Source organism: Mustelus asterias, chromosome 27 (assembly GCF_964213995.1).
Source record: "Mustelus asterias chromosome 27, sMusAst1.hap1.1, whole genome shotgun sequence".
Taxonomy (NCBI): domain Eukaryota; kingdom Metazoa; phylum Chordata; class Chondrichthyes; order Carcharhiniformes; family Triakidae; genus Mustelus; species Mustelus asterias.
In genome coordinates this window covers 23,011,721-23,083,809 of record NC_135827.1, presented here as the reverse complement: position 1 = coordinate 23,083,809, position 72,089 = coordinate 23,011,721, and positions in this window count along the sequence as shown.

Below are 72,089 nucleotides of genomic sequence, written 5' to 3'. Positions count from 1 at the left end.
TCTTCCGGATTCACTCTGCCAGACCTCATAAATCTTATACTTACACCTGACAATACTTGAATCGATATCACATAAAATGTCATATATCACAGCAGATACTCATAGCCAGCTCCATGCTAAGTGGTAGATTGCAGAAAAAGGAGAGTGTTTGCAGGAAGGGCAGACTTTAGCCTATACTGATCTGTCATTGATTACGCTAAGAGGACTCTACCTTGCAGTGGACACACATCTCTGGCAAAGGTCCATAGACGAGGATATGGAGTCAAGCTGTTAGTGAAGAATGACCACCATAATATGGTACTAGATTCAGACCATGGGAGTGACGAGTAAAATACAAGCTTTCCTGTGTAGATCTTTCAACCATATTGATCGTGGTAATCCATCATTTTCTTTTCGCTATAAGCAAAATACTGCGGATGCTGGAATGAGAAACAAGGACAGAGGCAGTTGGAAAAACTCAGCAGATCTGGCAGCATCTGTGAGGAGAGAACGCAGGGTTAACATTTCAAGTCCTTTGGCTCTTTGTCAAAACCGAAAAGAGGAAGAGAATGTTAGGGAGGTGAGGGGTTGCAACAAAATGGAGCAACTTTAAGGACAAAGGACAGATGGCCGAGTGTGTGTGTGTGTGTGTGTGAGCGTGTGTGTGTGCGTGTGTGTGCGCACGTGTGTGCATGCCTGCGTGCGTGCGTGAGTGTGTGCGTGTGTGTGTGTGCGCGTGCGTGTGTGTGTGTGTGCGTGCATGCATGTGTGTGTGTGTGCGTGCATGTGCATGCGTGTGCGTGCGTGCGTGTGCGTGCGTGCGTGTGTGTGTGTGCGTGCGTGCGTGCGTGTGGTGGGGGGAAGAGGTGGATTGAGGCAATGCATGTAGGGGATTTTCTTTTATAAGGGGTTTAAGATAGAGGAGAAAGGTCAGAACCAAAAGCTGCCAAGCCCAATGTTGAGTCCCTGGGGCTGCAAGATACCCAACTGGAAGATGAGATGATGCTCCACCACCTATTTCACTTATTTTTCATAGGATGTGAGCATCACTGGCGAGGCCAACATTCATTTCCCGTCCCTAATTACCCTTGAGAAGCTTTGGGTGAATCACCTTCTTGAATCAGTCCAGGTGGTACAGGAACATCCACAGTGCTGTTAGGAAGGAAGTTCCAGGACTTTCACCCAGTGACAGTGAAGGAACGAGTGATACAGTTCCAGGTCAGGATGGTATGTCACTCATGGCAACTTGCAGGTGGGATATGCTGCACTTCTTCTAGGCGGTGGAGTTTGCGGGTTTGGAAGGTGCTGTTGAAGGAGCCTTCGTTAGATATTTGGATTATCCACCTGTACCCATTATGAATTCTTAACTGAGCTCTAAGACTCGCAAATTCATTAGCTGAACAGGAGATTCTGTTTTACCAACTAAACTGGAGTGCTTAATTTGCTTGATTGATGGTTTTATGTGGTTATAAGTTATTTTTCGATGATCTCTTTTGTCAATGGCTGAATGCTTATTTCGAGAAATTTAAGAGGTCCAAAATAGTTAAAGACCGGATAAAAGCAGTGGTTAAAGCTTCTGTACTGATAGTATAATTGCCCTGTCTAATTGACACTATATATAGGGTTACAGAAACAGAAATATTTTCAAAGAAGATTTCGGAGTGTCTTTTTTCCCTCAGCATTTCAACTTCTCATTGTTATTATACAGTATATTGGTTCTGTAAATAGTGCATAATAGATTAGGGCATGGAATTTCTCTGGAGAGCTGGGAAGGGGCATGGAGGTGACATAGAAAGTATGAAGGTGGTATGGAGGGCATTGAGGCTGTGGGGGCATGGACAGAGCATTGAGATGGAATGGAAGGCATAGCGGTAAATGCAGTGCATGGATGTGGCAAGGTGAGTGGATGGTGCTGGGAAGGTGTGAGGGCTAGAGGGACTAACAACTTATAATACAACTAGGGCCAAGTCCCAGAGAATCAAAGAAGGCCTTCGAACCAGCCTGCCTTGGCACTCATCCCTCTCTTGGCAGCCGACAATCTACTTCCAAGGTTAGTGGCCCCAATTATTCCCACCCCTGCCTCTCGGGAGTGAAAGTTTGGTACAAGGCCCATTAAACTGAGGCAGCTCTATCGATCTCAACTCAAGCTATCCGCCTTGATAGTAAAAATCCAGTCAGAGAATCATAGAATCCCTACAGTACAGAAGGAGGCCATTCAGCCCATCGAGTCTGTACCGACCACAATCCAACCCAGGCCCTATTCTCATAACCCTCATTTACCCTGCTAATCCCCCTGATATTAGGGTCAGTTTATCATGGCCAATCCACCTAACCCGCACATCTTTGGAGTGTGGGAGGAAACGGGAGGAAACCCACGCAGACACGGGGAGAACGTACAATCTCCACACAGACAGTGATCCAAGCCGGGAATTGAATCCGAATTTCTGGCACTGTGAGACAGCAGTGCTAACCACTGTGCCGCCGTGCCGCCTCTAATTCCTTTGATCAATGGTGAGATCTGGATGTAAACCTTTCATTTGGGTTTCCTCTGCTTTTGCTTCTCATAGCCCTCCAGTAAGTAACGTATTCCCAGCTGGAAAAGCAATAGGAAACTTACCAGTACAGGTAAGCATTAGCTGGATAAACTTCAGCAGGATCTTCATGCATGCTTGCTATTCCCTAAACTGCGGCTTTGTCATAGGTTCTGTGGACTTGGCTATTACTGACGGGGAAGATTTCTGCATTTCGCACCAGGAAAACAGAGAGCTGCTGTGTTGAATTCACAAAAGTCTGGATTGCAAACTCTTAACTAAGAAACACTGCCGGCCAAAATGCCAGCGGGATCTGTGTGCAAGAATGAACAACAAACTTAACCTAGAAAGTGAAATTAATTACTTTTTTTGCATTAAAGAAAATGGTTTTGAATTTAATCATGGAAATTAATGAATTTGATCTTTTGATCAAATGAATTTGATTTTTTCTAAAAACATGATGCAGGAAAGGTCACATTTAGTGAGTATGACCACTAAATTATTTTATCTATTACACCTGTGTCTCCTCACTGACCCTCAGGATATAATTCATTCCCTTTTATACTTGCCTCTTTTCCTTCCTTTGGAAAGCTAAGCTCAATCCCTTAACAAGTACTTGCAAAGAACTGCAGTGCTCCAACAAAGGCATATTGCTAACTTTTAATCTGTTCTCCTTGCACTTTATGTCACTGAGCATCATATCGCCTCTCATCTCCTGTTCTACAACAATTAATATTCCAATTAGGCTCTCAAGTATTCCATCTGGAAACATTTCCCCACTAATTTGCATTGTTCATGCTCCCAAGCACTTTGCCATTTTGACAGCCCACTAACAATTAAAGTTCCAGATTTATTTTGAGTAGATGCAGAGCTGCCTGGCTACTCACAGAAAGGACTGCTGTGGATAATCTATGCATAGAAACATAGAAACTAGAAGCAGGAGTTGGCCATTCGGCTCTTCGAGCTTGCTCCGCCATTCATTTTGATCAATTTAATATCCTGATCCCTCCCCATATCCCTTGATCCCTTTAGCCCCAAGAGCTATATCTAATTTCTCCCTGAAATCACACAATGTTTTGGCCTCAGCTACTTTCTGCGGGAGTGAATTCCACACATTCACCACCCTCTGGGTGAAGAATTTCTCCTCACCTCATTCCTAAAAGGTTTACCCCCTTATCCTCAAACTATGATCCCTCGTTCTGGACTCCCCCACCATTGGGAACAGTACAAAAGAATAATAAAGTACATATTCCCCTTGAAGGAAGAATGCCAACAATCATTGTATGAACCTTACGCAATTCTTACTTCTCCAACAGGCAGAGATTAATAGTTACTTACAGGGAGTGTAAAAAGCCAAGTGGTATTCTTATGCATGGAGGCTGAAGTGCACTAATGACTGACATGTACATATTTAGCCACGTATAGCTCTTTTTGAGATAAAAATCCTGAGATGCCCCGTCTTATGAATTCCCATTCAAAAATTTTCATTCCTAAAACATAGTACAGGAAGGATGAATGATTTCATATATTCCTACTCCTTCTGAACTTAACTCTTCAAGTCTAAAGCATGAAAAAATAATAAGTTTTAAGTTTTAGTTTAAGTTTAAAGTTTATTTATTATTGTCACAAGTAAGTTTACATTAACACTGCAATGAAGTTAGTGTGAAAATCCCAGAGTCGCCACACTCTGGCGCCTGTTCGGGTACAGAGGGAGAATTTAGCATGGCCAACGCACTTAACCAGTAATCTTACACTATCAGGGCACAGAGCTTCCTTAAAATGCAATAGACAGTCGCATTCCATGTCCCTTTCCCACACATCCAATAAAACCCCTGGGTGCGACACCCGAAGTTTGAGGCTCCTGCCATTGAAATCACTTGGAAAATCCTTTCTTTTCTCTAAACCTCTTCCACTTCCCCCACCGTTTGCATCAAACATCATTCATTTCTGTAATGATCATTTTCACTCAGATCCCATAGTAACCATTTATAAATGTTCTGCCTGGCTGTCATGGAGCATGGATTACCATGAACATTGGTTAGTCCAGTTCCACATGTTTCTTTTTATTCCTTCATGGGACATGGGTGTCACTGGCTATCCAGCATTTATTGACCATCCCTAGTTGCCCGAGGGCAGTTGAGAGTCAACCACATTGCTGTGGTTCTGGAGTTGCATGTAGGCCAGATCAGGTAAGGGCAGCAGATTTCCTTCCCTGAAGGACATTAGTGAATCAGATAGGTTTTTACGACAATCGACAATGGTTTAATGGTCATCAATAAATTTTTAATTCCGGATATTTTTTATTGAATTCAAATTCCACCATCTGCCGTGGCAGGATTCAAAGTCAGGTCCCCAGAACATTAGTTGAGTTTCTGGATTAATAGTCTAGCGATAATACCACTAGGTCATTGCCTCTCCATACCGCTAGGCCATGTAGGATGAAAACTCCAACTCCCATGAAATTCTGCTATCTCTCTCTCATGCACTCATTCATCATAAGTAAGGCCTGCCTTGTGAGCACTCTTAACTTACTTACCCTTCATTGGAATGATGGGAAGTAAGGGTCTGTTTGGTTTGAGTCTGATTTAAGATGCCATGCTTGGAATGGGAGATTGGAATTGAGTTCATAAGATATAGGAGCAGAATTAGGCCATTCACCCATCGAGTCTGCTCCGCCATTCGGTCATGGCTGATATGCTCCTCATCCCCATTTTCCTGAGTCAATTTATGTGCTAGATTTCATACAAACTTACTTAAATGATAAATAGAAAAAGACTTGCTGGTCCACCTAGCCTGTTCCATCATTTCCAATGATAAATGCATCAGGAAACAGGCACTCTCTACACACAGAGAGGCACATAATCTCCTGAGAAAGGCCTGCCCAATTAGGGGAAAATAAATCTGGAAAGTTCTTATCCCATTTAGGTTATTGAAATTAGTCCGTGGAATGTCATTGATTTATATTACACAGTGCCTCACTCTGAGACGAAGTGACCTCCACACAAGTCTAGTGTTGCTCTCTTTTGAAGGAATACAGTAAATTAGCATTTGTCATCAATAGAGTGTTCCACATGTTCACAGCTCTCAAGGAAAACATGAAACTCTGAACCTCCAGCCTGGTTCTGCCCAAGGTCCCCTCTGACAGAAACAAAATCAAGTCCCATATTTCATAAACCTTAAACAAATCACCTAGAGTCTGAAATATACAGACCCACATTTTTGAGGGAATCAAGTGTTATGGGGATAAACGAGAAAGTGACATTGAGGATGGTCATGTCAGATCAGTTATGATCTCATTGGATGGTGGAGAAGACTCAATTGGCTGAATGGCCTACTTCTGCATCTTATGGTCCATCTGGGTAACTAAGATATTTCAAACTGGGAATTAATTGTGCGGCCCAAGGCAACACCCTTACTGACTTTTAAATTACTTACCTTATACCAAGTTGACCTTTCTCTATACCCTAGCTATGAATGTAATACTATATTCTGCATCCTCTCCTTTCCTTCTCTATGTACGGTATTCTTTGTCTGTATAGTGCGCAAGAAACAATATTTTTCACTACATATTAATACATGTGACAATTACAAAGGCACAGTGGTTAACACTGCCACTTCACAGTGCCAGGGACACAGGTTCGATTCCGGCCTCGGGTGACTGTCTGTGTGGAGTTTGCACATTCTCCCCGTGTCTGCGTGGGTTTCCCCCGGGTGCTCCCTCTCCTCCTTGACTCCAAAGATGTGCAGGTTAGGTAGATTGGCCATGGTAAATTGCCCCTTAGTGTCAAGGGGATTAGCAGGGTAAATCCATGGGGTTATGGGGATAGGGCCTGGGTGGGATTGTTGTTGATGTAGGCTTGTTTGGCCAAATGGCCTCCTTCTGCACTGTAGGAATTCCATGATTCTATTCTATGATTCAAATCAAATCAACTCGAAGTCTCAATGTCCTCCATCACATTTCGTAATCTGATACCTTGACCAAGCAAGTGTTCCAAGATTTCTTCATTCAAACTGAGTCCTTGATAGGATCTAAGAGATAAATCTGTCGCTGTGAGGTATGATTCTTCACACTCAGGTCCGAGTTGCAAATCTTCAATCATTATCTCATGCCAACCGGCATCTAATCTCCCTGAAATTGGATGCATTCCAGTGGGGAGAGAGCGCGCACTCCAAACAAGAAAGTTTAATCATAAATTTCACTATAAGCCTTCTAGAAGAGTGTGTGCCAAGACATCCAGTTGACCAAATACATAAAACATAGTCCTACAAAAAGGAAAGCAGCACATCATACTAATGCAGTCCATAATGAATGAACATCTGTCAGCATATTTTGACTCACAGGGAAGTAGAAGCTCTTAGCATTCTTATTGTCACCTTAAGTAATTGTTTATATTAATCCCTTCATGTTTTTGGCAGCAGTTTTCAAATCGGTGAGATCTGCAAAGGTGATACAATATAAACTGCACGGAGGATGTTGACATTAAAGTGTTGTACAAGTGTGGTAATTGTGATTTCTTCGTCAATTCGAACAAAAGTAGTGCAGAACTAACATCATTGCACTGCAGCCAAAGATTGAAGTGAAATTGCTCTGTTTTTGTACTGGTGGAGGTGGTTCGTACTTGGCACAGTTTTTGCAACAGGAATAGCCCACTAAGAGAGGATTAAAAATAGTTCACTTGTCTCACTGTGAACATGGAGGAAATTTGCATTGTTAATCCGATTCACGGCTGCTTTTTTTGTGGATGCCTCACCCAGTGGCCTGATTTCAGCACAATATAAAATTTAGATGTGTGCATCAGGACCAGGCTGCCTGAACTTTTAGCACTTCCCCAGCCACTCGCATCCATTACGGTTTAAAACTGAGATCAAGATGTTTCTGCCACGAATGAATCCAACAAGGAATTCAAAAGATTTTTATTGGAATATAACACTTGCTACCAGAATCGCAAGATCCCTGCAGTGCAGAAGGAGGCCATTTGGCCCATCGAGCCTGCACCAACAACAATCCCTTCCAGGACTATCCCTGCCATCCCACGCATTTACCCTAGCTAGTCCCCCTGACACTAACAGCATTGAGCATAGACAATCAACCTAACCCGCACATCTTTGGAGTGTGGGAGGAAACCGGAGCACCCGGAGGAAACCCACGCAGACATGGGAAGAACATGCAAACTCCACACAGACAGTGACCCGAGGCCGGAATTGAACCTGGGTCCCTGGCGCTGTGAGGCAGCAGTGCTAACCACTGTGCCACTGTACCACATGGAGTAGTTAACAGTATGGCATAGATGTTTCTAAGGGGAAGCTAGATAAACAGATAGGGGAGAAATGAATGAAGAGATATGCAGATAGGCCGCGCTAATGTAGTGGCCGGAGGCTTCTGTGAAGCATAAATACCAGTATGAACAAATTAGGTCAAATGGTCCCCCGCTGATCTTGAAGAAATCTATCCACAAAGATTGAGCAATCTCTATGACATGGATTTTCATCTTTCACGATGTTCGTTTGAATCAAGCACAAAGAAATGGAGATTTCCAGCCATTCTGCAACAATGTTGTTACCAATCAGATAGCCAATCACATTGAAGAATTTTCACAGACAGCGAAACAACAAGTAAAGGCTACTGAATTCCTTCACTTCAATCTTTTTTTAATTACAGACAGTGAAATAAATGATTAATAAATCTGGAGCATAGAAGGCTGAGGAGTGACCTTATAGACATCTATAAAATAATGAGGGGCATAGATCAGCTAGATAGTCAATATCATTTCCCAAAGGTAGGGGAGTTTAAAACTAGAGGGCAAAGGTTTAAGGTGAGAGGGGAGAGATACAAAAGTGTCCAGAGGGACAGTTATTTCACACAGAGGGTGGTGAGTGTCTGGAACAAGCTGCCAGAGGTAGTAGTAGAGGCGAGTGCAATTTTGTCTTTTAAAAAGGATTTAGACAGTTACATGGGTACGATGGGTATAGAGGGATATGGGCCAAACGCGAGCAATTGGGATTAGCCTAGGGGTTTTTAAAAAAAGGGCAGCATGAACAAGTTGGGCCGAAGGGCATGTTTCCATGCTGTAAACCTCTATGACTCTGTGACTCTCTATATATATGGGATTCATGTAGAAGTTTGTGTTCAACAAATATTTTAAAAATATGAGGCATCTTATGATAATGAGAACATCTGACATTGAATAAATATAAATCTTTCAGGGCCAATGAGGAAATAATTGTGAACAATTATGCTACTAAAATGTGTAATGTTGGAGAATTTAGTCAGCTTGATGATTTCTAATTGATTGCACTTTGTGGTGTGGAGAAGGGGCAGCATTCCGCAAAAGCAGAACCTCTGAATCACTGACGGGAACTATCAGATTTCGATTAAGTGCACATGTGTGGACTCCATTTTCCAGCCGTGTTCTCCCCAAAGCCAGAAAATCCCACCTGAGGTCAGCAAACCTATACATGATCCATGCTCCGCCCGCTATGATTCCCGTGGTGGGCGGGACGGGAAAATTCCAAGTCTAGAAGTTATTATCATTTCAGAGGATTAATGATGGTAAATGCTGACAGTTTCACGGTAATTACTGCTGCAAGATCCAGACCTATGTGATTGTGGTGAACCATCGTTGGTTCCCACTGGATAGTACTGAGCCAGGGTCTGGCCAGTACTACAAGGATGTACATATGTTACTGTTGGGTTGTGCTACTTGTTGCTGTTGGGGTTAGGGTGGGGTTGTTACACCTTTGTACTGTAGTGTTGTGGTACATCCCAGTCGGGCTCCGCCTCCTGGGAGAGGTATAAAGGTCCCTGCTCTGGCTGGGACCCCTCAGTCTGGGATCGTGTATATAATTATTGGCTGCTTCATTACAGTAAATAAAAGCCTTTATTTCCCGAGCATCTAGCCTCGTGTTTGATAACGCGCATCAGTGATTCTATGTAACTCCAGCGCTAGACAGAGGCCCTGATTTTACCGGGGCGGGTGAGGCTCGCAGATCGGCATTTTCCGTTGACCTCGGGTGCGATCTTACAAGACTCGGGCGGGCGTGCCAGTAAAATCCCAGACAGCGTCTAAGGAATAGAAATCATGTTAGTAACTTGCTTGCAACCCGCAGTGTCACTTGTGCATGACTTCACATTTTTTGCATTCGCTAACTGCAGAACAACCATTGTTCAGAGGGCGTAAGTTGCTCTCTTTATTGCTCCAGAGAGATTCCTTTCTCCAAACACATGTGTCCAACAAAATGAAAAAGCGCCACAAAGTTTACTGGTTTCATGACATTTTCAGCCAAGCACAAATCAACATTTTCCAAATCTTCCTAGCCTTTCATATATAAAACTGATAATACTGAGCATGAATTTAATTTTATTTCAGCTGCAGTTTGTATCTGAACATTGAAATTTAAGCACATTCTTATTGAAATTTCTTCAAAATGTAACCACTTTTTCTTTGTTTGTCATATTGTCTACACGGACCGTGAAAATAAAATTCTAAAAAAATAATCATTGTAGCATTCAACAGCTTTTAGCAGATGAGGATTACACTCCGTATGCTTCAGGGCTGAATGATAGTTACTCATAGCTGCTGACAGGTGCCTACAGCAGCTGCATTCTATTGCATTATTACAATATTAATAACTCGGGTACTCAGTGTGAAGTGGCAGAATGATGTACACAAAAGTCTTGCAGTGCTGAATTATAGTTCTGTGGAAAATAAAATCTATTTTAATCTTTTATTTCTCACTCCTTGTGTGTCTGCGAGCTGACATTGTGAGGGAGTGCACCCATTGACACCACCGAACATACTCAGTGATAGAGGTTCTTTTCAACTCATGGTCAGCCCTGTCCTTTAACAGCACAGTACAGTACGGTGTCATTGATGCAGTAGTTATGTCATATTGTATTTAAAGATATCCACTCCATCTGACGAAGGAGCAGCGCTCCGAAAGCTAATGGCATTTGCTACCAAATAAACCTGTTGGACTTTAACCTGGTGTTGTTAAAACTCTTACTGTGTTTACCCCAGTCCAACGCCGGCATCTCCACATCATATTGTATTTAATGCAGGGCTCAATGGCCACTACAGCAATAATAACGGCTTATATTTATACATTTTATATAATGAAAGAACCCAAGGCACTTCACATTATAAAACAAAGTATAATACCAAGTCACATGAGAAGGTATTAGGTCAGATGTCTACCAGCTCACAGAAGAGGTAGGTTTTTAAAGGAGGAAAGTGAGGTAGAAAGAGGACCATGAGACCATAAGACCATAAGACATAGGAGCAGAATTAGGCCACTCGGCCCATCGAATCTGCTCCGCCATTCAATAATGGCTGATTGTTTTCTCATCCCCATTCTCCTGTCTTTTCCCCATAACCCCTGATCCCCTTATTAATCAAGAACCTATCTATTTATGTTTTAAAGACACTCAATGACCTGGCCTCCACAGCCTTCTGCGGCAAAGAGTTCCACGGATTCACCACTCCCTGGCTGAAGAAATTCCTGAAGAAATTTAGGAGAGATGTAGGGAGGGAATTACAGAGCTTGGGGCCTAGGCAACTGAGGGCATGCCATCCAATGATGGAGAAGTTATGATTGGGAATGCAAGGGAGGCCAGAATTAGAGGAGATATCAGAGGTTTTTGGGATTGAAGGAAATTACAGAGATCAAGAGGCGTACGGCCATGGAGGGATTCAAGGAGACATATTTTCTGCTTTAGTTGTTTACAATTCCTTCAGGCCCATGGAGATTACTTGCCCCATTGCCAACTCACTGTGGCTTGTACCATCATTTATATTGTCACTTGGTCTCTCCTCACCCTGTCAAGACCTTTGCTTTTGTTCTCTCCTCCCCTTACCTCTTTCCCCATCTCTGTACTTATTTAAAATCTCTTTCATCTCTACTGTTTTCCAGTTTTGATAAGCGGTCATTAAACTGAAACGTTAACACTGTTTTTTGATTTTGACTTGATTTGATTTCATTTATTATTATCACGTGTATTAGTATACAGTGAAAAGTGTTGTTTCTGACGTGGTATATGAACAAAGCATACCATTCATAGAGAAGGAAAGGAGAGGGTGCAGAATGTAGTGTTACAGTCATAGCGAGGGTGTAGAGAAAGATCAACTTAATACATGGTAGGTTCATTCAAAAGTCTGATGGCAAGAGGGAAGAAACTGTTCTGGAGCTGGTTGGCATGTGGCCTCAGACTTTTGATTTGATTTGATTTGATTTATTATTGCCACATGTATTAGTATACAGTGAGAAGTATTGTTTCTTGCACGCTATGTGAATAAAGCATACTGTTCATAGAGAAAGAAAGGAGAGGGTGCAGAATGTAGTGTTACAGTCATAGCTAGGGTGTAGGAAAGATCAACTTAATGTGAGGTAGGTCCATTTAAAAGTCTGACAGCAGCAGGGAAAAAACTGTTTTTGAGTTGGTTGGTATGTAACCTCAGACTTTTTACCTTTTCACCGACGGAAGAAGGTGGAAGAGAATATGTCCGAGTATGTGGGGTCCTTGATTATGCTGGCTGCTTTTCCGAGGCAACAGGAATGTAGATGGAGTCAATGGATGGGAGGCTGGTTTGCGTGATGGACTGAGCTACGCTCACAAGCCTTTGTAGTTTCTTGTGGTCTTGGGCAGAGCAGGAGCCATACCAAGCTGTGCATTCCACAGATGCTGCCAAATAATTCTCAGTATTTTTTTGCATTTGTTTCAGTTCTCCAGAGGAATCGAGTGTATTAAAGTTGAACTTCAAGTGGAAAACAGATTTTTCTGGTGCGTGGACAGGAAGATGCCTGATGAGTCAGCTGTGATTGCAAACTTTCCCTTGAAGGGCATCCAAAGGGAATCTATGCTAAGGTTAAGATTTGAACGAATGTAACTTGTGTGTTTGGGGAATAATGGGTAAAATCATTAAAATCCTAAAATCCCATCCGAGTCCCATGGAGATTTGCGTTCTACAAACCTCACACCACCCCCCTCCGATTCCGGGGTCAGTGAGGTGGTAAAATTCCAGCCGATGTGCCTATATAACGTATTTAGTGCTTAGTCACGATCAGGCTGAGTTTGGTGTTACTTTATTTTTTTCCAAATTAGTTTCATTCAGCTTTTAGTTTGGTCAAAACATCTCACTTCAAATCCCACAGACCGCCTACTGGATCGAGCTCGAAAAGCATCTCCAACATTTAAATGATCAGGATTAAATCCAACCCCCACCCCCACCGCCTCGCACCCCCACCCCCCGCCCCCCGCACCCCCCACCCCACCCCAATTTATTTTCTCCAACAAAAGAAATTTAGCTTTGTTACTGCCTCTTCGAGATTTGCAGGAATAATTTCTGTCGCGCTTTCCTGAACTTTCTTCAACATGGTAATGTTTTTTTTTTCGGAGGCAAGAAGCTTAGGATTGTACACACCTCATCTCCCCAGTTCTCTCCGTGAGATGAAAATAACTTCCATCTCATTAATTGATAGTCGAGTGACCTCGAGATGCATCCCATTTATCCCATTTGATCAATATGCTTTACTCAGTATTTTATTTGAGACAAATCATGTTGATCTTATCTCCCTAATGCAACTGTGTGTTTCAGCTTCTGTTGGCACACAGCCCAATTTTAAGCCTAAGCTGCTTTCATTAAAATTTATCCCTGCTTTGACTGAAATCAAATTGTAAAACCAATTTTTTCAAGAAACGTATCGAAGCTTAAGTTTAAGTTTATTTATTAGTGTCACAAGTAGGCTTACATTAATACTGCAATGAAGTTACTGTGAAAATCCCCTCGCCACCACACTCCGACACCTGTTCGGGTACACTGAGGGAGTATTTAGCATGGCCAATGCACCTAACCAGCATGGCTTTCAGACTGTAGGAGGAAACTGGAGCACCCAAAGGAAATCTGGTTGAATTTTTAGGCTGACGTTGGGACTGGAGACAGAGGGCGGCACAGTGGCACAGTGGTTAGCACTGCTGCCTCACAGCGCCAGGGACCCGGGTTCAATTCCTGGCTTGGGTCACTGTTTGTGCAAAGTCTGCGCGTTCTCACTGTGTCTGCGTGGGTTTCCTCCGGGTGCTCTGGTTTCCTCTCACAGTCCGAAGGACGTGCTGGTTAGGTGGATTGGCTAAGCTAAATTCTCCCTCAGTGTACCCGAACAGACGCCAGAGTGTGGCGACTAGGGGATTTTCACAGTAACTTCATTGCAAAGTTAATGTAAGCCTACTTGTGACTAATAAATAAACTTAAACTTAAGATGGGGCCTGAAAATTACAAGGCAGGTTTTTTAACCACATTCCTAACATCAACCATTTTGGCCTCACAAGGAGGACAGCCAATTAGGCTCATTAAGTAACAGCCTTCTTGAACAGGGATTAAGGAGATTGATTAGGATTTTCCACTTTGCCTTCAGTTTCCTGATGCAGTGGGAGGGAGTGGGAGCAAAGGGTGGGTGGGTGGTGCACAGATCAATTGCCTGAGTGGAGGGGAGGGGGGTGGCAGGCTGGGACATCAGTGCTCCTGGCATACCAACAGGCCTTCCCTTTCTACCAGAAGCAGGTATAGCCAAAGGTTGCCCCGTAAAGGAATTTACTTCCAAGACTGGTGGCTTGGCTGATTTTGGCGAAGGGCACCTTCTTGTGGAGGTACCCTCCAATCTCTTACCTTTGTGCTGCACCCCAGCGCTTCTCTGAAATTGCAGCTCCTCTCTCTGACTGTTCCTCCAGCTTTGGGACCCTACCCTTAATTAGACAAGGAAACTGTGCCCATGCTGATTAAGTTTCCGCCCACAAGAGAATCTTGAGCTTAATCAGTTTTCCACCAGAAAGGTCTTCAGGACCTGAAAACAAGTCCCACCTCCTATTTTCCCCCTCTGATTCCACAGAGCAGTGAAGCAACTGTTTACCACCATGGCAGCGATGGAGATGGGCTGGATATCAACAATGTTAAAAATAATTACAGTCCTGACAATACATTAGATAGTGTCCAGGTAGTCACAGCAAGAACATCCCTTTAAATAATATTGATGTAGAAATGCTGGCGTTGGACTGGGGTGGGCACAGTAAGAAATCTCACATCAGGTTAAAGTCCAACAGGTTTATTTGGTATCACAAAGCTTTCGGAGCGTTGCCCCTTCATCAGGTGAATCATTTGCCTGGTATTCTGACCAACATATTTTCTAATCACCACCTGCTTACCTGGTCACTTCATTTCTTTGCTGGTTGTGGGATTTATAGTTGTGAGCAAACTGACTACTGCATTTACTTCAATGACAACAGCTGAGAGTTGAGAGTTGGTAACTGGTTAGATAGCTCTTCAGATACAGAAAGCATGAGATAAATGCAAGTTTGGTTTTTCTTTAGGCAGTAAGGTGGTGGCACAGTGGTATTGTCATTGGATTAGATACAGAAAGCATGATATAAATGAAAGTTTGGTCTTTCTTTAGCTGGTAAGGTGGTGGCACAGTGGCATTGTCATTGGACTAGTAATCCAGCAACCCCAAGTAAGACCTGGGGACCTGGGTTCAAATCCCACCACGGTAGATTTGAATTCATTTGAGTTCAATAAAAAATCTGGAATTAAAAGTCTAAAGGATGACCATGAAACCATTGTCGTAGAAACTCATCTGGTTCACTAATGTCACTTTAGGGAAGGAAATCTGCTGTCCTCACCTGGTCTGGCATACATGTGATTCCACACCCATAACAGTGCAGTTGACTCTCAAATGCCCACTGAAATGAAACCCGTTTAGGGACAGGCAATAAATGCTGGCCCCAGCCAGTGATGCCCACATCCCATAAATGAATAAAAGAAAGTCAAATGTTTCTTCTCCTCCAGCTAATTTTGCATTTAAATCCTTCACTGCAAAGCCAGAAACCTCAGTGACATTTCAAAACCTCATCACAAAAGCAGTTATTCACAACATAGGGAATGTTCATCTCAAGTCATTATATGGTTATTTGCTTCAGGACATCGATTCCATAGCATTTGCTGATACATTACTTATTTCTTAGTCTTTCTTCAAAGCCCAGCTCCCTGAGGCATCCTGTCAATCTTCTCTGAACGCTGATCTACAATCAGATTTGAGTTAGGCAACCAAATCGACACATCAGACGTAGAAGATATTTTTCACTTCTTGAGCTCACAGTTCTTCACTGTATGTGCATAAACTGAACGGAATTTTACCATCTCCTCTCGTTCGTTTTGCGACAGGAAAATATTGTAAAATCGGGCACGATGCGACTATCGTGGGAATAGTGCCTGTTTTCGTGCCCATTCCCATCGAACCAAAATAAAAATCAACACCATCAGGACCCCACCCAAAACAGGCGAAATGTCAATTTGCATTTTAATGCATTCATCCCAATACCATAAGTGAGCTTCACTCCCAATCGTCCCAGCTCACCTGTCTTAACCACCTCGCTCGCTGCAACCGGATGGGACAGGAAAACAGCTCATGTATTAAAGTTGCATCCAGGCGCTTGAGCAGTGAGGGTGAGCGAGGAGGTAAGTCTCTGTTTTCAAACTACTCCATGCTGCTCACAGGGGGCTGTTTCGTGGTGGTCATGTTGCGGTGGGGTCGGGGGGGGGGGGGACTGCGAGTGTGTGTGGAGGGTATAGGGGGGCTGTTATTGCTCACGGGGTCCAACTCCACACTCTCAGCACGGACCTGACTCAGAGCGCTGACCTCGGATCTTAGCGCTGACTCTGGATCCTAGTGCAAGTAGCAGCAAGCACTTTTGCAGGTGGGGGGGAAATGGGGGGCTGTGTTGCCATTCTGAGATATGTTGGGGGATATGGGAGTGTGTGTTGCTGGGGGTTTATTGGGGGTATGAGGAGTGTGTGTTGCTGGGGGTCTGTGGGGAGTATGGGGAGTGTGTGGTGCTGGGGGTGTTGGGGGGGTATGGGGAGTGTGTGGTGCTGGGGGGCTGTGGAGGGGCTATGGGGAGTGTATGTTGCTGGGGGTTTATTGGGGGTATGAGGAGTGTGTGTTGCTGGGGGTCTGTGGGGAGTATGGGGAGTGTGTGGTGCTGGGGGTGTTGGGGGGGTATGAGGAGTGTGTGTTGCTGGGGGTCTGTGGGGAGTATGGGGAGTGTGTGGTGCTGGGGGTGTTGGGGGGGTATGGGGAGTGTGTGGTGCTGGGGGGCTGTGGGGGGGCTATGGGGAGTGTGTGTTGCTGGGGGGCTGTATGGTGGGTACGGGGAGTGTGTGTTGCTCAGGGTCTGTGTGAGGGGTATGGGGAGTGTGTGTTGCTGGGGGTCTGTGGGGGGTATGGGGAATGTATGTTGCTTGGGGTCTGTGTGGGGGCTATGGGGAGTGTGTGTTGCTGGGGTCTGTGTGGGGGGGTATGGGGAGTGTGTGTTGCTGGGGTCTGTGTGGGGGCTATGGGGAGTGTGTGTTGCTGGGAGTGTGTGTAGGGGGCTATGGGGAGTGTGTAGTGCTGGGGGTTTGTGGGGGGTATGGGGAATGTGTGTTGCTGGGGGTGTGTGTAGGGGGCTATGGGGAGTGTGTAGTGCTGGGGGTGATGGGGGGGTATGGGGAGTGTGTAGTGCTGGGAGTGTGTGTAGGGGGCTATGGGGAGTGTGTAGTGCTGGGGGTGATGGGGGAGTATGGGGAGTGTGCGGTGCTAGGGAGCTGTGGGGGGGCTATGGGGAGTGTGTGTTGCTGGGGGTCTGTGGGGGGTATGGGGAATGTGTGTTGCTTGGGGTCTGTGGGGGGATATGGGGAATGTGTGTTGCTGGAGGTCTGTGGGGGGTATGGGGAATGTGTGTTGCTTGGGGTCTGTGTGGGGGGTATGGGGAGTTGTGTTGCTGGGGGTGTGTGGGGGGTGTATGGGGAGTGTGTGTTGCTGGAGGTCTGTGTGGAGGGTATGTGGAGTGTGTGTTGTTGGGGGTCTGTGTGGAGGGTATGTGGAGTGTGTGTTGCTGGGGGGCTGTATGGGGGGTACGGGGAGTGTGTGTTGGCTCAGGGTCTGTGTGAGGGGTATGGGGAGTGTGTGTTGCTGGGGGTCTGTGGGGGGGGGGGTATGAGGAATGTGTGTTGCTGGGGGTCTGTGTGAGGGGTATGGGGAGTTGTGTTGCTGGGGGTTTGTGGGGGATATGGGGAGTGTGTGTTGCTGGGGGTGTGTGTAGGGGGCTATGGGGAGTGTGTGGTGCTGGGGGTGATGAGGGGGGGTATGGGGAATGTGCGGTGCTGGGGGTCTGTTTGGGGGTACGGGGAGTGTGTTGTTGGGGGGTCTGGGGGGGTATGGGGAGTTGTGTTGCTGGGGGTGTGTGTGGGGGGTATGGGGAGTTGTGTTGCTGGAGGTCTGTGTGGGGGGGTATGTGGAGTGTGTGTTGTTGGGGATCTGTGGGGGGATATGGGGAGTGTGTGTTGCTGGGGGTGTGTGTGGGGGGTATGTGGATTGTGTGTTGCTGGGGGTGAGTGGGGGGGCTATGGGGAGTGTGTGTTGCTGGATGTGTGTGGGGGGTATGGAGAGTGTGTGTTGCTGGGGGTCTGTGTGGGGGGGTATAGGGAATGTTTGTTGCTGGGGGGCTGTGTGGGGAATGGGGAGTGTGTGTTGCTGGGGGCTGTATGGGGGATACGGGGAGTGTGTGTTGCTGGGGGTCTGTGGGGGGGTATGGGGAGTGTGTGTTGCTGGACTGGGGGAAAGCAGAGTTCCTTAACCTCTCCATCTGTCTCTCCCCTTTCCCAAATCCCAACCCCCCCCTTCAGATTGACAAGATGCCTTTTGCGATGCAACCCATTAATCTCACTGTTCTTTTGGTTGCTGCTGGAACTGAAGAGGATGAGCTGGAGGATGAATTGCAGGTCGAGGAGGCCCAGGCCTTATCGCTCGCAGGAGTAGAGGGAGACAGCCGCCGGAGGCAGGACGTGGCCGCCATTCGCCCCAAGGGGAGAGGGGGTGGGGCAGGAGAAGGAGGGAGCAGAGACCCGGGGAATTCTGCATGTGAGTATCCTTTGAGCAACTGTCGGACATCGTGTGCCGCCAACGGCTCCGGCTCTGAAAGGAGACAGTGCGACACCTGTGCCACTTGTTACAGGACCTGGCACCTCGGGGCAGGTCCTGCAACAACCCGATCGGTTAGGACTCCCGGTGGCTGTGAATGTGATGGCCACCTGGTCCTTCTAGACTGCCAGTGGAGACCTTTGTGGCATTTCCCAACCATCCATTCACAAGTGTGTCAAGGAGGTCACGGGTGCCCTGGCTGGTCAGTATCTTAAGCTTGACCTGGACCAGGCCCAGCAGGAAGTCCAGGCTGCAGGATTCGTGGCCATCGCGGGGATGCCAAATGTGCAGGGGGCTACAGACTGCACCCATGTCGCCATCAAGGCCCCGGTGAAGAATCCAGGAAGATTCATGAACAGAAAAGGCTTCCATTCAATAAATGTGCAATTGCTGTGTGACCATCAGCTGAATATCACGCACGTTTTCAGGCAGCATGATCGGTGCAGGCTTGGAGGGCCGAAGGGCCTGTTCCTGTGCTGTAGTTTTCTTTGTTCTTTGTTCTTTGTCTGCACCACAACCCCGGCAGTGTGCATGACAGCTTCGTATTGAGGGTTCTGATATCCTGGAGGTCATTGAGGTGGAGACCAGGGTGCAGGGATGACTCATGGGGGACACGGGGTACCTGCTTCAGACTTGGCTGATGACACCTGTGCGGTGGCCCGATACAATGAGGCCCACATTGCCACCCAGTCAATAAGCGGTGCTTAGGGCTTCTCAAAATGCGGTTCAGATCTCTGAACTGCTGTGGTGGGGCTCTCCAATATAGCCCTCTGATATTGTCCCACATTGTGGCGGTGTGCTGTGCCCTACACAACCTGGCGCAGCAGAGAGGAGACCTTCTGGAGGAGGAGGATGATGTGGAGGCCGACCAGCCGGGCGTCACTGGGGAGGAGGCCACCCAGCAGGAGGAGGAGGACAAAGAGGAGGAGGAGGAGGAGGACAATGACAAACAACAGGTGCTGGAGGGTTAAGAACATAAGAACATAAGAAATAGGAGCAGGAGTAGGCCATCTCGCCCCTCGAGCCTGCTCCGCCATTCAATAAGATCATGGCTGATCTGAAGTGGATCAGTTCCACTTACCCGCCTGATCCCTATAACCCCTAATTCCCTTACCGATCAGGAATCCATCTATCTGTGATTTAAACATATTCAACGAGGTAGCCTCCACCACTTCAGTGGACAGAGAATTCCAGAGATTCACCACCCCCTGAGAGAAGAAGTTCCTCCTCAACTATGTCCTAAACTGACCCCCCTTTATTTTGAGGCTGTGCCCTCTAGTTCTAGTTTTTCCTTTCTAAGTGGAAAGAATCTCTCCACCCCAACCCTATCCAGCCCCTTCATTATCTTATAGGTCTCTATAAGATCTCTCCTCAGCCTTCTAAATTCCAACGAGTACAAACCCAATCTGCTCAGTCTCTCCTCATAATCAACACCCCTCATCTCTGGTATCAACCTGGTGAACCTTCTCTGCACTCCCTCCAAGGCCAATATATCCTTCCGCAAATAAGGGCACCAATACTGCACACAGTATTCCAGCTGCGGCCTCACCAATGCCCTGCACAGATGCAGCAAGACATCTCTGCTTTTATATTCTATCCCCCTTGCAATATAGGCCAACATCCCATTTGCCTTCTTGATCACCTGTTGCACCCGCAGACTAGGTTTTTGCGTCTCATGCACAAGGACCCCCAGGTCCCTTTGCACAGTAGCATGTTGTAATTTTTTTCTATTTAGATAATAATCCAATTTGCTATTATTTCCTCCAAAGTGAATAACCTCGCATTTGTCAACGTTATACTCCATCTGCCAGATCCTCGCCCACTCACTCAGCCTGTCCAAATCTCTCTGCAGACCTTCTACGCCCTCCACATGATTCACTTTTCCACTTATCTTTGTGTCGTCTGCAAACTTTGTTACCCTACACTCAGTCCCCTCCTCCAGATCGTCTATATAAATGGTAAATAGTTGAGGCCCCAGTACCGATCCCTGCGGCACGCCACTAGTTACCATCTGCCAACCAGAAAAGCACCCATTTATTCCGACTCTCTGCTTCCTGTCGGATAGCCAATCCCCAATCCACGCTAACACTCTACCCCCAACTCCGTGTGAACCAATCTTCTTCAGCAAGGCGGCAGCAAGGACCAGGCATGTGAGGGTGGCGAGGGAGGCCCTGATCGCCATGTACTTTAGTAACTAGGGGGCCTGTATTGCAGCACATGGGTTCCATTTTCAACCACCCCCCCCCACCCCCCCACCCTCCACCCTACCTTGGAGTCTTACAATCTCCTGCAACATTGCCACACCTGAGTAGTGGGCCTGTGTACGCTGTGTTAGCGAGTTTCTCTGGCAGGCACGAGGGTGATGACAACTCGTTAAGAACCACTGTGATGAAGCCCTGGTGCAAACTAGTCTGACTCCTATCTGAGCTCCGCATGCCTACTGGCACCTGGGCCCATGTCTGGGTGGTGGGTCAGGGAGCAATAAACACCCATGCAAGGCCCTGGGACGGGTGGGGTTGTGGGGGAGGGAATCACTCATGGGTGTGGGGATGCCATGACAGGTGCTGTAAGTGGCTGCCAATGCATGCCACCTGCTGTAGCCAGTGAATTATTTGAGCACCTTGATTTTCTCAGTAGCAGTGTGTTGAGGGGCCTGACATCAATGTGCAGGGTCCGTTCGGCAACTGTTGAGGTAAGTGCATTCCTGTTAGAGGCTAATTATAGATAAATTAGTTACCGGTGTGGGGTGAAGTAACATTTATTGTTGCCAATAATAGTGCTTTCAAAATGAGTGAGAATTTAAAAACGTGTGAATGTGAGACTTTAAAATGCCTAAATATTCTATTTACCTCACGTTGTCCTTCACCTGTGCCATTTTAGTGCCGCTACAGCCTTAATGACTATCGGCCGGTGGCTCTGACATCCATCATTATGAAGTGCTTCAAAAGGTTAGTCATGACACAAATCAATTCCAGCCTCCCAGACGAACTGGATCCATTACAGTTTGCAACATGTCCACAGCAGACGCCATCTCCCTGGCCCTGCACTCCACCCTGGAATACCTAGCAACAAGGACACCTATGTCAGACTCCTATTTACTGACTACAGCTCAGCCTTCAACACTATTATTCCCACAAAACTCATCTCCAAACTCCATGGCCTGGGCCTTGGCACCTCCCTCTGTGACTGGATCCTGAACTTCCTAACTCAAAAGACCACAGTCAGTAAGGTTGGGCAACAACACTTCCTCCACAACCATCCTCAACACCGGTGCCCCACAAGGCTGTGTTCTCAGCCCCCTACTATACTCCTTATATACCTATGACTGTGTGGCCAAATTCCCCTCCAATTCGATTTTCAAGTTTGCTGACGACACCACCGTAGTGGGTCGGATCTCAAACAATGATGAGACAGAGTACAGGAATGAGATAGAGAATCTGGTGAACTGGTGCAGCAACAATAATCTCTCCCTCAATGTCAACAAAATGAAGGAGATTGTCATCGACTTCAGAAAGCGTAAAGAAGAACAGGCCCCTGTCTACATCAACGGGGGCAACGTAGAAAGGATCGAGAGCTTCAAGTTTTTAGGTGTCCAGATCACCAACAACCTGTCCTGGTCCCCCCATGCCAACACTATAGTTACGAAAGTCCACCAATGCCCCTACTTTCTCAGAAGACTAAGGAAATTTGGCATGTCAGCTACGACTGTCACCAACCTTTGCAGATGAACTATGGAGAGCATTCTTTCTGGTTGTATCACAGCTTGGTGTGGCTCCTGCTCTGCCCAAAGCCGCAAGGAACCACAAAATGTTGTGAATGTAGCCCAATCCATCACGCAAACCAGCCTCGCATCCATTGACTCTGTCTACACTTCCCGCTGCCTCGGCAAAGCAGCCAGCATAATTAAGGATCTCACGCACCCCAGACATTCTCTCTTCCACCTTCTTCAACTGGGAAAAGGATACAAAAGTCTGAGGTCACGTACCAATCGACTCAAGAACAGCTTCTTCCCTGCTGCTGTCAGACTTTTGAATGGACCTACCTCGCATTAAGTTGATCCTTCTCTGCACCCTAGCTATGACTGTAACACTACATTCTGCACTGTCCCGTCTCCTTCTCTATAAATGGTATGCTTTGTCTGTATAGTGCACAAGGAACAATACTTTTCACTGTACGTTAATACATGTGACAATAAATCAAATCAAATTAAATCAAAACATCTCAACCTTATGTGGCCTACCACTATTTCTTGGAGTCTCCCCAGGATGTACGTCGGAGATGGCAGTGGCCAGCTGTTTACCGTGCTCCGTAGCCTGTCATGCCCTTGGCGAACGTTCTCTGGAGGGCTTGGACCTTGAGGACCCTGGCCGACTTCCAGGTGTCAGGGACATATCCATGACACCCTCTTCATCCCGCTGCCCTGAGATGCCCCAGTGTCAGGAAGGGGGGAGTCAGAAGATGTAGCCACAACCGCAGTCTCCTGGGTGGAAGGCCCCGGCACGGGCTTGAGCCTCCCTTCTCCCTCGGGGTTCCATGGGTCACTCCACAGGACAGCAATGAGTCTGCAGTGAGCTCCAGAAGCTTCAGTGGCCCTGCCAACCCTGGAGGACCACCTGCGTTCTTGCCATGGTGGTTGAACCCTACGTGATGGCGCTCTAAGTCAGGGGCCACCTGTCAATGGCAGCAGCAAGTGTCCTCTGAGACTGGGCCATGCTCTGCAACCCCTCAGCCATGACCCTCTGAGACTGGGCCATGTTCTCAAGGGCTGCGACCATAGCCTGTTGTGTCTCGAGTGCTGTCCCGCTAGGACTCCTACAAGCCCTCGAGCCTCTCAGCCATGGGCCGCAGAACCTCGATAGGCCTGTTCAGTCCCTCACCTGTGACCCGCTGTGACTCGGCCATGGCCCTCTGGGACTCCGCCGTGGCCTTCTGTGACTTGGCCATCACTTGGAATCTGCCACTCATGGTGAGGATCTCCTGCCACAGGCTTTCCATCATGGATGCCACACTTGCAGTGTTGGCCTGGGAAGCACGTAAGACAGGCAATAACTGATCCACCTGAAAGCTTTGGGACTCTTCCCAACAGCCTCACAGTTGGTCCAGTGTGGCCGTCAGCCCGTCCTGCATTCCCTGGCTCTGTTGCTGCGTCTCCAGCAGCTGAGGGAGAAGAGTTCGCAAAGGCCTGAGGACAGCTGAGTCCTTGTCTCCGGCAGGCCCCTGCATGCCTGAGGCCTCAGATGTTCCCTCCTCCACCCGATGTACATCAGCAGATGTGCCATGCGCACCAGAGAGTGACCCAGATGCCTCAACACTAACTTGTCCCACCGCTGTGAGAATCTCTGGGATGGTAAGTTGCGAGGTGGAAGCTGACACAAAACTGGTGCCGGCCTCGGAGGTCCCTTCATCCGCTTCCTCCAAGGAGTCTTCCAAGCTGTCGGGAGCAGGATGGGTGGGGGCAGCAGTAGGGGCCGCGATGCCAGATGGCCCAGGTGCATCGGGATCCCTTACTGCAACACAGGACACAAGATTAAGTGCAAGGGAGGGAGAGAAATCTGGGCTTCATGCAACCTACTTGAGATATCTCCAACAAGTGGAGGATTGGCAGGTGCTCACTTCTATGCTCCAACCCGACCATGCTGTTGCGAATGGTCCACATGCCCTCCTCTCCCGCAAGCTTCAGTTCCCGTTCCTCAAAGAGGTTGAGGACCTGGATCTCAGGCACACCACCCTCTGTCTTCGCCCTCTCCCAGTGATTATGGGTATTCGTGTCCCATGAGCAGCCATGTAAAATCTGATGGCACGAGTCCAGGGTATCAGGGGCTGGCCCTCAGAGAGCAAGGGTTGTGATACTCGTGGAGGGGGAGAAGGGAGGTGCTTGGGGGTCAGGGGCTGGAAGCATGCAGGGTGCAGGGGGTGGGGGGATCTGGGGGTCATTTAGAGGGAAGATGCTAGATGAGGTTAAACATTCACGGATTAGGTCATTCAGTTTTTTGTGGCACTGCTTCCCGGTTCTCCTGGTCTCTGGTCTGGCACTAACCCATGCTGCCACTGCCTCCCAGGCTGTGTTTCTATCCCTTCCTCTGGGGCAGAGTCCTGATGGGAGGAAGAGGGGGTCCCGCCTTGCCTACACCGCCTCCAACAACCTGACCAGATCAGACAAACAGAGAGCTGTCTTCCTGGAGGCCATTTCTTCCTGCACCGCCTGCCTGTCTATCCATCCTTGGGGTTTTATGGAATGGAGCTGTCCCTTGTTAGGGCAGATCTGCTGCAAGCAGTTTGGGGTAAGGGCGTCAGTAATGTTGGGGGGGGGGAGTCCCCGATGTCTGTGGGGGGTGGGGGGGCTGTTTCTGGCCCAGGGAGTTCTGTCAGCAGAGCTGTTTTTTTTCTGGTTTTCCTGTGCAGTTTATGGCTCCGATCTGAGCTGCTGCCTGTCTGGTGAATTAAGCCCCGCCCACTGCCTGCAGCAGCGAGAAACGATCTAGCCCATATTTTCAAAAACTAAGTGCATAAAATTGGGAGTGAAAACTCACCCAAAAAAGGATCAGGAACTCTCTCATTTTCTCGTTGCCTGGACACTTGGAAAATTCCGTCCACTGTGTGCAGAGTTAATGAACCTTCCATAGAGTTGTTGCCATTGTGTTTTGCTCTGTCGTGAGAAATAAGGTACGTCCATTTACTCCTTCTTTTAAAACGTCAATTAGGTTTAGGCACTAAATGCCATTGTGGAGGTCTTCTGGCGCAGTGGGGTTGCATCTTACGGCCCCCTCACAGAGGGGGTGGGGCTGGAAAATGCAGCGAGCAATTCAAAAGTCCATTGACTTTGGCAGGAGTGGAAAATCCCAATGGTGGAAAATTTGAGTTCCATTCCAGGATTTGAATCAGAGAATCCTTACAATGTACAAGGAGGCCATTAGCGCAATCGAGTCTGCAACAACTCTCCGAAAGAGCATCTTATCCAGGTCCACCCCTCCCTGTAACCCCATTCACCATGGCTAATCCACCTAACCTGCAACATCTTTGGACACGCTAAGGGGCAACTTTACCGTGGTCAATCCTCATAACCCGCACATCTTTGGACTGTGGGAGGAAACCAGAGCACCCGAAGGAAACCCACGCAGACACAGGGAGAACGTGCAAACTCCACACAGACAGTCACCCAAGGCTGGAATCGAACCTGGGCCCCTGGTGCTATGAGACAGCAATGCTAACCACTGTGCCACCGTGCATGGCCATGGAAAGTGTGTTTATAACAAGCTGATTATCAACCTACAAACACTTACAATATGACTTTGATCAGTGGTAAAAGTGTGGGTCAGTCTCCTAGTCAGCCATGCTTAATGGGGAGTGGTGTCCCTAAGTCTCTGGTTACAGATTGATAACCTGAACCAGGGGAAACTACCCATGCATTCAAACAAAAGCATCTGCTTTGTCTTTCTCACATGACATTAGACATGAGAAAAAAAAATAAAGGCAAGATAAAAGAATAAATGGCTACAGAAACCACATCTCACAAATAAATTGCAGTAACTTCATTGCAGTGTTAATGTCAGCCTACTTGTGACTGATAAATAAATTTAAACTTCTTTTAAATTTGAAATTTTTTTTTTATTTCTTCCTTTTCTGTTTCTATCTCTCTCTTTTTCTTGTCACTCGAGGTCTCCACCCCCAGGGAGGCTGGCAAATTCACGGGGCTTACTGATAATCAGCAAGAGTTCACATGTCTGATTGCAAGATCTAATATTTTCTGAAGGGCTGCGAGTGCAGCGACTGCAAGATATTGAACAAAGTGTTAGTGAACCTTGTGTCACATTGCTCAGGGACAGAGGAAATTGCACATTCCTTGGCTGTAATCAAAACAGAAAATGCCGCAGTACCTACCGTTCAGTCAGCATTGTGAAAGCAAGTGACAGGGGACAACATGATGGGTGGTTACTATTCATCAGATCCTCACCCGCTCCCCCCCAGAGAAACACAACATGTCTTTGCCCTCGACAGATACTGGCTGACCTGCTATGCGTTTTGAACATTTTGCCATGAGTTTGAGACTTACAGCAGTTTTACTGTTACAATCCCAGGTACCTTTCAACATGCATCCGACGGAACAAATAAGAATAGGCTGTACCGTTCCAGTATTGCCCATTGCCTGAGCACTGACTATGTTCGAAGTCTAACAACACCAGGTTAAAGTCCAACAGGTTTATTTGGTAGCAGAAGCCACTAGCTTTCGGAACAGGCTGTTCCTTCGTCAGGTGGGTGGAAGTTCTGATCACAAACAGGGCACAAAGACACAAACTCAATTTACATGAATAATGATTGGAATGTGAGTCTTTACAGCTAATCAAGTCTTAAAGGGACAGACAATGTGAGTGGAGGGAGCATTAAGCACAGGTTAAAGAGATGTGTATTGTCTCCAGACAGGACAGCCAGTGAGATTCTGCACATCCAGGCAAGTTGTGGGGGTTACAGATAGTGTGACATGAACCCAATATCCCGGTTGAGGCCGTCCTCATGTGTGCGGAACCTGGCTATCAGTCTCTGCTCAGCGACTCTGCGCTGTCGTGTGTCGTGAAGGCCGCCTTGGAGAACGCTTACCCGGAGATCAGAGGCTGAATGCCCGTGACCGCTGAAGTGTTCCCCAACAGGAAGAGAACAGTCTTGCCTGGTGATTGTCGAGCGATGTTCATTCATCCGTTGTCATAGCGTCTGCATGGTTTCCACAATGTACCATGCCTCGGGACATCCTTTCCTGCAGCGTAACAGGTAGACAACGTTGGTCGAGTTGCAAGAGTATGTACCGTGTACCTGGTGGATGGTGTTCTCGCGTGAGATGATGGCATCCGTGTCGATGATCCTGCACGTCTTGCAGAGGTTACTGTGGCAGGGTTGTGTGGTGCCGTGGTCACTGTTCTCCTGAAGGCTGGGTAGTTTGCTGCGGAAAATGGTCTGTTTGAGGTTGTGCGGTTGTTTGAAGGCAAGAAGTGGGGGTGTGGGGATGGCCTTGGCGAGATGTTCGTCTTCATCAATTACATGTTGAAGGCTCCGGAGGAGATGTCGTAGCTTCTCTGCTCCGGGGAAGTACTGGACGATGAAGGGTACTCTGTCCACCGTGTCCCGTGTTTGTCTTCTGAGGAGGTCGGTGCCGTTTTTCGCTGTGGCGCGTCGGAACTGTCGATCGATGAGTCGAGCGCCTTATCCTGTTCTTATGAGGGCATCTTTCAGCGTCTGGAGGTGTCTGTTGCGATCCTCCTCATCTGAGCAGATCCTGTGTATACGGAGGGCTTGTCCGTAGGGGATGGCTTCTTTAACGTGTTTAGGGTGGAAGCTGGAGAAGTGGAGCATCGTGAGGTTATCCTGGGCTTGCGGTACAGTGAGGTGTTGAGGTGACCGTCCTTAATGGAGATGCGTGTGTCCAAGAATGCAACCGATTCCGAGAGTAGTCCATGGTGAGTCTGATGGTGGGATGGAACTTGTTGATGTCATCATATAGTTGTTTCAGTGATTGTTCACCATGAGTCCAAAGGAAGAAAATGTCATCGATGTATCTCGTGTATAGCATTGATTGAAGGTCCTGTGCGGTGAAGAAGTCTTGTTCGAACCTGTGCATGAAGATGTTGGCATATTGAAGTGTGAATTTGGTCCCCATAGAACATAGAACATAGAACATTACAGCGCAGTACAGGCCCTTCGGCCCTCGATGTTGCGCCAACCAGTGAAACCAATCTAAAGCCCCTCTAATCTACACTATTCCAATATCATCCATATGTTTATCCAATAACCATTTGAATGCTCTTAATGTTGACGAGTCCACTACTGCTGCAGGCAGGGCATTCCACGCCCTTACTACTCTCTGAGTAAAGAACCCACCTCTAACATCTGTCCTGTATCTCTCACCCCTCAATTTAAAGCTATGTCCCCTCGTGTTAGCCACCACCATCCGAGGAAAAAGGCTCTCACTATCCACCTTATCTAATCCTCTGATCATCTTGTATGCCTCTATTAAGTCACCTCTTAACCTTCTTCTCTCTAATGAAAACACATGGCTGTTCCGTGTGTCTGGATGAAGAACTGGTCGTTGAAGGTGAAGACATTGTGGTCCAGGATGAAGTGGATGAGTTGTAAAATTGCATCTGGAAACTGGCAATTGTCGGTGTTGAGTACTGAGGCAGTTGCAGCAGTGCCATCATCGTGGGGGATGCTGGTGTAGAGTGCCGAGACTTCCATAGTGGCGAGGAGTTTACTTTAACCTGTGCTTAATGCTCCCTCCACTCACACTTTCTGTACCTTTAAGACTTGATTAGCTGTAAAGACTCAGATTCCAATCATTATTCATGTAAATTGAGTTTGTGTCTTTGGGCCTATTTGTGATCGGAACTCCCACCCACCTGACAAAGGAACAGCCTGTTCTGAAAGCTAGTGGCTTTTGCTACCAAATAAACCTGTTGGACTTTAACCTGGTGTTGTCAGACTTCTTACTGTGTTTACCCCAGTCCAACGCCGGCATCTCCACATCATCACTGGCTATGTTGCCAGCTCACGGATTTTGATATACTGGAAGCAGGACGTGGGCAAAGAATGCATTGCAATGTTTGGCAACGCCTTGTTTTGGCAGCACTTGGATTTTCCTCAAATCAGGAATTTATTTAGTTGGTTTCAAGCGGTTGAAAAAAAAAAGCTGAAGTAATTTAGTGGCTTCAAATTGGAGCCAGATAGAGAGTTGGACTCATGGTCTAACAGTAATTTCTTTCCTTGAACCCATTGAACTTTGGATTGACAGCAACTTTTTGTATGTTTTTTTATTTTATTCATAGTCAGGATATGGGTGTTGTCATCGAGACATGTATTCCTTTCTTAGCCCTAGTTGTCCTGGTGATGGACCCTTCCTTGAACTGCTGCAGTCCACGTAACAAAGATAGTTTTATTTTGATTATTTGCAGCAGTTGGAGACAATTAAATGCCTGGCTCAGCCACTTCAGAAGATGGTGAAAAGTCAAATTTGTTGGTGTGTGTGACTGGAGTCGCATATAGGCCAGAGCTAAAGGTGAAAAGTCCCTAAAAGGACATGAGTGAATCATTTGGGTTATTATCGCAATAAAATAGCTTTTCAGTTCCAGATTTATTCATCTAAAGAAAAACAGAATTTGAGTTCAAGTTCTCAATCTGCTTTGACTATAATTAAACCACAGTCCTCTGGATTATTAGTCCAAGTCTTTGGAGCACTAACATAATAACAGTATTACATCCTCCAGCACAGGCCTCGGCAACTGACAGTTCCATAGCAACATTCGGTTCATTAAGGACTCATACGCGGCTCCCAACCTTAATCACTTCAGCCTGTTTTCTCTTTTTAGATAATAGTTATGTCAGTGTGTTCCAAATTTACGAAGAACCAGTTGCCTAAGAATCTCTTCAGCGATGGATAGAATCCATAGAATCCCTACAGTGCAGAAGGAGGCCATTTGGCCCATTGAGCCTGCACCAAAAACAATCCCACTCAAGCCTATCCCGTAACCCCGTGTGCTTACCCTGCTAATCCCCCTGACACTAAGGGGCAATTTAGCAGGGCCAATCAACCTAAGATGCACATCTTTGGACTGTGCGAGGTAACCAGAGCACCCAGAGGAAACCCACACAGACACGGGGGTGAATGTGCGAACTCCACACAGACAGTCACCCAAGGCTGGAATGGAATCCAAGTCCCTGGGGCTGTGAGGCAACAGTGCTAACCAGTGTGCCACCGTGCCGCCCCAATTTTAACAAATATCAGCGCGAACCTGTGAAGTGTCTGTGTGGAGTTTGCACATTCTCCCTGTGTCTGTGTAGGTTTCCTCTGGGTGCTCCGGTTTCATCCCACAGTACAAAGATGTATGGGTTAGGTTGATTGTCCATGATAAATTGCCCCTTAATGTCAGGGGGATTAAGAGAGTAAACATGTGAGGTTACAGTGGTAGGACAGGACCTGGATGGGACTGATGTCGGTACAGGCTCAATGGGCAAATTACCTCCTTCTTCATTGTAGATTCTATGATTCTATAATCACAAAAATATGAAACATCATCAAAAACTCAGTTGCATCAAACAAAATGACATTTTGCATCCCATCGCATGGATGACTTAAGTATCATCTACTGGTTGATCATAGAATCATAGAATTCTACAGTGCAGAAGGAGGCCATTCGGCCCATCAAGTCTGCTCCGACCACAATCCCACCCAGGCCCTATCCCCAAAACCCCATCCATTTACCTTAGTCAGTCCCCCGACACTAAGGGGCAATTTAGCTTTGCCAATCCGCCTAACCCGCGCATCTTTGGACTGTGGGAGGAAACCCGGATTGACAATGATAATTAAGTGATTTGTTTTGTCTTTTTAAACTTTTATTAACTTTGTACTTATGAGGAAGTATCATTCAGTTAACAACTTATTGGAAGAAGCTTCAAAATGTTATTGATAATAAAATGCCCTCTTTCATTGAAATTAATAGGTATGCGCTTATGAGTGCTGTTAAAATTGAAATCCATTAATGTGTCTCTGTCTTGTTTTTCATTATTATTGGCGTTTGAATAACAGCATTGCGGCTCTTATGATGATGCCCTTTTGATTAATTTTTAAAATGGCTCTCCTTGCCAGACCTGCTCAAGTATAACATAATCTCTAATAATGTACTCAACATTTAAGCCAATGTTTAAATAATGATAGCTGTCGGAAAAAACAGTGACAGAATTACCTTACCAATACCACCTGTAAATATTTACTTACTAACAATGCATCCTGATTGCACTCAGAAGTAACTACCTGCTGCAAAAAAAAGAAATCACATTAAGAAGTGACCTCTGTCCATTTGTAACATTATTCGAACTTAGGGATCTCCCAAGCATGGTGGTAATGGGACCAAACAATCTATGTCTATGGATTTAATTGCATTGAGAAAATAAAGTATCTCATCCCTAACTGTATCAAAGAGCAAGGCCATTAAATCAACTGATTTCCCATGCCAGAACTCTTGTCAGTTTTGAAGTAAGCACAAATAAAGGACATAAATTGCTAAGAGCTTCACGTCACTCAAATGAGTTCAGCTCAATTATTATTGATACTATCTCACTGTTGTCTGAAAGTAGACGTACAAAGACAATCTGCTAATTTAATTACTGAGCTAGCTGAACTTTAAACAATTTTGAACTGATCTTCCAAAGTAACAATTCTAATGAAAGGCCATTGACCTGAAATAATGGTCCAGATCTTCTGGTCTCTGGATGCTTGTATCCCGGAGTTATTACAGAAGATCCATCGCATTGGAACTTCTGAGGCGTTCCCCCAAAGACTCTGTGGGAATTGCCCAAGAGGTTTGTGGTGACCCACTGTAACTACGTATTATATGCCTGGACACACCCCTGCTGCGCCTGACCCGAGACTCCTCCCTTTCCACCTGATCGAGGTATAAAGGTAACGGTTCCTCCCCTCTGCCTCAGTCTGGACCAGGCTAGCTACAGTTCTTTGTGATTAAAAGCCTGTTTTATTTCACACTCGCTATAGTCCTCGTGAATTGATGGTGCATCAAGGTTGCAACCTCCAAATGGGTAATTCGCCTGGGACTGGAATCCTCGAAAAAAATTTCCAACCCCGAGTTTGATTTTGGAGAGTTCCGGCCCACTTACCTGAATAGTTACCCAAGAAATGTTAAACAGGAAACAGCCATGCCTAACTCCGGAGTAACTATACATCTGACCCCACTCCCCATTACCCAATTGGGGAGGGCGGGAAGAAGAGAGCTCTGCATTGGGAGGAAGCAAGGGGTGAGCTCTACAGATAGGGGGTGATTAGGTTATGGAGAGCTCTGCAGGGGTGGGGAGCAGTGAGAGATCGGCACAGGGTGCGATCGGCGGGACCGGAGATAAGCACATGTAGCAATCAGCTTATGGGGGACCGGGGGGTGGGGGGAGACCGGCACAATTTGTCACTTCTTAATGTGATTTTTTTTCTGCAGCGGGTAGTTACTTCTGACTGCAATCAGGATGCATGGGCAGTGTCCGTGGGGTGGAGGGGTGGTGGAGGGGGGGGGGGGGGGGGGGAGTTGCCAGGAGATCTTCTAGTGCACTGGGAGATCAGGGCGCCTGCGCAATGGTACCCCAAGCTCTTAGCAGCCAGCTTCACCAACGAGCTTAGGCTCCACCACTCCCTCTACTGGCGAGAGTCACATCCGGGCTTTTTTTTGCACTGAGTTCCAGAAGATTGCAACTCGCGGATCGCCAAAAAAAAGATCGACGCTATGCTCGCCCATTTTCTTGCTCGTTCGACACTTTGAATTTCTTCGTAAGATCGTGTTCACATGTTTCATTAAAATAGTGAAAAGTTATTTAATTATCCCACAGATTTTCACTGTGTCAGTGAATGAAGACTTATCAAAGTATGGCAGCTAGTGCTGTAAACAGAGGCCGTGGTTTGATTTTCCTTTGACAATCCTGTACCATGAGGAAGGATTCTGAGAACATTTCTGAAGAAGCCAGTTTGGTGATCCAGGTGAGAAATGCAGTTCCAGTGCGCTGTAAAAAGATGGAACAGAGTGTCAATCCAACTCCTCAGAAGATTCAGCCCATTAATTCTCTTTCTCTCTCCACAGATGCTGCCTGACCTGTTGAGTATTTCCAGCATTTTCTCTTTTTATCAGCAATTAAGGCATTTGCTTGATTGATAACAATGGGCTCTCTCGCAGGCCTCCCATCCACTAAACATGTCTGTTACATGCTTTCTATGGTACATCTATAAAAGTTGGTGAGAGTCGTAGCTGACATGCCAAATTTCCTTAGTCTTCTGAGAAAGTAGAGGCTTTCTTAACTATAGTGTCGGCATGTGACTCCAGAGTTGACTCTCAAATGCCCTCGGGCAACTCGGGATAGGCAATAAATGCTAGTGTTATTATTGCTAGACTATTAATCCAGAAACTCAGCTGACATTCTGGGGACTCTGGTTCAAATCCTGCCATGTCAGATGGAGGAATTTGAATTCAATTAAAAAATTTAGAATTAAGAATCTACTGATGACCATGAAACCATTGTCGATTGTCGGAAAAGCCCATCTGGTTCACTAATGTTCTTTCGGGAAGGAAATCTGCCTTCCTTACCCAGTCTGGCTACATGTGACTCCAGAGCCACAGCAATGTGGTTGACTCTCAACTGCCCTTGGGCAACTAAGGATGGGCAATAAATGCTGGTCAGCCAGCGATGCCCATGTTCCACAAATGAATTTTTAAAAAACCCTCTGTACTGTAACATTTCTATGGCTTTCCTCATAACCTTTTCCAATACGTGAGGATATCATGAGATATCCAGCATTCCAAATAAAAATCACACAGTAATAATAGGGCGACATGCTGGCACAGTGGACTTGGGTTCGATTCCCGCATCGGGTCACTGTCTGTGTGGAGTTTGCATCTTCTCCCTGTGTCTGTGTGGGTTTCCTCCGGGTGCTCCGGTTTCCTCCCACAGTCCAAAGATGTGTGGGTTAGGTTGATTGGCCATCCTAAATTGCCCCTTAGTGTCAGGGCGATAAGCAGGGTAAATGTGGGGTTATAGGGATAGGACCTGGAGGGGGGATTGTTGCTGTTGCAGGTTTGATGGGCCAAATGACTGCACTGTAGGGATTCTATGAATATGATCTGCTCTGACTTGTTATTGAATGCTTTATGCAGACTGACTATATGATACCTCAGCACATAGTTTTATTACTAAAATATTCATGTGTATTTATGTAGCAATGCGGTTCTACTTGCTATTGAACTGATGGAGAAGCTGAGGAAAGATCTTTGCAATATGTTACCAACTTGCATGAAAATTGGCTGGAAACAATTCTATGTTAATAATATTCAACAGAACGACTGGCAAATAAAGTACACCGGGATGAGGAGCTCTAACACCTTTTATACAAAGCCTGTATTTTGTGTTATTACTCATCACAGGTATCAGATTACTCTTATGTTACATGTTCGCTGTGTTACCACCCACTTCCATTTTAAATACAATTGCACAACTTTGGTGGCTGCACTTAGCATATTTATAAGTTAACTGGTTGTCAAAATCCAAGGAGAGATGACAGTGTTGTGGGGTAGACTTCAACTGATTCGAAGTCCACAAAACGTTGTTGATAAAGAATTCATAATAACCGTAGCCATAATTGAAGGAGAATATATTGCATGTAATGCTAGATATGATAGATTTAAGAACACTGAATTGCTTTGAGGAACATTGCAATTGAATTTCTGTGACCCAGCAAGCTATTCTATTGCATAATACCTCAATTCCTTTCCTATTTAAGTCGGGGACTTGTAGCTTCTATTATGAGGCAGCGATTGCAAGTTAAAAGTTAGATGTAACCCTTTCCAATATATGTAGGTGCATATTCTGTTCAATGTCGTAGGAAAAATGGCATTCATAGGGAAGGAAACTGTATACGTTACAGTGAAAGATTCTCCAATCTCATCTGCAGCTGGAATTCTCCAGTCCCGCTGCAGTGAATGGAGATTTGGCCGAGCGCCAAATTCTCCGTTCTCATTGGCAGCATTGGTGGGGCATACAACATCAGGGAATTCTGGTCGGGATCTCACATGATGGGCCAGATCCTCTGATTTTGCCCTCAGCTAGAATTCTCCGGTCCCGTTGCAGTGAATGAAAATTTAGCTGAGTGCTAAATTTTCTGTTCCCGCTGGTAGCAGCAGCGGGTGTGTGAGACTGGAGAATTATGGCCGATATATCGATCTCCGACTACTGCTGTGCGAAATAAGTGCAGTTCTATACTCACAAAAATTTAAAGCAGTTTTGGGTATATGAGAAAATTGTGTGACTCAGCTCCTGACCTAATGAACTAAAACCATGGAGCACCACTTCAGAAAGCAGGCTTAGTGTAATAGCAGGAGAGATTTAAGCCTTGGGCTCACTAGGGAGGAGTTACCGAGTTACCGAGGTGTGCTGTTCACTCCATAAGTACTGCCATTTGCATTGATCTTTCAAGTGAATTGGAAGAAAAATTCTATTCTTTCAGAAAAGCAAATACTTAATCCCTGTAAGAAGAATCAGTCATCCATAATTCCTCTGTAATAACAGAGTGGAAGGTTATCATGAACATATTGATACTTAGACTGCAAATCTATATCTTACTCAAAGAACTCAAGGAAATTGTTCTTTAGAAGACTTTTATCAAATACATCGCAATATAAGTATTATGTCAACATCAGGCGCAATAAACAGACAGCTCTGTTAGTGTTGTGAATAGTTTTGGCATTGTTCTGACTTTGAACATACGTTTGGAAAATACATTTTTGTTTTTTTTCCCGGTATTATTTATTGTTCCCTATTTCATCACCGAAAAAGGAAGGAGACGAATATAAAATTAAATGGAAATTCTCTGTCGGTGGATTTTCATTAATTCAGAAAAGGTATGTTGCAGTTAAACTAATTCCCTCATCAGAAGAGTCGAGTTTGATAATATATCAATGGAGGAAATACGTAACAGATCAGATAAAACCAAAGTGTAACATATGGGAAGTAATAAACAAAATGTACACTCAGTTGTTGATTGAGAAGAATAATAAAGGACATATGATAAGAAGTGTAGATAATAAAGTGAGAGAATAATTCAGCAGCCTGTTCAATATTAGTCTTTTATAAATCTGCTTTTTGTTGTTATATTCTAAGATCCATTGACACACTAGTCAATAAGGTCTTATCTGAATAATTTAGTTTGAAAAGATCAACAGTCCTGTGCTGGTGTATAAGCTTAGAAATTATTGGATGCTATAGTAGCAGACGAATGGCACATTAATTTTGTGCATTATTGATAAGAATAACTACATTAAAATGATGGGCACACTTGGTAAACAGGTTGATCATAAATATCACCAATGACAATTGCTCGAGGTTAGTTTATATAAGTGATTTAAGTTTGAGTTGAGTCCCATAATTATTCAGTTTGGTGGGGGTTGGCGGGTGCGAGGTGGAGAATTTTATTACTAAAGCATAAACGCGTGCTGAGTATGATTTACAGAAGTAGAAATTACTATGCATTGTATCCATGTAAATGTGTGAAATCAGTACAGTGACAGCCATTTCTCTGTGTGGGCAACCTGAGCCTCATCTGCACAAGTGACTCGGCCATTACTAAACTCATTTGGCCCAATCATCGTTGCCTCAAACAAACATTAGGCCCTTTGCCTAGAGTTATTGAGCGGTGGCATGATGGCACAGTGGTTAGCACTGCTGCCTCACAGCGCCAGGGACCCAGGTTCAATTCCCAGCTTGGGTCACTGTCTGTGCGGAGTCTGCACGTTCTCGTGGTGTCTGCGTGAGTTTCCTCCGGGTGCTCCAGTTTCCTCCCACAGTCCGAAAGACATGCTGGGGTGCATTGGCCGTGCTAAATTCTCCCTCAGTGTACCCGAACTGATGCCAGAGTGTAGCGACTGGGAGATTTTCACAGTAACTTCATTGCACTGTTGATGTGAGCCTACTTGTGACACTAATAAATAAATTTAAACTTAACTTAATTCTCTCTCAGTGTACCCGAACAGGCACTGGAGTGTGGTGACTTGGAGATTTTCATAGTATCTTTATTGCAGTGTTAATGTAAGCCTACTTGTGACATAAATAAATAAATAAACATATGGGCGGATCCCTATGGTACATACATAAATTTATGAGAAGGGAATTTTGATTTGATTTGATTTACTATTGTCACATGTATGAACATACAGTGAAAAGTATTGTTTTTTGCATGCAATACAGATAATGCATACCGTTCATAGAGAAGGAAAGGAGAGAGCGCAGAATGTAGTGTTACAGTCATAGCTAGGGTGCAGAGAAGGATCAACTTAATGCAAGGTAAGTCCATTCAAAAGTCTGACAGCAGCAGGGAAGAAGCTGTTCTTGAGTTGGTACGTGGTTTCAGACTTTTGTATCATTTTCCCGACGGAAGAAGGTGGAAGAGAGAACGTCTGGGGTGCGTGGGGTCCTTAATTATGCTGGCTGCTTTGCTGAGGCAGCAGGAGGTGTAGACAGAGTCAATGGACGGGAGGCTGGTGTGCGGGATGGATTGGGCTATGTTCACGACCTTTTGTAGTTTCTTGCGGTCTTGGGCAGAGCAGGAGCCATACCAAGCTGTGATTACAACCAGAAAGAATGCTTTCTATGGTGGATCTGTAAAAGTTGGTGAGAGCTGTAGCTGACATGCCAAATTTCCTTAGTCTTCTGAGAAAGCAGAGGGGTTGGTGGGCTTGGTGAGCCTGTTCTACCCAGGACTGTTCAGAATACGTTGTATCTGGCACCAACAGCCACGTTTTAATTTTAAGAAGTCAGCTTGTGAAAATGGGAGCTGGAGGAGTGCTTTCCTGACCCTCCAGTCCTCATGGTCACTGCTTCGGTACCTTTGCCCTCCTCCCCCACCCTGAGATCTACTTCTGGGTTGCAACTGATGAGTGAAATGGCTTGTTGTTCCTCTTAGTAAAATCATAAACTGCTTATGGTGGTATGACACCTCTTGCAAATAACGTTCATGGGGCCTGAGGTGTAATGTTGTACAGGCCTCGGGGCCTCTCAGCTAGGAATGTTGTGCTTTGGCTTGGGTTTGAGGTCTAGATGGGGTTCCCTTTGGGTTTGCCTGTTCTCCGAACAATCATTTGTTGATTTACTAATCTATATGCAGGAGAAGCAGCAGCAATGGCATTGTGGTATTTTCACTGGACTAGTAATCCAGAGACACAAGGTAAATCTCCAAGGATCTGAGTTCAAATCCCACAATGGCAGATGGTGAAATTAGAATTTAATGAAAATGGTGAAATGATTTAAAATGATGAACATGTAACAATTACCGATTGTTGTCAATAATCCACCTGTTTCACTCATGCCCTTACCTGGCCTGGCCTACATAGTATCATAGTATAGAACAATAGAATCCTTACTGTGCAGAAGGAGGTCAGTCGGTCCATTGAGTCTGCAATGGCTCTCACCAAAACCTCACCCCACTGCCCTATCCCCATAATCCTCACACATCTACCTCTCCTCGACACCTTTTGGACACTAAGGGGCAAATTATCATGGCCAATCTACCTAACCCGAGCATCTTTGGACTGTGGGAGGAAACCAGAACACCCGGAGGAAACCCACGCCGACACGGGGAGAATGTGCAAACTCCACACAAAGAGCCCAATTTTACCATTTTGATTCTAAGTACTGGAATCCGGGCCCAATTCAGATCCAATTTAGAAAACTGCTCTCAGGCTCCCCCATACGCACTCGGCCTGAAAAAAAATTCGCGGGTCTGAATTGGGCTGTGGGCGGGGCTTAATTTTAAGAAGTCAGCTTGTGAAAATGGGAGCTGGAGGAGTGCTTTCCTGACCCTCCAGTCCTCATGTTCATGGGGTGCCCGAATCGATGCAGCTCCGATCGGAGCTTTGAGTTGCGCATGAGTGGTGAGAAAAAAAGTTGAAAAATTTCCCGCCTGTCACATTGCTCCCGGGCCGCAAAAAGTGGATAAAGCAGCCCGGGAGCGAAAAGCGGGAGAGATGGCCCCCACAGACATCGCTCCACCCCCACAACATAACGCCTTATCCTCCCGCCCCCCCCCCGTTACCCAGACCGATCGTGACCCTCTGTCCGCTTTCCCCCCACCGATTGCCCGCAGAGTGGCAGCGGTCCCCCCTGCGCCCACCCACCAGAGAGCGATTGGACCTCCCTTCTCCCTCCTCCCTCCCCCCACAACCAGAGATACATTTGACCCGCCTCCCTTCTCCCCACCAGAGAACGATCTGGCTTCCCTCCTTCCTCCACCACCCGCCCTCTCCCTCCCACCCCCCGCTCACCCCCCCTCACCAGAAAGCGATCTGGCCTCCCTGCTCCCTCCCCTCACCAGAGAATAATCTGGCCTCCTTCCATGCCCTCCCACCACCGATCTGAGTTGGAGAGCTGTTGGAAGCTCTGAACTTACCTCTTCAGAAGCTGGAGTGCCCAAAGCAGACCTTTGCCGAGCATGTCTGTTTTGCGCCGAATCTGGATGGGCGAATGCGATGGTAAAGAGGGAAATGCTGGTAAAGTTGGGCGGGCAGTTCATTAATTCAATTTAAATGAATGTAAATGCATTTAAATCACCGTTGCACCCGTTCGGGACGTGGTTCGGATCGTGGACAGTTTTGAGTCTTGGTAAAGTGGGCATCTGCGTGGATGCGGGCATGGATCACGCTAATCGCCTCACGCCCGTCTTTATCAAGTTTTCGTGCCCGAAAACATGCGCAACGCAATGGTAAATTTGGGTCCAGAGAGTCACCCGAAGCTGGAATTGAACCTGGGTCCCTGGCGCTGTGAGGCAGCAGTGCTAACCACTGTGCCACCATGCCGCCCTATTTATTTAGCTCCATTAAATTGTTTAGCTTCATTAAAGAGTCAATGCGGTGGGTACACCTACACACCATGGACTGCAGCATTTATAAGGTGGCAGCGACTGAAGGGCAATAAAGGATGGGTGATAAAAATGATGCCAACTACTGAGCCACTGTGCCCATGTGACTTCAAATCAATGAGGTTGATTTTGCAATTGCCTAGCAAATCACTCAGTTCAAGAGCAATTAGGGATGCGCAACAAATGCTGACCTCCACATCTCCTCCTCAGTCTTTGTCCCAACAACCTGTTCTTACATCTTCCCCCAAAGTCACAGGAGTAGTCTCTTTGGTGGATTGACCAATTGCCCTGATCTGGTCCTGATTTCATTTTGGGATTGAGGATGAATCCTATTGTTTGATTGGAATGTCTCCCACTTGGGTAGCTGTAGAGTTTCTACTTGTTTCAGGTTGTCTCCATCCAGTATGTTCTTTGGTTTCCTTCCCAATGATATCAAGGCTGTTTGGTTTCTTCTGAACTTTCCCTGGTCCATCTCAACTCAATAATCTTGCCTGTGGGGCTCTTTCTATTACAATGCCTGCTTTTCTTTTTTTAGCTTCATAGTCACACTCTCTCCTCAGGCTCTAGCACCTTCAAGTGTTGGGCTCTTTGCTTGAAGTTGAAATTACAAGAGCTTGACTGTCTCTTTGTTACTCCTCATGCTTCTGAACTTTCTCACCATCATTTGAGGTCATATTTGTTGCAGAGCGGGAAGTTGTGTTTGCAGCAGTTCTGGTGGTGAGAACCTGTTCTTGCTGGGGAGGTTCTGTATTTAAGAAGTGCTAAATTAATATCTTTGTCTTTTTCATCAATTCCTTGATTGTTCAAACAATGTGGCGCAAGAAGTTTATCATAGATTTTGCAAATTCACATTTGTAGTTTAATGTCAAACCTGTTTCTTGTAGAAATTTGAGAACTGCTCTCACTCAACGCAGTCACGTTCTTCCCTGGATGAACCACATACAACAATGTCATCCATGTAACATATCACTCCTTTCATACCTTCCAGGTTCTGAGACATTGGGCGGAATTTTACCATCCTGCCTGCCAAGGGAATTGTAGCGGGTGGGACACGGACTGTGCAAAGATTCGCCGACCTCGGCTGGGATTTTTCCAACCTTGGGGTGAGCGCGGCCGGAAAATCCTGCCCTTGGTCCTTTGGAATATCCCAGGTGCAGAAGCAATTGCGAATGGCGACCTGTTAAAACAACAACAACTAAATGGGGTGATAAAAGCAGTTAACAATTGGTCCAGAGGCAACAGCCAAGAAACGCTGTTAGCATCCAGTTTTGTGAAGAGGATGGTTTTTGCTAATTTTGCTGACATTTCCATCCACTGATGCCTTTGAGTGGATCTCGCCCTCTACTGACATGTTTAATTGAGTCAAGTCCACGCTGAGCCATTAGACTTTGGAACTATGATCATTCCAGAATGCAACATTGTTGGTAATTTGCTGTGTAGTTAAACCCTTACACCATGTGTTCAAACTCATACTTAACTTTATCTTTATCGGCTTAGCATCTGGGTCATGTGATATTCTGTTTTCAGCTTTGAAAATAGGGATAGAAATTCATTTCTGAATACTTCACTCGCAATGTGATCAATCTTGTAAATCAGTCTCAAATGTAGGCATGCTTTTCTGCTCAGTAATGATGATTCCTGGTTCTATATCATGTACAGTGGCTCAGTAATTCCTCAATCCTCGCATCTTAATAGGGGAGGCAGTGGCACAGTGGTGTTGTCGCTTGACTATCAATGCAGAGACCCAGAGTAATGCTCTAGGGTCCCAGGTTCGAATCCCACCATGAAGAATACGCAATCAAATTTCTGAAATTAAAAGTCTAACGATGACCATGAAACAATTGTTGTAAAAGCCCATCAGATTCACTAATGTCCTTCAGGGAAGGAAATCTGCCATCCTTGCTTCCTCTGGCCTGCGTGTAACTCTGGACACACAGCAATGTGGTTGACACTTAAACGCTCTCTGAAATGGCCGAGCAAGCCTCTCAGTTGTATCCAGTCACTACAAGTGGAACAAAAACAAAATTAAAAAAAAAAGCCTCAGCACTGGAAACAATGAAGGCAAACCCAGCCCTTTTGACCCTGCAACGTCCTACTTACCAACATCCGGGCGCTTGTGCCAAAATTGGGAGAGCTGTCTCACAGACTAGCCTGACATATTCATACTCATGGAATCATACCTTACAGATAATGTCCCAGACACAACCGTCAGCATTCCTGGGTGTGTCCTTTGTTACCAGCCAGACAGACCTAGCAGGAGTGGCAATACAGTGGCATACAGCCAGGAGGGAGCTGCCTTTGGAGTACTGAACATTGACTCTGGACCCCATGAAGTCTCGTGGCACCAGGATAAACTTGGGCAAGGAAACCTCCTGCTGATTACCATGTACCGTTCCTCCCTCAGTTAAAGAATCATTTTCCTCCATGTGGAGCACCACTTGGAGGAAGCACTGAGGGTGGCAAGGGTGCAAAATGTACACTGTGTGAGGAACTTCAATGTCCATCTCTAAGAGTGGCTCGGTAGTACCTCCACAAACCGAGATGGCCAAGTCCTACAGGATATAGTTGCTAGACTAGCTCTGCAGTCTGAGGGAACCAAAATGAGGGAAAAACATTGTCTGATTTCAGGAAGAAATTAGATACAGCTCCTGGGGCTGAAGAGATCAAGGGATGGGGAGGGGGGAAGGTGGGGGAAATCAGGATATTGAAATCGATGATCAGCTATGATCAAAATGAATGGCAGAGTAGGCTCGAAGGGCCGAACAGCCTACTCCTATTTCTAGTTTCTATGTCCATTGTGCCTCTTGATGGGTGGAAGCCACATTGAGACCCAGGGAGGAGTTCTTCAGCCACTGCGAGGAAGTAGTTGAGGAGGATTCCCGCGATGCCCCATCCTGTGGCAGAGAGGAGGAAACTCCCTCTGCAGTCAGACACATCTCCTTTCTTGAAGATGGTCACAATTAAGGTGTCTCTGAGATCTCCCGGCATGCTCTCTTCCTCTCAGACAAGGGCGATGAGGTTGTGGATTTTGTTAAAAATGCCTCTCCACTGCATTTTAATACATCGGTGGGAATTTCATCTGCCCCGGAGCCCTTGTTGTTTTTCAGCTATTGGATGGCCTCAACTTCACCAACCTGCCTGCCACAGATGCATCTGTCCGTGACAATATCGGTCGGAGTGACCACTGCACAGTCCTTGTGGAGACAAAGTCCTGGCTTCTCATTCAGGGTACCCTCCATCGTGTTGTGTGGCTCTACCACCGTGCTGGATGAGATAGACTTTGAATAGACCTAGCAGCTCAAACCTGGACATCCATGAGGCACTGTGATTTGATTTATTAATGGCACATGTATTGGTATACAATGAAAAATATTGTTTCTTGCGCGCTATACAGACAAAGCATACCATTCATAGAGTACATTGGAGAGAAGGAAAGGAGAGGGTGCAGAATGTAATGTTACAGTCATAGCTAGGGTGTAGAGAAAGGTCAACTTAATGTAAGATGGGTACATTCAAAAGTCCAATAGAAGCAGGAAAGAAACTGTTCTTGAGTCGGTTGGTACGTGATCTCAGACTTTTGTATCTTTTACCTGACAGAAGAAGGTGGAAGAGGGTATATCCGGGGTGCGTATGGTCCTTGATTATGCTGGCTGCTTTTCCAAGGCAGTGGGAAAACAGTGTCAAAAGATGGGAGGCTGGTTTGCATAATGGACTGGGCTTCGTTCACGACCCTTTGTAGTTTCTTGTGGTCTTGGACAGAGCACCAATCACACCAAGCTGTGATAAAACCAGAAAGGATGCTTTCTATGATGCATCTGTAAAAGGTGGTGAGAGACGTAGCTGACATGCCAAATTTCCTTAACCTCCTGAGAAAGTAAAGGCTTTGGTGGTCTTTCTTAACTATAGCATCGGTGTGGAGGGACCAGGACAGGTTGTTGGTGATCTGGACACTTAGAAAATTGAAGCTCTGGACCATTTCCACTTCATTTCCATTGGTGTAGACAGGGACATGTCCTCCACTACGCTTCCTGAAGTTGATGACTATCTCCTTTGTTTTACTGACATTGAGGGAGAGATTATTGTCATCGCACCAGTTCACCAGATTCTCTATCTCTTTCCTGTGCACTGTCTCATCATTGTTTGAGATCCAACCCACTACGGTGGTGTCATCAGCAAACTTGAAAATTGAATTGGAGTGGAATTTGGCTACACAGTCATTGGTGTATAAGGAGTATAGTAAGGAGCTGAGGACATAGCCGGTGGGGCACTAGTGTTGAGGATAATCGTGGAGGAGGTGTTGTTGCCTATCCTTACTGATTGCAGTCTGTGGGTTAGGAAGTCTAAGATCCAGTCACAGGGGGAGGAGACCAAGCCCTAGGCCACAGAGTTTGAAGATGAGCTTTGCAGGAATAATGGTGTTGAAGACTGAGCTGTAGTCAATAAATAGGAGTCTGACATAAGTATCTTTGTTGCCCAGGTGTTCCAGGATTGAGTAAAGGGCCAGGGAGATGGAGTCTGCTGTGGACCTGTTGCAGCGATAGGCGAACTGTAATGGATCCAAGCAATCTGGGGGGCCAGAATTTATCCGTGCCAAGACTAATCTTTCAAAGCTCTTCATAATGATGGATGTCAGAGCCACCGGGTGATAGTCATTAAGGATACGCTGCCTGGATTTTCTTCGGTACAGGGATGATGGCTAACTTCTTGAAGCAGATAGGGACCTCAGATTGGTGTAAGGGGTGATTAAGATGTCTGCAAATACCCCCGCCAGCTGGTCTGCGCAGGATCTGAGTACTTGCTTGGGTACCCCATCCGGGCCAGTCATTTTCTGTGAGTTGACTTTCAAGAAGGCTGATCTGACATCTGCGATGGTGATCTCGGATACCGGTATGGCTGAGAATTCCGGAGGATATGATCTCGCTGAACTCTTGCTCAAAACGACATCATTGGTGCGGCGATTCTACATGCCTCCATCTTGGTAGCCTATTCTGTAATTATGTTCTGTTTTGTTAACTTCTCTGAAGATGTCTATTTGAGCTTTTCTGTGGCTCTTCTGTTTAGATTTTATTTGGTTCTGTTGTTACCTTTTTTTTCCTATAAACTACAGGAATTTTGGCTCTGCAGGCTAATTTCAAATGTCCTAACTTCCCACATTTGTGGTCACCCTGCTGGACATTCTTCCCATTTGTGTTTGGTTTTCTCACCACATCAAAAGTATCTCAAGATGATGGTTGGTTCACTTTTCCACAATTTCACAGTCATTAGCTTCACAATGCTTTCTTTGTATTTTCTTACTGGCATATTGAATAGCATCACTCATTTTTCCCAAGGGACATAATTTTCCCCAAAATAACCTCTCTGTTTAGCTTCCTAAGTTCAGTCTGTTGTGCTACTTGTAATGCATTTGTGTTTAAATCGCGCCGTAGCGTTTCATCTCAGAGCCCAACCACAAAACAATCACACATTAATGAGTCTCTATGGACACCATAGTTACAATTCTCCATGAGTCTGTCGGGTCATTGATAAATAAGAATATGGATTCATCTGTTTTTTGTCTCTTCTTATTAAAATTTGCTCACACAATGATCAAATTTTTTGGAACCCTGGAATACAAATCAATTGCTTGTAAGGCTTCTTCATTTGAGCTCAAAGTTTCATTGGTTATTGCCCCTACTACATGGAGTACAGTGCTGACGTGGTCCTTCTGACCCTTTTTTGGCAGACTTGAAGCTGTTCTGTATCTGGACAATCTTTCTCCACTTGTCGCAGTATTGAGCCTTTTGCAAGCCTTCTTTGTGTCAAAATGGTTCTGGGAGTGGCAGTCTAGACCCCATTCTTAGACGAAGCTCTTGAATCAGTTGCTGCTTTGTTAATTGGAGATTGCATTTTGTACTCTCTGCTCTCTGTAGTCTGGGAATGTGTGGTTTTGCTTGCATCTGCAACACCCACAATGCTCCTTCTCAGGTGAGTCTTCAAACTTTTTCTCTTCATGTCCTTTTTCCAAGGATTTGTGTGGGTCTTTCAGGTCTGCCATCTTCTCTTGGCATTTTCTGGGTCTTTGCGCTCTACCTGCTACACAAATTTGTACTCCTGTTTCCCACGCATCTAAGTCTCTTAGTCACGTGACATTGCATCATCGATATATCAGTAGTTACATCGGTACCAGGTGCTTCTGATGTTAACTCCTCACTTTGGGGAGATGATGGCCTAGTGGTATTATCGCCAGACTATTAATCCAGAAACTTACCTAATGGTCTGGGGACCCAGGTTCAAATTCCGCCACGGCAGTGGGTGGAATTTGAATTCAGGAAAAGAAATTTGGAAGTAAGAATCTACTAATCATAGAAGGCAGATCACATAGAAATCATAGAAAGCCTACAATGTAGAAGGAGGGCATTCAGCCCATCAAGTCTGCATTGACAACCATCCCACCCAGGCCCTATCCCTGAAATCCTGCATATTTACCCTGCTAATCCCTCTAACATACACATCTTGGGACACAAAGAGGCAATTTAGCATGGCCAATCAACCTAACCTGCACATTTTTTGGACTGTGGGAGGAAACCAGAGCACCCGGAGGAAACCCACGCAGACACGGGGAGAAAGTGCAAACTCCACACAGACAGTGACCCAAGCCGGGAATCGAACACAGTTGTGAGGCAGCAGTGTTAACCACTGTTCCACCGTGCTGCCCCGATGACCGTGAAACCATTGTTGGAAAAACCCATCTAGTTCAATAATGTCCTTTAGGGAAGTAAATCTGCCGTCCTTACCTGGTCTGGCCTACATGTGACTCCAGAGCCACAGCAACGTGGTTGACTCTCTGAAATGGCCTAGCAAGCCATTCAGTTCAAGGAGCAACCGGGGCTGGGCAATGAATGCTGCCCAGCCAGCGACACCATGTCCCATGAATGGATATATAGAAACAAAACTACATGCCTGAATAATTAGAGCCCATAAACAAGCCCCAGCCAAATTCCTTGTTTTTAAACAAAATCAAACAGGACGTTGCAAGTATGTTGGATCAAAATCTTCCTGATTTGTTTAATGAAGAATTTCGAAGAGAAAATTAGAAAATGATGTGGGCCTTAATAGTGTTAACAGGATAAATATTTCCACGTTTCCAAAAACATGAAAACCACAAATCATATTTTGCTAAATTATTGTTGAATACAATTATTAAATCGTTAGCATGCCCCAGTTAAATATACAGGACCTAGAATCCCATTTGCACATGGGGTGATTGATAGAGCACTGGCATCTTTCCACAAGAAGGGGTGGCACAGTGGTTAGCTCTGCTGCCTCACAGCTCCAGGGACCTGAGTTTGATTCCCGGCTTGGGTCACTGTCTGTGCAGTCAGCACGTTCCCCCGTGTCTGCGTGAGTTTCCTCCGGGTGCTCCGGTTTCCTCCCACAGTCCGAAAGACGTGCTGGTTAGGTGCATTGGCCATGCTAAAAATTCTCCCTCAGTGTACCCAAACAGGCGCCGGAGAGTGGTGACGAAGGGATTTTCACAGTAACTTCATTGCAGTGTTAATGTAAGCCTAGTTGTGACTAATAAATAAGCTTTAACTTTATAAATTCAAAGACTTTCCCCAGAACTTAACAACTGCTAGTTTATTCCTATTACTTAAAACTGCAAGCATTATATTTAGGATAGCATGCTTGACTGTTATTCGTTATTATGTAAAATACTATAATGATTTGTTTGCCTTCATTTACGGATGATCTATTAGAAAGCAGATCATTATGATCAAAAAAACCCTAAACATTATCTTTATGAAATCTGAATGCCGAGGATAAAGCTATAACTGAGTGCGAATCACACTGCACAAAACATGCATTATTTAAGACTTTGGCCCTAATAAATCTCCGATTAGTTGCCTAAATACACATTTTGCTTGTTAAACAAAAAGAGCGCAACTATGATTTTATTCACAGCATTTGTCTTTGTAATTAATGAGTTTTAATTATACTTTCCAAAGCCTCTTTCCCTTTGCCAGTTGGGAGAAAGGGGTGGACCAGTTTGTGAACATCTCCATGGATACCAGTAATTCTGGTTCTTTAGTCAGCTGGCAGTGCCCTTCTTATTTAGCCATCGGATATGTTTTGACCCTGGTGGAGGTTCTGGTATCATAGAACCCCTACAGTGCAGAACAGTCCATTTGGCCCATCAAGTCTGCACCAACTCCCTGGCAGAGTACCTTACCCAGGCCCTGCCCCCACCCTATCCCTGTAAACCGCAGCCCCCCCGCCACCCCCCCCCCCCACCCCACCCCCACATTTCCAAAAAGCGTGGCACGGTGGCAAGGAATTTATATTAATAGAAAATTAGCTCAGCTTGCAAACAACAACTGAATTATTATTCAACTAAGCAATTTTAATTATATGAATGTTACAAGTAGAACTTTATGCAGAACTTACTATCTGCCTCATAGTGCCAGGGCCCCAGGTTCAATTCTGGCCTCGAGTGACTGTGTGGAGTTCACACATTCTCCCCATGTCTGCGTGGGTTTCCTCCGGGAGCTGTAGTTTTCTCCCGCAGGATGTGCGGGTTAGGTTGATTGGCCATGATAAATTGCCCCTTCGTGTCAGGGGGGGTTAGAAGGGTAAATCCATGGGGTTAGGGCCTGGGTGGGATTGTTGTCGGTGCAGGCTCGATGAGCCGAATGGTCTCTTTCTGCACTATAGGGATTTCATGGATTCTATGATTACGGTAACCCATGTAATGTAAACATCTTTGGACACCATGGGGCAATTTACCATGTCCAATCAACCTAACTTGCACATCTACAGCCTGTGGTGGCTGTTGCTGTGAGGCAGCAGTGCTAACCACTGTGCCACCATGCCACCGGAGCATGGTGTAATCATGTGCCTGTTTCACAGGACAAAGGCCCACAGCTCCAGAACCTCGACTCCCAACCCATTCCGATCTCAAACTCCCCTGCTGTAGGAGTGGAGACCTGACATCTTAATTCTCTGCTCCAGAACATGTATAGCCTGGGAGACATTTATGCAAAATCAGCCACAAAGTGTTCAATTTCTCTGAGATCATACTGAGTAAGAAGCGAATCATTCATTTGGACAAATATTTATTCAGTCTGGAAGAAACTGTAAATGAGCTCCAGGCAAATTAACAATGAGTCCCCTGAGATTGAGGACTGATTATTCTTTTTTCCAAAATGTGTTCATCAAAAATATGATAGTAAGTTCTGCATAAAGTTATACTTGTAACATTCATATAATTAAAATTGCTCAGTAGAATAATAATTCAATTATTCTTTGCGAGCTGGGTTAATTTTCTATTAATATAAATGAATAAGCAGAATTTTTGTAAGTCTACACAATTGAATTAAGGTTTCTGTTCTTTTGCCATTCTAGCTGTTACTATTTGTGTAGAAATCTTGGATTAAAAATCCAGAGCCCCAGGATAATGCTCTGGGGATCCATGTTCGAATCCCACCATGGCAGATGGTGAAATTTGAAATTAAAAAATCTGGAATTAAAGGTCTAATCATGACCACAAAACCATTGTTGATTGCCATAAGAACCCATCTAGGTCACAAATGTCCTTCAAGGAAGGAAATTTGCCATCCTTACCTGGTCTGGCCTACATGTGACTCCAGACCCACAGCACTATGGTTGACCATTAAATGCCCTTCGGGATGGGCAATAAATGCTGGCCCAGCCAGCGATGCCTACATCCCATGAACGAATAAAAAAAAGATCCACTCTCAAAATATTTGGGATGTATGTGGTTAAAAGTGAAAGGAGGATCAGAGCACACACTAGTGAAATTATAAACCCATTTAAATTCTGACTAAGGTAATGTATGAATGTTTAACACTTGATGGCATTAGTGCATGGTGCCAGTTGCATTGTATTTGTTACTGAACTTCACTACGGGAATTCCTATTCTTGTTTAAAGGATTAGAGCCATTTTTCCTTCCAGGAAATAATAGATCAGGAACTTCAAACATCTCTTCTCCAACATAACCCAATTCTTCACCTCTCTCCTTCACTATCCCGAACTATATCTATACTTCAAAATATGAGGAATTAATATGAGGACTTCATTGTTCTAAAGTTCCGCTCATCCACATTGCAGATGCCTCTTTCTCTTTTGCTCAATCCCCATTGCTCTCTCTCTTGCCCTCCTTTCAATCAAGTCCTCATTCATCCCATTCACACCAATCTTTCATTCAGTACTTAAATTTTATCCATATAGCATGCTCTCCTGGTCCCTTGCTGTATCCAGGGTCCTTCACAATTGACTTCCTATCGCAAATAGCCCACCCCTCTCGGAGAAAATGATAGAAAAACAAAGGGTCATCTGGACTCGAAACGTCAGCTCTTTTCTCTCCTTACAGTTGCTGTCAGACCTGCTGAGATTTTCCAGCATTTTCTCTTTTGGTTTCAGATTCCAGCATCCGCGATAATTTGCTTTTAGCCTGTCTCTCTCCTCTGGTGTTACTCTAACCATGTTATCATTCCTTCCTTTGGAAATTCACCCTGAACAATTCCATCATTTATTTTCATTTATTCATTTTTTACTTTATTTATTGTCAAAAGTAGGCTTACGCTAACACTGTTTAAAGTTTATTTATTAGTGTCACAAGTAGGCTTACATTACACTGCAATGAATTTATTGTGAAAATTCCCCAGTCCCCACACTAAGGCACCTGTTCGGGTACACTGAGGGAGAATTTAGCATGGCCAATGCACCTAACCAGCATGTCTTTTGGACTGTGGGAGGAAACCAGAGCACCCGGAGGAAACCCATGCAGACACAGGGAGAACATGCAGACTCTGCACGGAGAGTGAACCAAGCCGGGAATCGAACCCAGGTCCCTGGCACTTGAGGTAGCAGTGCTAACCGCTGTGCCACTGTGCCGCCCTTAACCAGCATGTCTTTCAGACTGCAGAAGGAAACCGGAGCACCCGAAGGAAACCCACGCAGATATGGGGAGAACGTGCAAACTCCGCACAGACAGTGACGCAAGCCAGGAATCGAACCCAGGTCCCTGGTGCTGTGAGGCAACGGTGCTAACCATTGTGCCACCTCAGACAATTACTTTTTCTCCACAGCAGGGATTAGTATGTGCATTGTAATCAGCACATCTCCTGAAATGGCCGAAATGAGTAATTGTTAAAAGTTGCTGAAGATAAAATAGATTGACATAAAGAGGAATTAAAAAGTCAAAGAAATAAGTTATAAAGGAAGGAAATGGAAATGGTTCGAGAAAAAAAAGCATAATTGCTACAAGGACAAAGTCATCTCAAAATTGAGGATTAATGTGGGACTTTGTACAGTATTGCCTCCACTGTGATATAAGAGAACACATGACCCACACCAGGGGACCAGTGTAGTGTTAAACAGAGCCGTGTTTCGGGACAAGCAAGGAGACAGCTCCCAGCTTAGACCTTTACAGTAGCTATGTATCTAGTTTCCAGCAGTTAATAAATAATTACTGTTGAACTACCTAACACTACGAATCTGCAATGAATTCTTATATTATTGATACCAAAGGCATCGGTGAAAAATTATAGGATAGAAGATGGTTAAGAATCTTGGTTTCTGCCTTAATATTTTGCATTTTCAATAGGTCAGTAGGTTTAATTATTTTTCCAACATGATTCACATCAGAACGTAGGAATCACAATAAAATTATAATTATAAATTAACGAGCAGTCACCCACTGACATTTTTCACCTTCCCTTCCTGAAGTCAGCCAGGTTCATCCTGGAGTACAGTTCCAATCATGCTGGCAAGCAAGCAGTAAGTCAGCCTAATGACCACTCTTAATACAAGCCAAGCCAGTGAGTGTTGGAGCACCATTCGGAATTATTCACAGCTATTCGCCCTGTGCACTTGCCCACAAAGTCATCAGGGAAGCCTGAACTTCAATATTTTCTATGGAATTTTTGGTTAATTCTAACTGCCTCATTCTCATCAATTTTTCTCCCTTGCCACACACTAGCCCTATCCACATTGGGTTTCTTGTGACACAGTTCTACAAGTGCTAGGCTGCTTCCAATGCCTCACTCTGCTGGACTTTCTTAATATTCTAACCCGCACAACAAAGTCTGATTCTGCCAACAATGCCTCCCTGTAACTAGAGCTAAAAGGTCAAGTCGCCACAGTCCTAGATGACCATAGGCTGCTCTTCCCCTTAAAGGGGAGAGTTGACTGGTGGTGATTTAACCTGAGGGTCACCACACCTCAGGTAAGGGCAGGTAACCTCAGCCAGTACAGGAATTGAACCCATGCTGTTGGTGTTATCATAGAATCATAGAACCCTACAGTGTAGAAGGAGGCCATTCAGTCCATCAAGTCTGCACCAACCACAATCCCACAGGCCCTATGCCCATGCACTTACCCTAGCTAGTCCCCCTGACACTAAGGGGCAATTTCGCCAATCCACCTAACCCGCACACCTTTGGAGCTTGGGAGGAAACTGGAGCACCTGGAGAAAACCCACGCAGACACAGGGAGGACGTGCAAACTCCACACAGACAGTGACCCAAGCCGGGAATCGAACCCGGGGCCCTGGCACTGTGAGGCAGCAGTGCTAACCACTGTGCCATTGTGCCGCTGCATTGCTCTGCATCATGAACCAGCCACCCAGCCAACCGAGCTAACTGACTGATGCGAATGTGAAAATGAACACATCATAAAATGGAAATGTGGGAGAAGTTGCGAAAATGACATAGGACTGAAAAGAAAATTTTTTGCTAAAGTAAAAGATGGAATTGCATGGACAGCACGGTGGCTCAGTGGTTAGCACTGCTGCCTCACAGTGCAAAGACCCAGGATCGATTCCCAGCCTGTCTGTGCTGTGTCTGCACTTTCTCCCCGTGTCTGCGCGGGTTTCCCCCAGGTGCTCTGATTTCCTCCCACAGTCCAAAAGACATGCTGGTCAGGTGCATTGACCAAGCTAAATTCTCCCTCAATGTATCTGAAAAGGTGCCAGAGTGTGGAGACTCGGGGATTTTCACATAACTTCACTGCGGTGTTAATTAAGCCTACTTGTGACATTAATAAAAAAACTAAACTTTAAGTTGTCTGGACGCTCAGTATTGATCAATCAGCTTGTACTAAAGCAACTGTCACTTTAAGATGAACAGACAAATGACCAAAAGCCAAAACATTTCTGAGAATCAATGAAGTATTTGTCTTAGATTTACATGGAATCATTTCTAATTTGCCTTCCTTTCTCTAACACATCATTCTCAAAGGAAACCACTGGTTGCCAGCTAACACAGCACTCCTACTGACACAGGTGCTCAAAAATAATTCCATGCACCCATCTGAAATCCTGTGCCACCTCCTGAAACACACTCTACAAACTGAGGGCAGACCCACCTCTTGAATGGAGCACCTCCAGGTTGACTGCGAACGTCACTAACCCGCAGCCTGGTAACAAACCCAAGTGGTGAAGTCAACCTTGCACGGAAAATCTAGAGGATCCTCGCAACTTTCTGGTAGACCAGGGAGGATGTGGCCACTTTCTCCACAAGTGGAATGTGAGGAACTGCTCAAATTGTGACTGAAGCCACCCAAACCAGAGCATCACCCGTGGCACGGTGGCACAGTGGTTAGCACTGCTGCCTCACAGCACCAGGGACCTGGGTTCAATTCCCAGCTTGGATGACTGTGTGGGTTTCCTCCGGGTGCTCTGGTTTCCTCCCACAGTCTGAAAAATGTGCTAGTTAGGTGCATTGGCCGTGCTAAATTCTCCCGCAGTGTACCAGAACAGGTGCTGGAGTGTGGCGACTAGGGGGTTTTCACAGTATCTCCTTGCAGTGTTAATGTAAGCCTACTTGTGACACTAATAAATAAACTTTAATGCTGAACTTCTGTCCTGGGACATCCATTGAGCTCAGAACAATTCACACTGGATCAGATGAAGCCATTGAATGGATTACTATCCTCGACATTTAACTATAAGTTTTAACTATAGATTTCCTAGCCATGCAAATTGAAGGGTCCCTAAGCTATACACCTGGGCAGGTGAGCGGACAATACATTTGCCAAGTACAAAGATGTGTGGGTTAGGTGGATTGGCCATGCTACATTGCCCTTAGTGTCAGGGGGACTAGCTAGGGTAAATGCATGGGATTATGGGGATAGAGCCTGGGTGAGATTGTAGTTGGTGCAGACTCGATGGGCTGAATGGCCTTCTTCTACACTGTAGGATTCTATCAGTTTACTCCATTCTGTTGTTGACCGCATCAAGTTATGCAGGAACATCTGGAGTGATTCACTCAGCAATTCTTGCTCTTTGCCTACGGGAGAAGTGTTTGGCGCAACAGGGCCCTTTCTCTTCAAGATTTCCTTAAAGAGAAATAAACAAATGTAAAGAAGGATAGAAACAACGCTTAAAGAAAAAATATATAAAATAGGAAAGGAATGTAGGCATAATTTCAATTATGAACAGCCCAGGTCTTCTAGGTATTTGGCTGAGATGGAAACCTGATATAAGAACAGAAAATGCTGGCGAAACTCAGCAGGTCTGACAGCATTTGTGGAGAGTGAATGGAGCCAACAGTTCGAGTCAGGATGACCCTTCGCCAGAGCTCTGATGCTGTCAGATCTGCGGCGTGTCTCCAGCATTTTCTCTTTTTGTTTCAGATTCCAGCATCCGCAGTATTTTTCCTTTAGGGAAACCTGATATGATGGTTACATGGTTAAAACATGGAGTTCTTTTGCCTTATTTGTTAAATATTGTGACACTGAGAAGTGTCAAAATTAATAAAAATTCAATTTTCACCCATTGTTCCGTACATTGTTCAGAAATTTTCGAAGACTATTTTACTCAGGGAGTGTGGTAACTATGCAATTATAGCTCAGCCAGCAATAGTTCCTATCAATGACAAGAAATCTCATGCTTCAAATCTTTAATGATTTCGTACTTAGTACTTGAAACCAAAATCAATTTAGAAAAGGATAGAAGGAAACCAAGAATACACAATCATCACTTCAGAAATGTAGAGATCTATCATTGCTGCATATATCGCAAAAGGCAATGTAACAAATTCCATCAGTTTATTACTGGTTGTGACAAAAATCCAGTGAACACCACAGTGCAATAATCCTGATGAAACGCAAATGAGATTTTTGAACAAGACCAGTCTGACGACATGCAATAGATTTTTTCTGTATTCTTCATTAGGAACTTGAGTGTAATAGAATTTAATTATCCTCATAACTATTTTACACCAAGGTCAAAGTTACAATATGGAAATCCATGCTGCCAAAAAAAGCAGCATTTAATTCAGATTTCACAAAGTTTAATAACTAAGATTCTAGGGGACGGCATGGTGGCACAGTGGTTAGCACTGCCACCTCACAGCACTAGGGACCAGGGTTCGATTCCCAGCTTTGGTCGCTGTCTGTGTGGAGTTTGCACGTTCTCCTCGTGTCTGTGTGGGTTTTCTCCGGGTGCTCCGGTTCCTCCCACAGTCTGAAAGATGTGCAGGTTAGATGCATTGACCTGAACAGGCGCCAGAGTGTGGTGATTAGGGGAATTTCACAGAAACTTCATTGCAGTGTTAATGCAAGCCTTACTTGTGACTAATAAATACATTTTTGAAATCAAGGTGACATTGTTACCCTTTAAAGAGATATCCTCAGAGTGAGGATTTGCTTAAGATATGGGTTTGGATTGCAGAATAACCTTCAAAGGTTTGTGTTTTCCACCAAATCTTGGCAAGAATGAACACAGCTGGATTAACGTCAAACCGCTAAGATAAGAAACTTCACTGTCCACTTGAACAAATTTCAAGAATTAAACTAAAAGTTTTTGGCAGGTCGTCAACAAGTTTGATAGAAAGCCAAAACAAAGCGCTGCGAGCGAAAATATACAATTGTGTTAAGGAGAACAGCAGCCAAAGCACTGTTTGATGAATGAAGCGTTCACTCTTTGGATCGGGAATGTGGAATCATTAAATTTGTCACACTCCTGCCAGCTGTTTGACAATTTCCTTTGTGACAGAAATGTAATCATTCAGCAAGAAACAATTTGGGGTTGAAACAGTACCTTGAAAAGAGATAGTGTGCATCAAACATGACCGATGCAAATATGGTTTCATCTACAATGCCCAAATGGAAGCAAAAGATTGCAATGGACTTGGAAATTCCTGGGAAATTTTGGTGCAACTTTGGTTTAATTTTTTTTAATGGAAGGAAATTTATGTGTAACTGACTTAAGCTAGTTATATGCAGTAACAAAACTTCCTTGATTGCATGTGCTGCTCCAACATGTACCTGGCAAAACACTCAGCTGCTCACACACCGAGCTGTGCCTCAGGGGTTTTCTGCATTTGCAGTCATAAGGCACTGGTGTAGATTCATGCTAAGCTATAAGCACAATCTCAGTCATGCGCTATCAACATAATTAAAATTACTGGAGTTGAATAATGATTCTTGTTGTGATATTTTCTCACTGTGGCGTCTATTGTACTTAAGCCCTGTTAGCCTTGGTACTGAAATTCTTTGGTCCACTACACCCCATGGCCAGAATTCTCTGGTCTTGGAGGCCCCACTACCACTGCCAGCGAGAACGGAGAATTTGGCACTCAACCAAATCTCTGTTCACTGCAGCAGGACCGGAGAATCCCAGTTGCAGGCTGAGTCAGAGAACTCCAGCCCCTGTTTTTTGAACTAAACAGCTGGAATGACCTTCTAAATTGGCCTGGCCCTGTTCCACATGATCGTGAACTGGGTAGTGGGTCAGCAGGGGCAAGAGACCCCAAGGGTGTGAGCTGACAGAAGACAACAACCCATTTACTACTGCCCCCACTGGTGCATTTGTGCTTGTTTTCTGTTACTTTTTACATTGTGGTATTGGCAAATGAGCTCTTCAGGAAATTTGCGTGCAAGTTTCCATTGTAGGTTTGGCTTAGAAAGCTGGTGCAAATGTCAGTGTAATGTCTGCTCTGGAACGAGTCAGGAAAGGCTGGGTTGGCCGTATGTGCTAAACCTGCTTTATCCAGAAGGACATAGGATGGTACAACTCTTCTGTGCTTCACCCAAGCTATACAGTTGAAGCTCCGTAGAGGGATAGTATTTCTGCAATCAATTATTCAATCTGTGTCCATATAGATGATGACATTAGACAGCATTTTATGAAAGGCGATGGCTGTGGTGAACCATCGTTGGTTCCCACTGGATAGTGCTGAGCCTGGGGCTGGCCAGTACTACAAGGATGTACATATGTTACTGTTGGGTTGTGCTATTGTTGCTGTTGGGGTTAGGGTGGGGTTGTTACACCTTTGTACTGTAGTGTTGTGGCACATCCCAGTCGGGCTCCGCCTCCTGGGAGAGGTATAAGAGTCCCTGCTCTGGCCGGGACCCCTTCAATCTGGGATAGTGTATATAAGTTCTGGTAGCTTCGTTAACAGTAAATAAAAGCCTTTCATTTACTGAGCTTCAAGCCTCGTGTCTGAATAGCGCATCAATGGCCTAGTGGTGTAATCGCTGGACTATTAATCCCGAAATTCAGCTCATGTTCTGGAGACCTGGGTTTGAATCCCGCCATGGCAGATGGTGGAATTTGAATTCAATTACAAAATCGGGAATTACGAATCTACTGATGACCATGAAACCATTGTCGATTGTCGGAAAAAACCCATCTGGTTCACTAATGTCCTTTAGGGAAGGAAATCTGCCACCCTTACCTGGTCTGGTCTACATGTGAGTCCAGAGCACCAGCAATGTGGTTGACTCTCAACTGCCCTCTGAAATGACCTAGCAACCCACTCAGTTCAAGGGGCAGTTAGGGAAGGGCAATGGGCAAAATTTTGTGCAGGGGTTGGGATCTCTGCAATTCCCCGCCGGCCACCCTCCTGCTCCGCCCCACCCGCCGGCCACCCTCCTGCTCCCCCTCCCACCCCACCACCCCCCCCGCCCCTGCCACCCACTCAATTGATATATAAGTCAGGGGTGGGCTGTGCTGCCTCACCCTGCAACCATCCAACAACCATTGTGTCTTTAATTTGCTTGAGGTGGGCTGTGCAAGAGGAAGTCCCACCTCAGCAATCTGCTGGCCAACAAATGGCTGCCAATTCTCATCCTGCCAGGACCTGGTTGGCAGGTAAGGGGAGTGGCTGGAGAACAGAGGGGCTGGGCTGACAGGTCAGGAGGAGGCAATGTGGCACGGGCATTCCACACCTCAGTGGGCAGCCTCCAGAAGACATCCCATGCAGCCCATCCACCAGGCCAACAACTCTTGCTGCCAGCCTGGAGACCAGGCTTAAGCATCTCCAGCCATGGGGAAAACTCCAGTGTCAGTGGGAGAAGGCCATTAATTGACCACTTAAAGGCCTCAATTGGCCCATGGAGGTGGGCCTTCTGACCCACTGCAACATTCTAAAGGAAGCATTTTCATAGGAAGAAATTGCCTTGGTACCCTGAATAAAATACAGGAAGCAGAAACAATGTTCATTGCCTCCAGTTTTTATTATTCTCGACTTAGGGCTCCAGGGTATAATACAGGAACAGAACCCAATTCCTGATGATCATCATAATCATGTGCATCTGGTACCAATTTCAAAGCATGAATTTCTATCCAATTCCTTTGGAAGGAATCGGCATCCAACTAAAAACATCATTGTTAACAGCAGAAGCTCTTTATCAACAGGAAACAACACAGATGTGTATTACAGATCACTCAGGGAGTCCTTGTTGCTGTGGCAATATACACTTATACGTACGTGCCTGTTGTAGCCTGAAGCGATGTATAGTGATGGCAGAGGCTCCAACTATTTTTCCATCATATGGCTGACCAGCAATCTCTCCCACTCTTACCCCTTGCCTTTGACATATGTTGGAGGATTGGTAGGTTTGCTACTCAACTTGTTGGCTCCGTTATGAATGCACCTTCCCTCACCACCCAGGTCTGGGGTGGGACTCAACCCCAGAGCTTTTGGATCAGAGGCAGAGGCGTTACCGTCTGCAGAATAAGACATCCTACAGCAACACATGCAATTGATGTGAAATGTACACTCTGGTGAAAAGTAATTCTCTTTTCTCAGCACAACACAACTGCAGTAATACATTATTAAATTTGAATAAATCTGGCATTTCCTTGTAGAACAAGACACTATTCAACCTTATTTCAAACACTTTCTTTTTAGGACAACTGTTAAAATGTCAAATTCTCCTATTTCTTTTGTCTATAATCTGCAAACTCAGAAAAAAATTGTTGGAATAATATATTTATTTGCAGAAGCCTTTTCAAATGCGCTGCATTTGCCAATCCCTACTCTATGGCCTCTACTTAGTTTTCTATTACTTTCCCCATGTCAATACCTCGGCCAATCAGAGTCAACTTGCCAAACAGTCAGCACCTTTTTTCCTGTTTGTGATCATTTGAAATTTGGCATTCTTGCATTTGTCCTGTTGAGTGCAAGATGTAAAGCTTTGACAACATGCCTCACTCTTCAGCAATATTGAATAGCATTGAGTTGAATGAATCTGTTCTCAATTGTGCTTGCTCAGAATTATAAAAATATATAATAGAGTACTGCTGTAAAATGTGATGTGTGAGTTTGACTTAAAATTCCTAAAATTTCAGGCGGAGTTTTACCGGCACGACCACCCGAGGTTTGTAAGATCCTGCCCGAGGCCAACGGAGAATGCCGTTCAACGAGCCTCGCCCACCCCCGGAATCGGGGCAGGTATGCTGGTAAAATTCCGGCCTACATTGCCTATATTCTGATATATTCTCATCCAACTATTTAATAAATAACTGCTTATATTGCTTCTCACATTAAAAACTGAAATTTGTTTAAATGGCATTGATGAAGTGCTGGTAATGTTGTGAAGAGTCAAATGTTGGTTTCAGGTATTTGAATCATTGAATCCCTGCAGTGTAGAAGAGACCATTCGGCCCATCAAGTCTGCACCAATTCTCTGATGGAGCATCTTACCGAGGCCTTCTGCCCTGCCCTATTTCTGTAGTCCCATATATTTCCCATGGCCACTCCATCTAACCTACACCTCTTGGGATATCAAAGGGCAATTTAACATGGTCAATCCACCTAACCTGCACATCTTTGGAGCATAGGAGGAAACCAGAGCACCGGAGGAAACCCACGCAGACACGGGGAGAATGTGCAAACTCCACACAGTCAGCCAAGGCCGGAATTGAACCCAGGATCCTGGTGCTGTGGGGCAGCTGTGCTAACCACTGCTACATTTAATTACTTCTGAAATTTCCCTTACAGAGATAAAAATGTGAAGGAATTTCTCTACAAGTGAAGGGGATAGATAGAGTGAACGTTCAAAGACTATTTCCTCGGGTGGATGGAGCTATTACAAGGGGGCATAACTATAGGGTTCGTGGTGGGAGATACAGGACGGATATCAGAGGTAGGTTCTTTACGCAGAGAGTGGTTGGGGTGTGGAATGGACTGCCTGCAGTGATAGTGGAGTCAGACACTTTAGAAACATTTAAGCGGTTATTGGATAGGCACATGGAGCACACCAGGATGATAGGGAGTGGGATAGCTTGATCTTGGTTTCAGATAAAGCTCGGCACAACATCGTGGGCCGAAGGGCCTGTTCTGTGCTGTACTGTTCTATGTTCTATGTTCTAAGTCTAAGTTATGCAGAATATAGAGGGTTGATATATTATGACTTTCCATTTCTACAAGATAAACAGCGATGGGGAGGCATAATCAAGGGTCATAAAGCATAGGTAAACAAGGTCTGTTGTCAAAGCAGTTTGATGGCTTGTGAGTACTGCATTTTTCCACTTGTGATCTGAAAGCAAGGTGCAACAAAGACTGTTATTGCTCAGTCAATTAGCCCGAACCCTTCTGAAATGGAGCAATTTTTAAAAAAGGGTTATAAAGTCTGTCTGTGTTAACGTCAGTAAATTTTGAGAATGGAGTGCATGTTGATATTCATTATGCTGTCTTATTAAAGCTGTCCGTACATTGACAGCCGGCGAGATGGAAATCCTGAAGCAGTCGTCTGAAGACAGGCGTGTTGCGTGATACAGGACACGCAGCACATGTCAAACTGGGGGAGGAGTTCAGCATTTACAGCACTTCATCTTAGCAGTGCCGCTCTCATGACCGGATGTTTCTTTCTGACTGCAACATGCAGACTGAGTCAGACAGGGAAATCAGGGAAAAGAACTCCATTTCTAAACCTTGCAACAGAAGCCAAGTTATCTCCAAAAAAAATCTCAGATTGAAGAAATAGCAATCTGTGAATTTACCAGAAACCATTGTATGATCGAGCATTCTTCACAGATGAGTGCACAGCTGTGAGACATGAGGATCCTCTATGGATCCTTGTGGTAGTATTTGTGATGTGTATTTGATATCAGTTTCTATTTTGAGCGACTGAAGTGTTGGCTGCTGGAAGCAGAGAGAGAAAAACAGAAAGAAAGAAAGAGAATGAAGGACCTCATCGGGTTCTCAGGATGTTTTAGAGTGCTTTGCAGACAACTGATTATTCCTGGACTGCAGATATCGTTATCTGGGGGAATGCAGTGCCCATTTGTACACAGCAAGATTCCACAAACAGCAGATGGCGGACTGGACACTGTAATGTGCTTGAGGACAGAATGATGCACCCTCCCCCAAACTGTGGGTAGTCATAGATTTCGCAGTCTGTGGATAGTTGTAGATTGCACACAGTCTGTTCAATTGGCTGGACGGCTGGTTCATGATGCAGAGCGATGCCAACAGCGTGGGTTCGATTCCCATACTGGCTGAGGTTATTCATGAAGGTCCTGCCTTCTCAACCTTGCCCCTCGCCTGAGGTGTGGTGATCCTCAGGTTAAATCACCACCAATCAGCTGTCCCCCTCAAAGGGGAGAACAGCCTATGGTCATCTGGGGCAATGGCGACTTTCCCTTTAAACAGTCTGCAGATAATTGCAGATTACACAGCAATTTTTTTTAAGGGCTAGAGCTGACAGAAGGATCAAAAACAAAGAAGACATTTGAATACTTCTAGATTGCCACATCTTGCACAATGTGCTGATGCAGTGTGACAGTTTTCTTGAGATAAAAGGAAAATTACAATCATTGGTCGCACTCGAGATACAAATGAGTATTTCTTTAGGTGTAGACCTTTCATTGGATCTAGAAACTGGGAGATAAGTGAGCAGTTTTGTGGATCTAAACAAAATTCAAAGTGGAGAAGTTAAAGGATAACAACTGGTATAAGGATCAGATGCGTTCTTATTGATTGGTTAATGCAATAATGCCAGGTGCTGTAAGGTACAGTTCTTGCATAATATATTGCGAATGGTTTAGGATCATACGTGCCTTTGCGCATCTCACTTTCTTGAGAGAATACTGGCCTGTAATTGTGACCAGCATCAAATTGACAGTGCTCACTTCTGATCTCAAAGAAAGTTACTCACAAAGAACGAGCAGTCTCTGTGACCTGGCTGTCTCATTCCCAATGTGATTTTGAACCTGGCATACCAAGTCAGACTGGATCTCCAGTCATAAGCAACAAAGATGCTATTTATCATGATAAGCAGCCAATCGTATTAAAGTATTCTCACCAGTAGCAAAGAGTGCGACAAATTATTGGGACATAGACATTGGAAGACTGAAATATCATAAACACACAAGCAATTATTTTAAACGCTTAGAATTGTTATGAAAATGGGAATATTCAATGTATCACAAATATAAAATTAATTTTCCAGGGCCAGAGAGGTTCAAAAGAAATAGTTGTAGCTTAGTACATCATTATAAACTCAATTATACTCCAATAACATGTTGTAACAATTTAGAGGCCATTTAACAATGATATTCCTTGAAAAAAAGGTAAGTTCTCATCAGTTCAAGGGGCCTCCAATTGGTTACAGTTGGCAGAGACTTCAACAGCGCAACCTATCGGAGAAGTGTAGAACCTCTGACAACAGCTTTGGGATTTCATAGCGACGTTTGTACAAACTGCTAAAGTTGCTGTCAGTTCCAGAGGAGTGATAACCATGATGCTGTCAGTTCCAGAGGAGTGATAACCATGATGCTGACAGTTTCACAATCATTACGACCACAACATCCACCCCAATGGACCTTTATTGTCACGCGCCACCCCGGAAGTTGCACATGTAGAGCAAGCTAAGTGAATGTGAGTATTTCTGCAATAAGTATTTAAAAGAATGATTCCACAATAGATGCTCCTAGGCCAGGGCTGGAGTCACAGCCTCATTAGCAATAGTGTAAATGGGGTTGGTTAGCTCAGTTGGCTGGACAACTGGTTTATGATGCAGAGCGATGCAGGTTCAATTCTCGTACTGGCTGAGGTTATTCATGAAGGCCCGCCTTGCCCCTTGCCTGAGGTGTGGTGATCCTCAGGTTAAATCAGGGTGGCACGGTGGCACAGTGGTTAGCACTGCTGCCTCACAGCGCCAGGGACCCAGGTTCGAGTCCCAGCTTGGGTCACTGTCTTGGGAGCCTGCACGTTCTCCCCGTGTCTGCGTGGGTTTCCTCCGAGTGCTGCGGTTTCCTCCCACAGTCCGAAAGACATGCTGGTTAGATGGATTGACCATGCTGAATTCTCCCTCAGTGTACCCGAACAGGTGCCGGAGTGTGACCACTAGGGGATATTCACAGTAACTTCATTGCAGTGTTAATGTAAGCCTACTTACTAATAAACCACTACACTAATAAATAAGCTTTAAAAATCACCACCGGTCAGCTCTCCCCTTCAAAGCGGAGTGCAGCCTATGATCATCTGGGGCTATGGTGAGTTTACCTTTAACAATAATGAGATTTTTATTTGAGAAAACTATTATCAGAGTGAAATCTGTGAAAGCATATCTGTCTTTTGTAACATTGCGACAAACCCAAAGCAATCACATATTTCCTCAGTTCCCAAACAATCTGTTGCTGCGACTAAGTGTAAATGCGACACGCCTGGAGTTAGGCATCTTGTTTCCTACTTATTTTTTATTAATTCCTCAAGCCTGTAAGCACTTCTGTCACATTTCTTGTGCTCCATAAATCAATTAGAGTTCATTACATTATCTCGAGCGCCTCATTTAAATGCTGCACTAGATCGACTGGATGCATTTAAGTGTCAGTAGTGTATGTCAGCCGAGGGAAGGATGCACAGAAAATGCACCACATCATTAATATACATCAGGGTTTGGAAGAATAATAGACTTCATGCCCGTACCATTCAGAGTCAGCCATAAACAGAATATTAACATGGAAAAGCCCAAGCACTGCTTGCTCCCTGACCCATGAAGAAAATAACCTCCAAATCCATGAAGCATTATTGCAATTCTTAATACTGTCCCACTAGCCGAGACCATCTTTTAGTAACTTATTCACAAAACATCAGCCTACCAATTTCCTGCAGCTTTCAATTGGAAGCCATGATGTGGAGATGCCAGCATTGGACTGGGGTGGACACAGTAAGAAGTCTCACAACACCAGGTTAAAGCCCAACAGGTTTATTTGGAATCACGAGCTTTCGGAGTGCTGCTCCTTCATCACCTGACTGCAGTAGCGCAGCAACTGATGTTCAGTGTGAGTTGTCAATACAGCCACCTCCTTGCTGGGGGTCCAATATCCAGCACAAAATGTCAAAGCATCGCGAGGTCAGATTTTGTAACACCATGCACCCTGTGGTGTTCAAAATACTATACACTGAAACACAATATTCAGCATCTGATGAAGGAACAGCGCTCCGAAAGCTCGTGATTCCAAATAAACCTGTTGGACTTTAACCTGCATTGCGAGACTTCTCACTGTGTTCAATTGGAAGGAACAATCTACAGAGTTGTTACACTGAAGCTTTAAGGAGAAGGCCTATAAACTTCCAGGCTACAAATTCTCCCCGCATCTTCATTCTTCTTGTGGAAAATCCTACTGCCATTATGTATGGAGACAACGTTCGCACCACTTGGGATCACAATTTATGTAACAGCAAGTAATGATAGGCTTTATGGCAGTCAAAGCTGCAGCCTAGGTGAATAGGTTCTTTTCTTAAAAGCAAACAGTTCAATTTTGCTGAATATCGTGTCTCAGTGGATAGTATTTTGAACACCATAGGGTGTATGGTGTTAAAAAATCTGAAATCGCGGTGCTTTGATGTTTTGTGTTGGATATTAGACCCCGCAAGGAGGTGGCTATACTGACAACTCACTCTGAACATCAGTTGCTGTGTTACTGCAATTTTTAAAACGTTAATTCTGATTAATTTGAAGTCTCCAATGAACTTTCCAATTAATCTTTCCTGATACCAGACATTTCCCAAGAGTCAGAGGTCAGTGAACAAAGCTTTTTGCATGTGGTTACATTTACCGTGTGTGGGCAGTAGGATTGTCATCTGTACACGCTGGTCCAAAAGTAGTGCTATAAATTACTTCCTTTTTATTTCTCCACATTTATTTTCTGAATGTCATTGTGCTGGATGCAAATGTTGGTAAATGAAATATGTTCCAAACTCATTGTCGAAACATAGAAACTAGAAGCAGGAGTAGGCCATTCGGCCCATCGAGCCTGCTCTGCCATTCATTTTGATCACAGCTGATCATCAAATTCAATATCCTTATCCCTCCTTCCCCCCATATCCTTTGATCCCTTCCGCCCCAAGAACTACATCTAATTTCTTCTTGAAATCACACAATGTTTTGGCCTCAACTGCTTTCTGTGTTTGTGAATTCCACAGATTCACCACTCCCTGGGTGAAGAAAGTTCTCTTCACCTCAGTCTTAAAAGATTTATCCCCTATCTTCAAACTATGACCGCTAGTTCTGGACTGCCCCGCCATTGGGAACATTCTTTCTGAATCTACCCCATCTAACCCTGTTAGAATTTTATAAGTATGAGGGACAGTGTTGTCGAGGGGAGTACTGATATGCAGGCTGTTGGACTGGACGGGATTGAGGTTCATAAGGAGGAGGTGTTAGCAATTCTGGAAAGGGTAAAAATAGATAAGTCCCCTGGGCCGGATGGGATTTATCCGAGGATTCTCTGGGGGGCTAGAGAGGAGATTGCAGAGCCTTTGGCTTTGATCTTTGGGTCGTCATTGTCTACAGGAACAGTGCCAGAAGACTGGAGGATAGCAAGTGTTGTCCCCTTGTTCAAGAAGGGGAGTAGGGACAACCCTGGTAATTATAGACCGGTGAGCCTTACTTCTGTTGTGGGCAAAGTTTTGGAAAGGATTATAAGAGATAGGATTTATAATCACCTAGAAAGGAATAATTTGATTAGGGATAGTCAGCACGGTTTTGTGAAGGGTAGGTCGTGCCTCACAAACCTTATTGAGTTCTTTGAGAAGGTGACCAAAGAGGTGGATGAGGGTAAAGCGGTTGATGTGGTGTATATGGATTTCAGCAAAGCGTTTGATAAGGTTCCCCATGGTAAGCTATTGCAGGAAATATGGACACATGAGATTGAGGGTGATTTAGCAGTTTGGATCAGGAATTGGCTAGCTGTAAGAAAACAGAGGGTGGTAGTTGATGGGAAATATTCATCCTGGAGTTCAGTTACTAGTGGCGTACTGCAAGGATCTGTTTTGGGGCCACTGCTGTTTGTCATTTTTATTAATGACCTGGGTGAGGGCATAGAAGGATGGATTAGTAAATTTGCGGATGACACTAAAGTCGGTGGAGTTGTAGACACTGTGGAGGGAAGTGGCAGGTTACAGAGGGACATAGATAAGCTGCAGAGCTGGGCTGAGAAGTGGCAAATGGAGTTTAATGCGGAAAAGTGTGAGGTGATTCACTTTGTAAGGAGTAACAGGAATACAGTGTACTGGGCTAATGGAAAGATAGTTGGTAGTGTGGATGAACAGAGGGATCTGGGTGTCCATGTGCATAGATCCCTGAAAGTTGGCACCCAGGTTGATAGGGTTGTTAAGAAGGCATATGGTGTGTGAGCTTTTATTGGTAGAGGGATTGAGTTTCGGAGCCATGAGATCATGCTGCAACTGTACAAAACTCTGGTGCGGCCGCATTTGGAGTATTGCGTACAGTTCTGGTCGCCGCATTGTAGGAAAGATGTGGAAGCGTTGGAAAGGGTGCAGAGGAGATTTACCAGGATGTTGCCTGGTATGGTGGGAAGATCATATGAGGAAAGGCTGAGGGACTTGAGGTTGTTTTCGTTAGAGAGAAGAAGGTTAAGAGGTGACTTAATAGAGGCATACAAGATGATCAGAGGATCAGATAGAGTGGACAGTGAGAGCCTTTTTCCTCGGATGGTGATGGCTAACACGAGGGGACATAGCTTTGAATTGAGGGGTGAGAGATATAGGACAGATGTTAGGGGTAGGTTCTTTACCCGGAGAGTAGTAAGGGCGTGGAATGCCCTGCCTGCAGCAGTAGTGGACTCGTCAACATTAAGAGCATTCAAATGATTATTGGACAAACATATGGATGATATTGGAATAGTGTAGATTCGAGGGGCTTTAGATTGGTTTCACTGGTCGGCGCAACATCGAGGGCCGAAGGGCCTGTACTGCGCTGTAATGTTCTATGTTCTATCCCCTCTCACTCTTCTAAACTCCAGTGAATACAATCCTAACCAATTTAGTCTCTCATCATATGTTTACTTCATTCGACATTTCAGGAGCAGCAATAACAGAACTGCAATACAGAGAATATCTTCACATATTCTAGCCCAATAGTACACCTTTAATAATCACCCCAGGAGGGTTTTTTCTTTCAAAATCAATGTGATATTTCTAATCTCACACCAGTCACCTGAGTAAAACTGAAAATCCAGTGTTCAGTGATGTGCGATGGATAGCTTTGCGTCATTGATGGACCAGGCCACTGACTGAGACACAGCTGCCATTCCACTCCAAACATCTGGGTCATCAGTGACACTGAGCCATGCAACAGAGAGTTTCACTGCTCCTGTATCCACTCAGAGTGGTTGTATTAATACACTGTCAGAGCCCTCATTGGTAAATAACAAAGGATTTATTTCCAAGAATCAACAAGAGAGGCAGCATGTCTGCAGCTTGTTCAGGAATACCTCTGCCTAAGAGAACCCCTCCCCCTTGGATGATTCCCCACATTGAGTTCTGATTGGTCACCCAGGTCAGGTAACCCTTACTCTGCTGTGTTTCCCTTCAAGGGACAATCACCACAGTGGTGCTGCAAATGGTCCTTCAAGAGCTTGGCCGCTCTATCAATGCTGGAACTCAAGTGTCCTCCAGGTGCTCCGGTTTCCTCCCACAATCCAAAGATGTGCGGGTTAGGTTGATTGGCCAGGTTAAAAATTGCCCCTTAGAGTCTTGAGATGTGTAGGTTTAGAGGGATTAGCGGGTAAATATGTGGGGGTAGGGCCTGGGTGGGATTGTGATCGGTGCAGACTCGATGGGCTGAATGGTCTCCTTCTGCACTGTAGGGTTTCTATGATTTCTATGTTCAAATCTCAGAGCCATGATGGAGCGTATGGACTCCTCCATTGTCGCAATGCCTCATGGGATTGCCAACGTCTGCCTCAGAAATAATTCAATCTATTCTGGTCCTTTATTGTAGTTCAGGAGAAGCTGTTCTGCTGGAGTTTATCTGTCTTGACTCATCTTCTGATGCTTGTATTGCAGGTTTTAAATGTGGCCATAGAAACATAAAAAATAAATGCAGGAGTAGGCCATTCAGCCCTTCAAGACTGCATCACCATTCAATATGATAATGGTTGATCATGCACTTTCAGTATCCCACTCCCACTTTCTCTCCATACCCCTTGGTCCCTTTAGCCACAAGGGTCATCTTTAGATCCATTAATGAGGGTGTTAAAGGCAGAGAGAGAACAAATAGGAATGAGGGATGGCATGGTGGCTCAGTGGTTAGCACTGCTGCCTCACAGGGCTAGGGACCTGGGTTCAATTCCGGCCTCAGTTGACTGTGTGGAGTTTGCACGTTCTCCCCATGCCTGCGTGGGTTTCTTTCTTGCGGGCTCGGTTAATTGGCCATGCTAAATTGACCCTTAGTGTCAGGGGGATTAGCAGGGTTAGTACGTGGGGTGGCGGGGATAGGGTCTGGGTGGGACTGTTGTCTCGACGGGCCGAATGGTCTCCTTCTGCACTGCAGTGATTCTATGATTCTATGAAATGCTCAATTAGCTCGCAGCATACAGTTCAAATTAACAAATTACAGCTACAATGCTGCACAAAACAGTCTCAAGTTTAGCTGCGGGTTGGGGCGAGCTCTGAGCTGTTTCTCCGGCTACATTTTGTTCTTTGAACAGAGCACCAGCCAGGCTGAGGAAGAAGAGATGAGCAAATGCAATATAGCGATCGTGTTCACTCAATGAGAGGTAGTTTGTGTGATTTAGATCACGACATCACCTGCTTGGCAAAGGTAAAATACTTCTTCATGAAGTCGAAAAGCTCTTTAAAAAGTGACTGTGATTAAATCTGACTAACATTCCGCAAAAGGTCCTCATTACTTTCATTTTACTGAAGGGATGATTGTGCTTTAGCTGATATTAATTCAGAAGAGTTAGCGGGACTGATTTCAATATTAGAGGCATTATAATGGAGTAATTGAACTCACTGGGCTCATGAGTATAAATACTCTCTAAAGCTAAGAAGATAGGAAGAGTGACTTCCAGTCCCTGCACTTTAATTAATTGGAATTAGAGAATTGCTTTCTTCATGATCTGAACGATCTCTACAGACAAGAGAAAGTAGACAAGCTTATAAAATATATGCCCATCTGATGTTGCAATGAACTGTGAATATAGATCAGATTTTGAGGACTAAACGCAGGCAGGTTAATCTGTTCCTATCAATATTGTGCTTCGTAAGATGAAGTGAGCTCACGATGACGAATGGGTCATTTTGCCTCCACTTAGTGGAATGTTTAGATATTCTGGTGAGTTGCTCGAATTCATTGTCATCCACTCCAGAAGATTAGATGTTTAGAATCTGACCACACACTTGAGATTTAGATCTCGGAAATTAAGCCGTGGAATGCCAATGTAGCAAGGCTATGGGTTGGGGTGATTTAGAATCCCTACAGCGCAGAAGGAGGCCAATCGGCCCATCGAGCCCGCACCAGCAACAATCCCACCCAGGCTACATCCCCTCAACCCCACATATTTACCCTGCTAGGGTGACTGCCTGTGTGGAGTTTGCACGTTCTCCCCATGTCTGTGTGGGTTTCCTCCGGGTGCTCCGGCTTCCTCCTACACTCCAGACATGTGCGGGTTAGGTTGATTGGATATAGTAAATTGACCCTTAGTGTCAGGGCGATTCGCAGGGTAAATTAATGGGGTCACCTGGGAGGGAATCCTGTTGGTGCAGGCTCGATGGGCCAAATGGCTTCCTTCTGCGCTGTAGGGATTCTATGATTCTAGTCTCCCTGACACTAAGGGACGATTTAGCATGGTCAATCAACCTAACCTGCACATCTTTGGAGTGTGGGAAAAAACCGGAGCACCCAGAGGAAACCCACATAGACATGGGGGAGAACATGCAAACTCCACGCAGGCAGTCACTTTAGGCCCAAATTGAACCCAGGTCCTTGGTGCTGTGAGGGAGCAGTGCTAACCACTGTACCACCGTGCTGCCCCTGTCATTTAAGTGCATGCTACATTTTTAGTGTAGGGAGGTTATCAGTTCCCTCAAACCAGTGGTCGAAGGAAGTTTGTGAAAACATGCCAATAATATTTTTATTCATAGTATGGAGGTTGTCCTTTTTTTGCTGAACTAAAAGCAGCAAAATGCTGTTGGAGACAAGGGCAGTATTTTCCAGCCCTTCAGGCTGATGGGATTCTCTTGTCCTGCTGCAGTGAATGGAGATTTGGCTGAGCGCCAAATTCTTCGTCCTCACTTGCAGCGACGGTGGATGTGAATGGCTGGAAGATTCTGGCCAATGGGAGGGATTTTCTGGCCCTTCCCGCCAAAGGCGGCTCCCCCATGGCAGGTTCCCAGTCGTGAGATGGAACTTCTCTGTTAAAATCCATCTGTCACTTTACCGCCCACTCCACCAACCCATTGTATTAGTTTGTAGATTGTAGCTATCCTCTGCACCATCCACTACTCGGCCAATCTTTGTGTCATCTGCAAATTTTCCAATGGTGCCCCCCACGTTCACATCCAGATCGTTAATATATGACGCAAACACAAGGGTCCCAACCGTGAACCCTGTGGAATACCATTTCAACCAACATTCTGTTCGGAAGGGCATCCTTTGGCCATTACCATTTTTTTCCTGTTACTAACCTATAGGGCTATAGATTGGGTGCAGGAAGGTGGAATTAGAAAGGGTACATGGGTGTCCTTGGGCTGACATGGACAAGATGGGCTGAATAGCCTCCTTCGGAGGTTCTATAGTTCTTCAGTTCTCTGCCCAAAGGAAGGTCCGACCCGCCATACCACCACCTCCAGCACAGATAGTGCAAAGAGACCAGACCCGAATCTATCTCAGCATGTTTGGGGATTGAACCCCATGTTGTTGGCACTAATCTGATTCACACCAAACTTCTAATGAACTGAGACAACCGATGCACCAGGGAGTTGAGTTGCTGTGGCAACATACATGTCTCCATGCATGTTGTCATCCAGAGCAACAAATGGTGATGGTAGATGCTGCCAACTTTCTTTTCCATCACACGATTGACCAAAAACCTTTCCCACTGGCGTTTACTGGAAGGGTTACTTAACCTGTTTGGCTGAATTATGAACGCACTTTCCTCAGCCAACAAGTCCCGGAGTGAATTTCGAAATACATTTACAAAAAAAAGGCCGCAAAAATTTAGCAGTGGGGCCAATGAATGCCCAGATTGTGGAGAGACCATCTCACTGTTAAACTGGAATACTTTGTGCCCCTCTTACACCCCCAAAATGGGCAGAACCAATTCCTATTTCTACCCCCTGATCTTTGTCACTATAAATCACTGGAGTAAGATCAGAAAGGATTCCAAAGGACGTTACTGGAAGGAAGAGGATTCAACTATCAGGAAAGCTGGAGCAGGCTGGGGCTACTTTCTCAAGCAAAGAGTGTTAAGAATCCCGCTGATGTTGCCTGCAAGAGTGTCTCAAAACCCTGAAGAATGATTTGAAACATTGGGGGTGGATTTTCCAATCGTGCTCACCCCAAGGCTGGAAATTCCCTCCAGAGGTCAATAGACCTTTTCATGGTCCATCCCCCTCCCGCTACGATTCCCGTGGCGGACATGACAGGAAAATTCCACCCTGGT